Below are 72,089 nucleotides of genomic sequence, written 5' to 3' on the forward strand. Positions count from 1 at the left end.
TTAACACTGGTGCTACTCTCCATCAACTATGTTCCTTACATGTTCAACTTCTGAATTGGTGTTTGAAGCATTTGTGACTTTCAATGTGTATACTGCACCAACGAGAAAATTGCACTTCCGATCACAAACTTTCTATGGATACGGCTATTAAGAATTGGAAATTTAATATTTGAATTCAAGGCAACTAACAAATAGATTTAAGTGTCAAATCAACTGTCTATTTGAGCTCGAAGAATGGACAATGCTCACGAAGAGTTGAAATTTGATATGTCTAGTCATGAGAATTTTGTCACACAGATGAAATCGTATATAAATTCAGCAATCACTATGAATAATACTTGTGGGAAACTTCCCTCAACACGTCTTCATTCTGACATCTAATACAAATAGATTAAACTTAAGTACCAAAACTAGAACTAAAACATAATGATTAAACTTAAGTAGAGTCAATAAAAAAAAATCCTCATTAACCGATAGAAAATATATTATTCTCCACTAATTAAGCCAATTAGAAATAATTTCCCTATAATATCACATCTTTCCAAAAGTTTCATCCTTGCTTTATCGGATTTTAATTGAAAATATGTTATGCAGTCTGAATTTGATGCTCTAATTTAAAATAATACGTGGGATTTGATTCCATGACCTTGTGAGTTAATATCATTTGCTATATGTGGATTTTTAGACATAAAAAGAAATCTAATGGTTTTTTTGAGTGTTACAAAGCTCGTGTTGTAGGTGATGATAGGTCTCAAATTGTAGGTGTAGATTATGATGAGATGTTTAGTCCTATGGTGAAATCTGCAACCATTCACATGGTTCTCACCATTACTCTTTCCAAATCCTGGTTCATTCATTAGTTGGATGTTCAAAATGCCTTTCTCCATAGTGGTCTACATGAGATTGTGTACATGCATCAACCGTTCGATTTCTGTGATCCTCTTCACCCTGATCACGTTTGTCACTTCAAAAAATCTCTTTATGGTCTTAAGCAAGAGCCTAGTGTTTGGTATCAGCGTTTGCTGACTATGTTTCAACCGTTGGGTTCCAGCATAGTGTTTCTGATCACTCTCTCTTCATCTACCGACATGGTTCTGACATGGCATACATCCTCCTCTATGTTGATGACATCATTCTCATCACCTTCTCTCATGACCTTCGCAAATCTATCATGACACTCCATGTCTCTGAATTTGCTATGAAGGATCTTGGCCCTTTGAGTTATTTTCTCATGATTGCTGTGACAAGACATGCAAGTGGCTTGTTCCTTACTCAGAGCACCAATGTTAGTGACATCATTGCACGCGCAGGCAGGACTTCTTGCAATCCTTCTGCTACTTCGATTGATACCAAGCTGAAACTCAGTATATCCTTTGGCACACCATATTAGGATCCCACTATGTACCGAAGTCTTGCGGCGCCTTACAATAACTCTCATTTCATATGTTGTTCATCAAGTTTGTCTTCACATGCATGTCTCTTGCATCAAGCACATGCTAGCATTGAAACACATTTTGCGGTATGTTCAGGGTACTTTACAGTATGATTTGCACCTGTATCCGACAATTATTGAGAAACTTATTTCTTATACTGATGCTGATTGGGGTGGATGTACTGATACTAGATGCTCCACATCTGGTTACTGTGTATTTCTTGGTGACAACCTCATATCCTGGTCTTTAAAGCGCCAATAGAATCTTTCTCATTCTAGTATAGAGGCTGAATATAGAGGTGTTGCCAATGTTGTTTATGAATCTTGTTGGCTATGCAATCTTCTCTCAGAGCTTCATTTTCCTTTCCCTCATGCTACTTTGGTGTACTAGGATAATGTTAGTGCCATTTATCTATCTGGTAATCCTGTGCAACATCAGCATATAAAACTTATTGAGATGGATATTTACTTTGTTCGGGAAAAGGTAGCATGAGGTCAAGCACAAGTTCTTCATGTACCTTCTTGCCACCAAATAGTTGACATTTTTACCAAAGGCATACCTCAAGTTCTTTTTGATGATTTTTGGATCAGTCTCAACGTTTGTGAACCTCGCGCTTTGACTAAGATAGAAAATATCTTATTCTCCACTAATTAAGCTAATTAGAAATGATTCTCCTATAATTATGCTAATCAAATCTCTGTAATTAGGATTAACAAATATTCTGTAATTATGCATAGCATAATTACATACCTTTTATAGATCATCATGTTGTGTATAAGTACCCATCTCCAATGCATATACTAAGACACATTCAAATCATCTTTCATCTCTCTTTCTTACATTAACAACTAATTTTAGTGATCAAAAGTTGTTAGTCATTATAATGATCAATTTAGATACCAATTTACAAAATAAAAAATTATATATCACTAAAATAGTCACTATTATGAATAAAAAAATTATAATTTGGTTTTTAAAATTTATATACCAAGGTCTTAGTTACTAAAGAAGATTGGTCGCTAAACATTAGCTACCAAGATTTTTGTTACCAAAGGAATTGGTTTTTAAATTAGTCTTTAATTAATTCGTGATTATATTAACAGTCAATTGTAGTTTTTTATTGATAATAATAACTATTTTAGTAACCAATAATTTTTTATTTTGTAAACTAATATCTAAATTAGTCATTATAGTAACTAATAATTTTCTACAATTAAAATTAGTTATTAATAAAATATTTTATTGCAGGAGTGATTGAGTTTAAATTTCAAACCTCGGCTGCGTTTACAGTATTAGGTGGCAATTGACCACAAATTAGTCCTTCAACCAGTCTACTCAAATTTTGATAGTCCTACATTAGATAGTGCTGCTATATATATATATATATATATATATATATATATATATATATATATATGAAAGTTATCATGATTATGCACTGAATTATGCAAGTGATTTATCTTTTATTATCATTTTGCAATCAAGATTCAGGGATAAATAATAGGCACTAGATTGCATAGGCAGAACATTTCAAATTACACATGAAAGTCCAAACTAAACTTAGATAATAATATAATATAATATAATAGTAAATACATTTTATTAAATCATTTGAGACACAGGGATGCACAAAGGAAAAAATATCATTTAAGCCATGATAAACGAATTTTTTTCATGACTAAGCTAATATCTTATATACAGCATAACCATATAGGGCATCTGCTATATATCTTAGATTTTGAAGCTCAGTGAAATCGGAATGCTCAATGAAGGATTGAATAAAAACAAGAGACTCAATTCGTACCGAGATAAGTCCAATAATTTTTGTAGTCTCCTCGTAGTAGTAGACAAGGACTCTGCTATGCCCTTTCTTCAGTATTAGATTCATTAAAACAAACACCGGGTTAGATGACAAAATGTTATATAAGATACAAAGAGGTAGTTTACAATTTATTACTACAAAAACACATTTTCTACCGGTTTTGTTCTAAATATTTCTTCCTAAAAGATATTTATAAATTTTATTATAAAAAATTTTTGCATGAAACTATTACTAATTATTTTGCAAAATATTTTATATAAAATCCTTTTTATAAAAAAATTATAAAAAATATTTACAAATTTTATAATTTTTAAAAAAATAATTATCCACGAATATTATTTACCAATTAAAATTTCTAGAAAATAGTAAAAAAATGTCTTTTCTTAAAATTTTATTAAAATAATTTGAGAGAAAAATCTCATAATAAAATATTAAAATTTCTATTTTGAGTTATATTTACCTATCAATTAATATCGATGGAAAATATTTCAATTATGGGAGTCATGGCGGCTGTCTTCTCAGTGAGTTCAAGTGCTCCAGTAATGATTGTTGTTTCATCATGTGTCAGTTCCCCTCGTTTTCCATCCTAATATAATAAAATTCATCATGTAACAACAAAAAAAAAAATATAAAAGGCATAAGTGTCCAAGTGAAAGAGTTTAAATACATAGCCACAAAAGAATACAGGGTTACTTGGTGACATTATTTACGGTATTTGAAGCTGGTAGTAAATTCCAGCATACTAACGAAGAACACAGAAAATTACAAGCTTTCAAATTCAAAAGAAAATGAATGAATCAATGTATTAACAATGAGTAGATGCATGCTCAGTCCAAAACATCAAAAAGGCTCTGATATAGATGTCATTTCCATGCAGATTTACAAGTGTTTTTGATAGGAACAACCAGTATTACGGAACACACCAAGACAATTCTTGATAAATTTTATTAAGTACAACATTGTCCCTCAGAATATCTAGATAAAGAAAGGAGAAAAAATATATAATCAGCTCTTGAAATGGTGAATCATCTCTTCTCTGTATGAGTTGATTCAACATAAGAACAGTCAAAGTCAATAATTCTCTCTTACAAAATAATTAACATAGGATATGTATATGTAGTTTTGATACTTGCTCACATGTTCATGATAAACAGATCCATCTGAAGCAATGACAAAATCTAAGAGAATCCCGCTGGAGTGTAACATCATGAATACTAAGTTTACATTTTAAAATCTGCTTTTTTGCTCTTAGTAGCTCCTTTTCTGGCCTAATCTTCTCCCAACCTTGACAAGAATAACAATTAGTTACTAAATTATTTCTCAATAGAAAGTGTTAAGTTCTAAAAAATAATTGTTGCTTTTCAATAAGATCACACTGCATTGCTCCAAAAGCTTAAGTTAATTAGTTCAAGGCTCATGAGTGGGCTTTTGAAGTGTTTGTACAATGCACAAACCCCCCATTAGGCCGAAATTCAACATTTACTTAAAATAATGGGTGGCACGGTTCAAACTGATTGAGAAAGGAAAGAGAAAGATAAGATTTAAAATAAGGCAGACACATAAAATGCTTAAATGTGAGAAATTAAAAAATTGTAGCTTATAGCAAATAATGGGAAGAGTAGTTAGCTAATCATTTATAATGGAGAACAAAACAACTCATGTATAGTGTTCAACAAGAGTGTAAACTTTACTATTTACACCATATTGATTTCCTTCAGGATGAGGCAAACTCTACTCAGTAACTAGGTTCTTTAATCACTCAAGTCGGTGATTTCCATCACAGAGCATCCTATTAATCTTGGAAATTACCTCATCTACAGTGAGCCCTTCCAGGTTACTTTCGATGTGTTCTTTGGTTAGTGTACAAGTTTGATTACCATAGAGTTTTGAGAACTCCTGCAATTACTTAGGATGACAGTAAGGAGAACGAAATCATAGACAACTTTTCATTCGATATTGATTCTAAACTATATTAGGAAGGGTAGATTTGACAATCATGACAGAGGTCCTATTCTTTATTGTCTAAAATATATTAGGAATGATAGGCTTTGAACTCTAAAGAAATTACCTGAACAAGTTTATGAAATTCTCGAGCCAAGACACATAGGAGAAGTGATGAGTCTCCTTGGACGTGTTGGTTGGAATGAGGAGGCTCCATGGAGTGTTTGAGTGGAAGCAAAGGAAGATTAGAGGCTTAGATGGTGGCAGATTGATTGGTGGTGAAGAAACTCTAAAGAGGTGAGGTCAACTTTACAGGAGATTCTAAAAGAATGCTCTAGCCAGGTGACTCTTAAAGATTGTTTGTGGAGTAATCTCAATATCATAACATTGCACATTCAAGAGTGTCTTACAAGAGGGGGAGACCTTCATTTATAGTAGAAAGCAAGCTCTCAAATGCAAGCTAAATACTACTTGAGATGGAATGCAAATGTAGCTATGCAATGTGAAACATGTGCACCTAGATCTATATCTAGATCTAAGATTCATGAATTTCAGATCACATGCCACTTGGCTTGGTCACGCCTCCCTCATTTACCACATGTGTTCAATGTGCAAGACATGGCTAAGCTAACACACTCTTGACCTATGCTTTTGGAATTAGGCTTGAATGAACCCAATTTTAAAAGCCACACTAGTGTAAAATAGGCTTTTTATACCGATTAAAAAGACTTTTATGCCAATTCCAATATTGGTATAGAAGTAGGCGGTATAGAAGGTTTGATCTTTCTATATCAGTTTCATGACATGGTATAAAAAAATTTTAAAATCGGTATAGAAAGTCCTTTTGGAAAGGAAAAGTTATGTAAGAAAAACGACTTACTATACCGATTATAGTTCCAACCGGTGTAAAAAATTACACATTTTACACCAAGTATGACCTCAACCGGTATAAAAAATTATTTGTTATTTTTTTTATGAAAAATTCATTTATGCTTCCTACCACATACCAAACCTGTATATAATTACCCAAAACATCCAGAAAACAAATCTCATTCAATCTAATATTTACATGAAATAGAATCTAATGTTTATATGTATTATAATACTACCCCAAACCGGATTACTATATAAGTCATAAAACACCTAACATCATCTTATATAAACACTTAAAAGAAATGAAGACCACTACTCACAAACTTCCTTCAAGACTCCTTGATCCATTGGAGATGTGTCATTGAAAATCTACACTATGAATAGTTGAGTCAACAATCATTTAGTGCGGATATGATTGCGGATATCTACCATATCCCATGAGTCAACAATGTTTGCGGATATGATTCTATGCATGTGCCTCATGGTATAATATCGACACTCATAGCTTCCTAGTTGACGTGAGCACTATAAGTTAAATTCATATAATATCATAAATTTGATAATTGTATTTCAATAGTTTGAAGATTAACTACTTACAGTTGGTGCAATGAACTGCAACTTCTTTCTAAAAGTGATTTACTAGGGGGTTCCCAAGGGTTCCCTGCAACTTGGAATGAGCCTCAACCGCTTTGTAAAAGTTAATGTATATTGAAATTGTGCCTAGTATGGAACTGAGTAAAATTAAATTATATAACACAAAAAATAAGTTAATAAAAAACTTACGCTTGTAATGTACTTTTAATTTTCAAAGTGTTAGGGTTCTTGTGTAATGAACACAAAAGAACCACAACAAACTTCTGAGGAAGAATTACCAGCAACTGCCAATGACCCCTGCAGATTGAAATACTATTATATACAATTAAGTTTTACAAAAATATAATTTAATGTATAAAAGACATTCTTACTGTTGCAAATAAGGCGCTAAGTACACTTCTTTTTTCCCAACATCAAATGCCTCTAATAGGTACTTTTGAACCTCTTCACTTTTATTCCCAACACCTTGAATGGCAATAGGATCAATAAATCCATATATGTGATCATTCTTCTTCTCAGCGCATCTATGATGTAAATACCTTAAACATCGAAAATAAATAATATAATAATAACATATTGAATATATTCAAACTTCATAAAAGTAATAAAAGTTTACTTAAAACAACCAAAGTTGTATTACTGATATACATACCATATCAGTGCGAAAGAGAACTTCAAAAATATCCTTTTGACATATAAAAAAGGGGTGTTGAAGGTCCTATTTGTGGCTTGGGAAGGCATTTCTAATTGTATAAGTTGCAAGGCGATAGTCGCTGCCATCGCACCAAGTCGTTCTAGAATTGTCGGTTGTGGTAACGATTCATTCACATCTTCCTTTTCTTATACTCTAATCTGCTATACATATTTAAAGTATTAAATAACATTAGTATACACCAATGTAAATAAATGCATAATTAAAAAAAGTAAGGACAATTACCTCCTTTGCAATTACTTTTGCTAATCTAACTGGCCAAAGGATAAAATTTCCAGGGGCCCACCCCACTGTCTTAACCTCTTGAGTAGGCATTGGGACTCGAGCAGTGGCATCTCGAACATCTACAACCACTACTCTCATCATATCATCTGCAATGGTTGCATGGTGTATGGTTTACCCAATGCATACATTTTACCATTTAATGTAACATAACATCTCATTTGACTTTGGAACAATTCACATAAAGGAATTCTTAGCAATGGAAAACAATAAGAAATAGGAGAACACTCTCTCCTCCAGGGTTTCCCCTACCAAAATTTGTGTTATATTCAAGTTTCCACTTTATTTAGGTTTAATAGAAAGTTTACTCACATTCTTGTTTTCCTCTTGAGGTGATTGGAATGGGGAATAAAAGTATCTTTTCTTATCTATTCTTATTTAACTGATGCATACAAGACAACTTCTTTTGCATTTTGGTGGCTTTTCCAGAAATAGTACACAAAACTTTTGGCGAACATAACCCGATTTAATGAAAAATGAGTTAGAAACTTACATCCTAATAAAGTTTAACAACTAAGAATCAAGAGAAAGTGGAAGCAATCTTTCAACACTGAAAACTGACAGGGATGGAGTGTAGTACAGGTAGACTTTCTTCTTTTGAGAAGATTTTGATCATATTTGTCCATGCATAAATAAAATATTAGTTGTGCCATGGTGAAGCAAATGAAATCATGGGATCTTTTTTTTTTTTTTATCGCGATGTATGTGTATTATGTAATTTGTTCTGCTACTACTATGATTTTAGCACTTAAAAATTGATATTTAATTTCTTTTCCTCTGTGTAGTTTAAGATGCGTAAATTCTTTGGCGATCTAATGATATTCTTTATATTGCTGGATTTTCCTTCAACTAAGAAAGAGCACTGTAATTTGGTGCTTGAAAATGGTATAACTAAAGGCTATAATTTTTTCTATTGCTTATTTCAACAATGAAAATTCGTATTTTATGATATGAGATTTCAACAAGGGAAGAGTCGTGGAGGTGATTAGTATTAAAAAGTTGTAGCTTGTGGTGAAATTTATGTAACAAATTCTTAGAATTGGACATTATGACTCAGTTCAATCTCACAAACCAACTTTTAAAGTGAGAACTATCTAAGCTTATGTAGGACTAAACACATTCCCTCATCCCAGCACAATAGAGGTGTCAGAGGCTGCAATGAAGGAACCCCAACGAGATTGTAACCAAGTTTCCAATACTAAGAATCTTTCATTTGACTCCCAAAACCATTTCAAACCACTCAAACGTTGCAGAAACTTCTACAATCTTAAGAGTTTACTTTTTATGTACAAAACATCTTTATTCATGTTACTTTCAAAATAGTAAAAGTAGAAAACTAATTATACAAGATAAAGTTGTACTTAAATGATAGTGAAATTACAATGTATAAAAGTTTTAGTGATCAAGGAGTATAAAACATTGAATATCTTAGCATTTTAGGATTGGTTGAGTATTTGTGATAGTAGTCAGGTAAAGAAAATTCAATATGCATTAAGCAGAAAAAAAAATTCCCTTACAGCTACTTATGACAAAGAAGGTGTTGAATTACAAGGAGTATGAGTTTGTTGAATAAGAATGGTATGAAAGAGAAAAAGTTGCATGTACTGTAGCCCCAATGGGAAACACATCTTCATCAATGAAAAAGTAAGGTCTATGAGCATTATGACAAATCTCTTTCTATTTTTAGTTTTTGCTTTATAATACCTAGAATAAGGTGCATTTCAAGTTATATGATTTGTGTTAAGATTATGTAGTCTAAATGCAAGTTATTGGGGAAACCAAGTGTAACATTCTTCATCCTACATAATATCTACTAAAAGTTATTTCATCTCAAAAGCAATCATGTATCAAAAATCACGTTAACTATTATTTCCATAAGTCGCAAGAATTATGTACCTCTTCTATCCTTTTCCTCAATCCATAGAAGCTCTTTTTTCTGAATGCTCTAAAAGTACCTCCAGATGTAGCTGAATCAGGGATTATGTCCTGAGGATACCCTGCATTGATATGATAATGTAGTTTAGAGATTAAGCTTAGTTAGACTTAACTTGGGTACTATAATTCTTGGTTTAGGAGTGTTCAAATTTAATAGTTATCATATTGCCTTAGAATCATGAGTAGTATCCTCTTATTGATTTTTTTCACTACTTGCACTAACTTTTAATCAATATGCATTAGGTATGTTTCATTTCAAGTTTTTGAAAGGACCTTGTTGTACTAAATAAGATGTTGCTTGTGTTGAAATTCCTAAATGTTATTCTATGATTCCTTCTAATATAGACTTTCCTATATATTTTGCAGCTCGGGCATGTTTGAGAAATGAAAAGAATCCCATTCCTTTGGATATCTCCATTTACAAGTTCATCAAGAATAACAAAACCATGGCCACTCTCTGGAACATATATGGAATAACAACATGCATTTCTACAACCATGACTTTTAAATATTTTAAGGAGACAAAAACCAAGTTATTTATTAGAGGAGTTGGCTTAGGTTTGTATAAATTATTGATTTCAATATGAATTATTGTATAAACCTGAAATAAATATTGTAGAGCACCAAATACTTATTGGTAATGAGTAACCTACCCTAAAATCTTTGCAGAAACAACCTAACCTAGCAAAAATAGGAAAAACGGGAACATCAAACATAGCAAAAGCAGCAAAACCAATAAACAATAGGAGAATAGTGATATTGCCTGAACGTGACAGCAATAGAGGTGTGAAACACGAACGTGAACAAAGGAGATCAACTCCAATGGAGGAGCAAACGCAAATGATGAAGGAAAGGAGAATGAAGAAGATGATGACAGAACGATGATTGACGAATCCGAAAGACGAACGATGAACGACAAACGTCGAACGTCGAACCAAACAGCAAACGCGAACAGACCTCAACAACAACAAGCGAACATTGGATGGACACGATGAGACCCAATGTGGGGAGTAAATGGAAAAGAAAAAAAAAGGAAAGTCTGGAGAAACAAACACACTGTGAAATGTGAAACATGACTGAGAAGTGGGAAGGGTAAGAGAAAAATCGAATATTCTATACCTATTATACTTAGAACAATTATAGAAAGTCTTATTTAATATTATAAAAATGTCACTGAATCACTTTTTATACCTATTTTAAGCCCAACAGGAATAAAAGAACTCATATTATTCATAAAATTATTATGGTCTCTATTTTTATACCTAATGAATTTGAACAGGTATAATATATAGGTATAAAAAACTAATTTTGCACTAGTGCTAGGTGAGTTATGATCCAACTACTTCTAGGAATTTTTACAATTTATTTAGAAAGCATGACCGAAACACTTGGCCCAATTTAAATCTATACCAATGGACTAGGACAAACCTATCATATCTTGATATGTTCCAATTGGCCCATGAAAATAACATTTGAATCCCATTAGGCTCTTGAAGATCCATCTCTTCTTGTATCCTTCCCATCATGCTTCTGGTGACTAGACCTTTGATTGGGCTTATGGTTGAGCCCAAGTCATCATCTCCTCCCTCTGGAAGAGGATTTGTCCTCAAATCTAGAGGTCGTTATCTTCTTCATACTCACCTATAAAAGGAATTAAATCAGTCACATTGAAGGTGGTATGTACCCCATATTCCTCAGGAAGGTCTAATTAATATGCATTATTGTTGACCTTCCTTAAGATTTGGGAAGAACCATCTCCATAAGGGTTAAGTTTGGACTTCCTTTGCTTAGGAAACCTTTCTTTTCTTTAATGAAGCCAAACTAAATCCTCCTCACAAAAAATGACCTCTCTTCTTCCCTTATTATTGTACTTAATGTATCTCGTAGTTTGGTGTTGTATTTTTTGTCTAATCTTTTCACTCAAATCCTTGACAAACTTAGACTTAGAAACCTCTTCTTTATGAACATAATCAAAGGAAGTAGGTATAGGTACTAGATCTATTGGTGTTAACGGATTAAACCCATAAACAACCTCAAAAGGAGAGATTTTAGTAGTTCTATGAACTACTCTATTATATGCAAACTCGATATGGGAAAGGTACTCATCCCAATATTTATGATTACCCTTCAAGATTACTCTTAATAATGTAGACAATGATATATTAACTACCTCTGTTTACCCATTTGTTTGTGGGTGGCAAGTAGTAGAGAAATTCAACTTAGTCCCTAATCTAGACCATTAGGTCTTCCAAAAGTGACTAAGGAATTTAGAATCCCTATTAGACACAATAGTATGTGGTAATCCATAAAGAACAACTTTTCTATATTGCTTGCATGATCAACCTTGTGGTATGGTATAAAATATTTTACTAAAATGATCCACTACCACAAAGATGGAATTAAACACTCTAGCAGTTCTTGGAAGCCCTAGGACAAATTACATGCTTATGTCCTTCCAAGGGGTAGAATCAATAGGCAAAGGAGTATGTAGACCATGAGGTATTGCTTTAGACTTAGCTCGCAAAAATATAATACATTTATAGCAATGCTTTTGTACATCCCTCCTCATATAAGGCCAAAAGAATTTTTCCTTAAGCATACTTAGAGTTCTATCTACCCCAAAATGTCCAATAAGTTCCCCTTCGTACATCTCTTTAATTAGGAGTTTTCTATATGAACTTTGGAGAATGCAAACTTTTCCTTCCTTAAACAAGTAACCCTCATTCACATAAAATCCTCCTTGGGACTTTTTCAAACAATCTTGATAAATGGTGGAGAACTCAGCATCTTGTGAATATAATTCCACAATGTTATCAAATCTTTGGGCCCCAAGTTTTGCAAAGAGTGTGTACCTTTTTGATAAACCATCAACCACTATATTTGTTTTGCCCTTCTTGTATTTGATTACATAAGAAAATTGCTTAAGATACTTCATTCATTTAGCATGCCTTTTATTGAGCTTGTGTTGACTCTTCAAAACAATTAAGTGACTGATGGTCACTATGAATGACAAATTCATTGGCAATAAGATAATGCTCCCAAGTATAAAGAGCCTACACATTTCCTTGTCATAGGTAGGATAATTGAGAGAAGCGCCACAAATGTTTTCACTAAAATATGCAATTGGATGACTTTCTTGCAATAATACCGCACCTATGCCAATTCTCGAGGCATCACATTCTAGTTCAAAGGTTTTTGTAAAGTTTGGTGATGCTAGAATGAGTGCCTTGGTCAATTTTTTCCTTTATTTCTTTAAAAGATTTTTGTTGTTTTTGCCTCCATATAAATGCAACATCTTTCTTCACTAACTTATTGATTGGTGAAGCTACCTAGAGAAATTAGGAACAAACCTCCTATAAAAACTTGTCAAACCATGGAAGCTCCTAATTTCTTCTACACTTTTGGGGGTAGGCCATTCTTGAATGGCCTTTATTTGCTTAGGGTCCACACGAACCCAACTCTTATTGACCACAAAAGCTAGAAAGACAATAATATCAACACAAAAAGTACACTTATCTATATAACCAAACAAATGATTAACCCTAAGAATGGAGAGGACTGACCTAAGATGACCTACATGATCATGCAGACTCTTAATATACACTAAAATGTCATCAAAATAAGCTACAAAAAACTTTCCTATACAATCCCTTAAGACATAATTCATGAGTCGCATGAAAGTACTTGGTACATTAGTAAGGCTAAATGGCATCACTAACCATTCATATAATCCAAATTTAGTTTTGAAAGCATTTTTTCACTCATCACCTTCTTTAATTCAAATTTGGTGACAACCACTCTTAAGATCAATTTTGAAAAATATAATGGAACCATGCAATTCATCCAACATATCATCTAGCCTAAGGATTGGATGCCTATACTTTATTGTAATATTATTGATGGCTCTACAGTCACAATACATTCTCTACTTGCCATCTTTCTTAGGATATGCTAAAACAGGCACAACATAGAGGCTAAGACTCTTTTGAATCCAACCTTTATCGAATAAGTCTTGTACTTGAGTCTCTATCTCCTTTGTTTCTTGAGCATTTGTCCTATAGGCAAGTTTATTTGGTTAACTAGCCCCAGGTACAAAATTAATTTGATGCTCAATTCCACTAAAGGGTGGAAGGCCAAGAGTCCTTCTTTAGGGAAAATATCCTCAAGCTCTATCAAAATATTTTCAATGGAAGGAGATAAAGACTTGGATGAAGACTCACTAGAAGTGCATGTGAGTCTTCTTTGACACAATAAGAGGTAAGAATGTTGTTCATCATGAAGCACGTGTTCTAAGGATTTTTAAGTTAAAAGAACCTCTTGTTGAATAACCTTGGGAGAAGGAACACCAATTTCTCCCACCTCTGACTTTCTACTTTCTACTTTTGGACTTTTTTTCTTTTTCTATCTCGCTCTTGAGTTTCATTTGTACTTGATCGTCAACCATTTGACTTGGTGTGAGAGGATGAAGTACAAATTTCTTTTCCTTGTGATGGATGGTGATTTCGTTAGAAGACCATTGTGTATAGATTTTCTATCAAATTGCCATGGTCTTCCAAATAAAATGTGACAAGCTTCCATAGGAAATATATCACATAAAACCTCCTCTTTATATTTTCCAATGGAGAATCACACTTCATTTGATTCTTAATTGTGATATCCCCATCTTTATTTAATCAATGAAGTTTGTAAGGTTTAGGATGGGGTAACACAACTAAATTCAACTTTTCAACTAATCTAGTGCTATAATAGTTACAACATGAGCCACTATCAACAATGTGAGAACATAAATTCCTTGAAACATTGCATCTTGTATAAAAGATGTTCTCTTTTTGTGTGATATGGTCAATACTAGGCTGATTATTGAGTAGCCTCCTAATCATGAGAAGCTTTCCTTGACAAGGGTATGCATCATCTCCATTTGACTCTGGTGAACTTTCACTCTCGCTTTCACAAGTGCTTGAATCTTGACTACTATAATGATCAATGCCCCTTAAGATAATGGTCCTTTTGGTGGGACATTGAGCAGCTATATGACCTCTACCCAAGCAATTGAAACATTTAATATCACTGGTGTGAGTGTGTTTATATGTTTCACCCTTGCCTTTATCATGTTCCTTGTCTAGATTCTTATGGGGTTCCTCTTTTTCTTTCTTGAAATCCTTTTTAACATAAGAGTTAGAGGAAGCTCGATCTATTTTAGAAGATGATTTCCTCAATAGTTGTTGCTCTACCTTTATAGTTTTTGCTCTACCTTTATACACATTTGAACTAAGTCATTCAAATCTCTATAAGGTAGTAGCTCCACTTTATCTCTTATATCAAAGTTCAATCCATTTATGAACCTCGCTATAGTTAGAACCTCATTTTCCTCTATACCCATCATTATCATGAATAAATTCATATTTTACTTATATTCGTCTACAATCATAGACCTTTGTTGAAGTCTCCAGAGTTTATCCATGAGTTTCCTATTGTAATAGAAGGGAATGTTTCTCCTCTTAAAGGTAAACTTAAAATTATTCCAGTACTTGATGGCAGGATCATTATGGCACATTCTATCTTGGACCAAGGAGGTCCACCAATACATGGTTTACCCTTGAAAGCTCAAGGAAACCAGAGGCATCTTCCTTTCTTCACTGATTTAGTTAGAAGCAAATAATTGCTCCATCTTCATTTCCCAGTCCAAATAGGCCTCAATATTATCCTTGCCATAGAAGTAAGGCAAGTCCACCTTAAATTCTTTAGAGGTATGCTCCTTTCTTTGCCTCCTAATGTGAGAAGCCTGTTGGTAACATTCTCCTACCCCTAGCTCTTGATTTGAGAAAGTCTCTCCACTCCTACTCTCTCTTGTTCTATGATTACTTGGCGTCCTTTGGACTCTCTTACTTAAGACTAGAAAGGATTCTTCTATGCGTCTCATTTCAACATCCCTTTCTAGATCTTTTTCCTTTTTGTTTCACTCTTATTTGAAATTCTTTAAATTCCTCAACATACAAGGGTGGGATATTTCTTTTACTTTCAGAACCACTATCACTATGTTTAAAGGCACATCTTGTCATCATCTTGTAATTTTAAAAGCTCGCTTAAAGTGAAAGTTTCTAGTATTTCACAAGTTCACTCCCAAGTAAGAGAGGTGAGTCTCAAATGACTGATTAAGTATCAAATCTTACCTAGGTAGAGTTTACCTCACTACTTACTTTGCTACTTTCACAAAAAGATGTGCTCTTAAACTTAGAAGATGTTTTTCAAAGAAAACACAAACAAAACAAATAATTAACACACTAAAATGGACTCCTAAATTGGCAAAAGGTTTTAGAATTTGATATCTTAAACCAAGCCACTAAAAATGTGAATTGAAATTGCAACTAATCGAAATCTTAAAGGTGAGGCTTATAGCTTTGGCTAGCAAGACACACTCATCGTCAACACCAAATACTAATAAGTTTGTAAGCCAAAAGATGGAAGAACCCTAAAGGCTCTTCCAAGACAATTGGTTCGAAGGCCTTTTATAAGAAAGAAATTGAAAGAACACTTTTTACAAGCCAAATGTGGCTATTTTCCCGAGAATCTTTCTCCTTCCTCTTTAATGTTTTAAGCTCACTTTTCTCTTCCACTTTGAGCATGTGGTATGTTCCTTGAAAGTTCCTTGGCTTGGAGCTTGAATTGAACCTCCACCCTCCAATATGCTACCACTTAATATTGGGTCACCTTGAAAGAGTTCTTCCTTCACCACAATTTAGAGCACACCAAAAATAACCAAGAAAAGCAAGCAATAAAAGGCTTAAACACAATAAAAGCTAAACTCAAAGATAATGGAGTTGAGACAAAACGGAAAGAGTATCCAGCAATTGACAATCAAGAAATTAAAGGCAATTAACAAAGCTAGCACAACAAAATGAACCTATGAATGACACTAGAATAGATGGACAAAATAAAAAACAACAAGCAAACTTGAATGAACTGCAAAGAACCTTGTCTTAATCTCAAGATTGAACCCAAAAGAAGTGAATTAATCCACCTTAGTTATGGTCAATTGAAACTAGATTAAAAGAACCTCAAAATTACACTATCTTATGATTTATTACAATGTTGTCAGGCAAAAAATGTGAATTGATGCCTACACTTCACTAATTTATCATTTTTTTCATTTCTCAACATTTTTCCTTTGATTTTTATTTGTATTTTCGTGAAGGTCTTAACCAAATTATGCAAAAAATAGATTTGACTCTGCACTTTCCAATTAGTTGTGATAAATAAAAACAATGTGCAATCTAAAACAGATTACTAGAACAGAAATGAAAACTAAAACGAAATAACAAATTATAATTGGAAAAGCTAGTGCTATGAACTTGATAATGATCTAGTATCAAGAATGAATCTTTAGAGAACATCTAAGACACTTTAAAGCTCAACAAATTAGTGAAAATGCTTGCAATTGCATCAAGAACAGATTGCATTTTCAACAAATAATGATTCTTCTAGCATTTTGCATTGGTGCCAACATTCAATCCATAAAAGCAAAATCAAACGATAAAATTCATGAGAATTGACATTAAAGGAAGCACATGACTTAAGACAACAAGTATATGATGCTCAAATGAAAATTAAACTCAAATAATAAGAGCTCATAGAATGAAAATGAAGAATTCACTAAAAAAATAAAACAGAAAATGTTGCCCTGAAAATAATTTTGGAATTTCGAATGAAATGCACTAAATGATACAAGAAGAATGTGAGTTTGAATTATCATATAGTCACATAAGAATAATTTAAACGGTGGAATTAATCAAGACAGGCAAAAACATGGCTGAAACAACATGAAAGTGATGAAAGGATCGAGCAACTTAGCTTAAATAGAGAAGAATGATTCAAGTTGGCTCTAAATACCACTTGATAAGTCTCCTGGACATGTTGGCAGGAAATGAGGAGGCTCCATGGAGTGTTTGAACGAAAGCAAATGAAGATTAGAGACTTAGATGATGACTGATTGATTACTTATGAAGAAACTCTAAAGAGGTGAGGCAAACTTTAGAGGAGGAAGGCTAGAGGAGATTCTAAAAGAATGCTCTAGCTAGGTGACTCTCAAAGAATGTTTGTGGAGTAATCTCAACAATATAACATTGCACATTCAAGAGTGTCTTACAAGAGGGGGAAACCTAATTTATAGTAGAAAGCAAGCTCTCAAATGCAAGCTAAATGTTACTTGAAATGGAATGCAAATGTAGCTATGCAATGTTAAACATGTGCACCTAGATCTAGATATAGAGATCTTGATCTAAGATCCATGAATTTCGGATCACAAGCCACTTGACTACGTCGTGCCTCCCTCGTTTACAATATATGTTCAATGTGCAAGGCCTGGCAAAGCTAACACACTCTCGACCTTGACTTTTGGAATTGGGCTTGAATGAACCTAGTTTTAAAAGCTAGGTGAGTTATGATCCAACTACTTCCTAAGACTTTTTACAATTTATTTAGAAAGCATGACCTAAACACTTGCTATAATTTAAATCTATACTAATGGACTAGGACAAGCCCATCATACCGTGATATCTTCTTTAGCTCCATGAAAATAATATTTGAAACCTGTGAAGCCCAATGGACTCTTGAAGATTCATCTCTCCTTGTATCCTTCCCATCATGCTTCTAGTGACTAGCCTTTGATTAGGCCAATAGTTGGACCCAAGTCATCAAGAAGAGCAAAGGCTAAGATGAGGTTCAACTAGTCTCGCGGGATGAGGTGTCGGCGGCAAGTGATGGAAATAAAGGCTCATAAGGATGGTTCTACAACAAGAGGTGAAAAAGAAGAAATCACAATTAAATTTACCTTCAAATTTGAATTTGCACTCCGATTACGAGTTGAGAAAGGAATTGTCGAACGAGGTTATGGTCCGCTTGAACGCATGGATTCTTAGTTTTCGTTACCACAAGTGACAAGCTACAGTACCTTCTAATTGAAAAAAAAAATATTAAAATAATGTAAACATTTGTCACGGTTAAAATATTCTAACACAAATTATATTTTTTCTAACGGTCGAATGCAACCAAAAAAAAATGAACAACTAATAAAATCTACTTCTTTAGCAGTAGAAGATAACAAAATACTTGTTTCCTCCTAATGAAGGAGTTTCAGAAGGACCACATACGTCAGAATATATCACATTTAAAAGTTCATTGGCTCTAAAAGGTGTATGGGAGCTGAATCTGAATGGAGATCTAGGTTGCTTGCTAATTTGGCAATGATCGCATAGTGTTTCAGGATTCGAAATAAAGGTATCCCTCTAATTGAATCTTTAGATTTCAACATGTTTATATCTTTAAATTCAAATGCCCTAATCTTATTTGCCACAACCAACAATCTTCAGATAAGGACGTAGCTGATAAACTGAGTTTCAATAGTCTTCAGGCTTACCTGGAAAGTTCTGTTCTGTGCTAAAGGAACCCTCAGTATCTTCTTGTTTATGTCATAAAATATCTCCAAGAATCCTTGGGCCAAATTGACATGCACTGCTAAAATGTCCATTTTAGTTTCTTTCTGTCCACCCGCTTCTTGTTGCCTCGCCATTTCTGATACCCCTTTTCTTGTGGAACTTTCTATTTGATCTGAAAACTGAGAAGCTTTGGAATTTCCCCTTTTGTGGTCTTGTCCTCTTCCCCATAGCCTCCTCTTCTTGATGTCTGAGCTTGCAGTGCTTGTTCAACAGGTTTCTTAGTGGACCTCTCAACTAGTGTTTGTTCATGAGTTTCGAGGGAACCTTGAAGAGCCACAACTTTCAGTTCTTCTATGTTCTTGGATTCTTCAATCGCTATGATCAAATTTGTAAGTGTTCTCAAGATCTTCTCTACCATTGTCTATTCGGAAATCTTCTCACCACAGGCCTTCATTGCATTTGTATGGTTGATGATACGATTAAAGAATTGTTGTGCAACTATTTCACTGGATTCCATCTGCACCAACTCGAATTGGCATCGAATGGTCTGCAATCGAACTTTCTTCAACTTCTCATTTCCTTCGATGCACTTCTCAAGAATTCCGCATGCTTCAGTTGCTGATTTTTCCTCCAAGGTTTTGTCAAAATTTGCTTCATCAACACATTGATGTATGAAAATCATTGCTTTACAATCCTTCTTCTTGTTCTCCTTCTGCAGCACCTTTTCTACGTCTTTTGTTGAGTCTGCCAGTTATGGGATCCCATCTTCCACTATCTCGCTTAATTCTTGAAAGCCCCCATCTGAATGCTCCATCGATTCCGGTTCTTGCCATCAAGAATAGGAAAGTTGGCAGGGAAGCTTATACCAGTTTGCCCCATTGTCCGACTTGACTCTGGATACCAATTTGTTAGAGCAAAAATTGTATAAAGAAGATTTTGACGTATGGTAAAGAAAACTTACACACTAATAGGCATTTATACAATTGAAAAACGCTACCAGTCACTAACTTCTAATAGTAACTGTTAATAACTGATTCTGATTTATCCTACCAATAATGAATGAGGAGGTGGCAAGTTGATTTCATTTCAATTTTAAGTGAAGCATTTCCATGATTACTTGCTTTATGAAAACTATAGTCATATTTGCCTTCAACTTTCATATGTGTTTTATGATCATTGCATGGCCATTAAATGCATGTGTTTTTTAAGTAAAACAATATAAGAAAGAGAGAAGCTTAATTGAATCATGCAATACATTTACCTGTCAACCTCAAGCTTTTATACAGGAGTTTAGCTTTCATACAAGCCTTTTCTTAATGTATTTGGAATGTATTATATATATATATGGCCATATGGCTCCCTATTTCAATGTTAAAGTTTTTTTCTTGCATAATAATTGAGTAATGTAGGTGGGTCTCGCTTTTCTTCATGATTGTCCCGCTTCTTTTTTACATAATATAATTCTAAATGCATGTGGGGTTCATGTTTTAGCATGATTTGAGTTCAATTTCAAGATCCTCTTACGTGCACAATATAAATGGGGTTTCTTACAAATTGAAACAAGCAAGCCCCATGGTGCAGTTACGTGGTATAGCTACCCATGATAATTTTGATACCTTATATATCCATATAATGGCACGAGTTTCAAGTTTCAAATAGCTAAGAGCATCAAATGCAGATTTTGGTACCTTATATCCATATATGACCGGTGTAGTTTGATGTCCATGAGTACTCGTGTGATGTCTATGTCACTATTACTTCATATTTATTTCTAATAACTCAAAATTATAAATTTTATTTTTTTCTTGTGGATGTTTAACGACCATTTGCGTCATTTAATGTTCCAAAAATAAAGGTAGGAGTGTTTGTGTGATTGTATGCAACATCCCGAACATTTCTTTCTCAAAAAAATACAAAATAAAATATTTTAAAAACTAAAAAATATCAACATTCAAACACAATAATTCTATTTGATTTCTGATTCTCTGTTATGAATGGAAATATGTAAGAACGAAACCAGTCTTGGTCGGGTTTACTTTAAAAAAATAAGAAAGTTTTTTAAATAATTTTCAAATAGTTTTTAATTAGAACTACTTGATTTTTCATATTTTTAATGAAAATACGTATTAGCGAGGATTAATCCTTATCATTTTTTTAAATGATTCCTTTTGTAGTGTGTTTTTATTTTTTTTAATTTTTGGAGAAAATTAAAATTTTTGAAAAAAAACACATTTATTTTTAATATTTTAATAAAGGTACCATCTTTTGACAGACCTCGTTATGGGATAAGATCTTCCTTATGTGTAACTAACTCTTGGATTCAAAATCTAGTTTTCGCAAGTCATGTCTTATTTTACAGTTTTTCATAGTTCACTTGTGGAAAAAGTTGAATCAATGACGATTATGACTGGTAAAAAGGACTTGTTTGAAAAGGAAAAACTTATTATGACAAGTGTAATGAACCTATCACAATAAGTGAAAAGGAAAAACTTATTATGACAAGTATAATGGACCTATCATAGTAAGTGAAAAAGAAAAACTTATTATGACAGGTGTAATAGACTTGTCATAGTAAGTGGGGCGTGGCGGTAAAAATGAAATTATGTTGAAAACGTATTATGACAGTTTTAAGAAGACGTATCATAGTAGGACTTTACCATGAATGTTACTTCAGCACTTGTCATGGTATGTCTAAAACCCTAATTTTGCTAGTCTCATTTTAGAAGCAGTCCACGCACAACCCTCTTTTTGTTTCTTGTCTTCCATTCCTCATGTAGTCGTCGTCCTCATTTCTTTTTCTCTTCTTGCACACATTGTCGTCGTCGACTCGACATGTCGTCGTCAACACTTCGAGCCTCTGCCTTCTCGGTTCCTGACGCTGTTCTCCTAAACACAACCTCGCGTTGGGACCATTGGAGCTCACTTGGGTTGGTCGCATCTTCTTGAACTTAACACACTCCCTTGGGCTGGTTGCATACAACTCCATTGACTCAAAGTCAAGCACGATTCTTAACTTGAAGGCCTCATAAAGATTTCAGATTAGGTTTCAATCATGTTCCTCATAAAGATGCAATCTTTTTTCATTTTTGGTAACTTTTTGTTTGAGACACAATTTGGTTGTTTTGTTTCAGTGGTGTGTTTTTCTTTTTTTAGTTTCTCTCACTTTGTGTGTGGTGTGGAAGTTTGAATTGAGGATTGAATTTTTGGGTTCAGGTGAGTTTCTTTTTATCTTATCTTTGAGTGTTTTTGTTATTGTTGTTTACACACTGTTTAGATAAACTTAGGACTTTGTTTAATAGTGAATGTTGTTGCTTAATATTTTTTAATTACTGTTTTAAATATTTTCTGTAGAATCTCCTTCGTGGTGAGCCCCTCATAGTAAGTCTGAGTTACTATGACAAGTTTTTACGATGTCATAGAAAAAGCGCATTTTATATAACTCCAGAAACTATGACGCCAAAATACTTGTCATAGTGAGCCCGTTTTACCTATCATAAAATGTCTCATGTACAATAATGGTTTTCCAGAATAAACTATGGTGGTGACTCAAAACTCTCTATTTTTTTAAAATATATTTTTTGGATTACAGTCTCGTTGCAAATTCGGTTACGACACCAAGTGTGTTTTGATTTTATATATGGGAAACAATGTTTGAAGTTGTTATTTACATCCTTTTTTATCCTTTATATGATTAGTACTTGGACTATCTAGTGATTGTTTATCCTATAAAACGTATTAAAAAATATATTTGTCTAATTAGAAAGTATATTAGATCAATATAAATTAATAAGGAATATTAAGATATAAAATAATTAATTCAATGCTTAATAAGGAATATATATATATATATATATATATATATATATATATATTGTCTTGGAGTGTATTAAACAATACAAGTCTTAACAATATGTTACATATGGCATGAGTAATAAAAGGGACAATGCTATTGCAACAACCACTACAAAAAAATTACTATTTAGTGGGAGTTAATTTATGGAGGTTATAAAAATCCTCCACAAAATAATAATATTTAAAATGGTTGTGTTAAGTTGTCAAAGTGTTAAGATTAGTGGAGATTTTAATTGTTTTTTGAAGAGTTTTATGACCTCCGTAAATTTCTACACCTTTAACTCCCCTAATTTTGTAACCTTTCCCTCTAGAGTTTTACATTCTCGCTCTCAAGGGTTTTCCACACATTTCCAAACCCACATTTTCGTTTTTCTTCAGAATGCTCCATCAAGCTCGATTTGGATTCATCAAACCAGCGTTCATCTTCTCATCTCTGTCCAAGGTTTTACACTCACTCTCCTCATGCATTTTTTCCCAAATTTTCAAACATTAGCATTTTCGTTTTTGTTCAGAAAGCTCCGTCTTCAAATTGACGTTCTGAAAGCTCGTTCTGGAAGTTCAATTTTGATCCATCAAACCGGCGTTCATCTTCGTCCTCGCTCGTCCACCAGTGCTTGTCCTCTCCGTCATCGATCAGTGCTCGTTGGTCGTTGCTCGTCTCTCAGTGATCGTCTCTTAGTGAGTGTGGGTTTGACCCTAATTTTTTAACCCTCTTTGATATGCAGAGAGATGTTTAGAGCATTTTTTAACCCTAATTTTTTATAAATTTTTTGCTATCGGAGAAGTTATTGTTGTCTTTTGGGTGTGCTTTGTTTTGGAAGAAAAAAATCACTTCTACTTGAACATTCATCAGTTTAACAATCATCTTCTTACATTGGAATGACACAAGCTGATATATTCAATCGACAATATACTGGTTGGAATACAAGTGCTCTGCAGGTTTTGGAAAAATTGTTTCCCAAGGTATTCATCTTCACAACGCTTTTTGTTCAATACAAAAATCTCCCCTTTGTTCGTTGTATTTAGAAAATTGCTTTGATATGATTGGAAGATGATTATGATATTTAATAATGCTAAATTTAGAACAGTGAAGTTTTGAATTATAACAATTGGTAGCAAGTACTATGTGACTACTCTTATCCTTACTAAGACTCTGTTAACTTGCATTCCTCTTCAAAAGGCTAGGGTAAATACTATTAATTGTCCCTTTTTAAGAATTTATAATCGTTAGTTTGATTAACTTATTAGCTCACTTGATCAAAAGAAGTTTTAGCTAATGTGCTTCTAATGTTTATAGATTGAATTCACTGCATTGTCTTTAAAGGTTTAGTTTAACCCAATTTGTAATCTGTCTATGAAAATGTGTTAAATGTGTTAACTCAATTCACTGCATTGAATTCACTGCGTGTATGTGGAAGGGTATATAGTGATTTGTTAAAGTGTTTATGGTCTCTGGAATTGGTGTAATAGAATTTTACTTGAATAAGTGCATGAGCAGTTTGACTAAAAAAGGTTTGGTTTTACTCCATGGCATACCTAAAGGGTGTAATGTTTCTTGTGATAGTATATCTAATAAGAGTGTTTTTCAGAATAACTGGTAGGAAAAACTTGCATTCAAAGCATTTATTTAAGTGTCTTTATCGATATTTATTATTGGTTGAATCATTAAAGTTTATTGTAATGTATTTATCAGTACAATTTTGAAGTAGCAAAACATCCAAACTCATAATTTTGGACATTGATGTATGCAATCATTGATGGAAAAAGTTCATGCTTTGATAATCATGGACATACACATAGCTATTTCAAATGTATATTTAAAAGTTAATTGAATCACTTTGAAGTTGTAAGTTTGGTTTGTGAATAATAGTAAGAATTGTTCCTGTAATTTCTTAAGTGTGAATAAGGTGTTGTCTCATGTGCTGATATCTTGCCCATTGCTTCTCGTAATTCTGTTGTCTTGGTGAGTTTATAATAATAGTCTAAAGAACAACACTATTTTACACTATTATTCAACTATGTTATAGATATCATGCTAACTCAATATCTATTTGTTATGTGATTTGTATGGTGCAACTTGGAGGGCCATTTTGGAAAGTGAAGGTTGGGAAAAGGATTCTAGAACAACAAATTTCACTACTACCAACACTGGTGTTATTCCACCTTCTACTTTCTACTAAAGACACGGTTGCCTTATCTAGTATTTTTTTCTTGCTCTAGTATGTTAGTTTCTCCACCCTTCCTCTTCTGGAGAGACACATTCTCCTAATTCAATTCATTTCAGGATGTGATATTTATAAACAACTACATGCATTGAAGGTAAAAGTCTTTTTTCCTATAACTTAAAAGTCATGTCATGTAAATAATGATGCAATTAAGCATTAAGAAAGAGACATGTAACCTACGGAGAATCATTCATGATCTTTCAATGACCCAATACTTTATACTATTCATATTTAAACTATATTTTTGCATGTATTTTAATAGAGAAAAAACCACTACAGCTGCTACCATATTATATTAGATAGTAGGATGGTATATACTTTTAAACTCGTATGTAAAGGTTTTACTGTTGAAAAGTTTAAAGTTTAATAAGCTTTACTTAAGGAGATGTTATAATATATTAAAATTCCAAACAATATTCTGTTTATATCTTATAGTAATCTGGAATATGTTGGATTATCTTTTAGGATTACTTTCAATATTTTCTAATATTTCAAGATTTACTACTTTCTTTAATTATGATTATATCTTTAATTATGATTATATCTTATATAGCCAAGGGTTTACTGTTGGAAAGTTTAAAGTTTAATAAGCTTTAATTATTTCAAAATTTCTTTTTTAGGATTGTAGAAGGCTTCCCGGTTTCTCCCCATCTAAGGTATTGGATTCTGGTGTTGGGATTGGTTCAACTTTCTAGTATTATATTCTTGAACTTTGTTATGGTGAATGTTGTATAAAAAAATTTAGTTATTTATATCAAGAAGTGTCGTTATTTTTTTTTTTGGTTATATGTATGTATTTGAATTCCATTTTTGCAGATCGTCAAGTGGGATCCATTGCTTCACTGGGTGGAGACAAAATTTGGCTTTAAGCCTATTGTCCATTATCTACGAATTATGTGCATAGATAATAACTATAATGACTTTGGAGGAAAGAAACAATATTTGAGTGGGCACAGAGTGACTAATTTATTTGAATCATGTAGATGCCTTGATGAGTTGAGGTTGTACTAAAGAATTAATATACTTAAGTTGAAATTTCATAGGCTTTAGATTGTTACCATCCCACAAGAGTTCTTTCTCCAAGTCTTTTATCTATAGGTCTCATTCCTGTTATTAGCTGTAGTAGAACCACCCCAAAGGAATACACATATGTTTTAACTGACACTTTGCCAAATTCTGCATATTTTGGTGTCATCTCCACCCACTATAGTTTTAAGATACTGGAACCAACCACCTGGGGTTAAAAAGAGATTGAGCATTTAATATATCTCCTTTATTTTACTTTTCTTCATTTGGCAAAGGGATGATTATGCTCTTTCTATTTTTGTTAATATTTGGTATTAAGTAAGCTTCCGTTGCCATTGAATCAATTTGACAGATTCCTTTTACATCTACTCATAGTTAGGATAATTTCTTTTAATGGTTTGAAGGGAATCAGTTTTTCACATCTAGTAAATTTTGTATTAGCATATTTTAGTATGAAATGTTGTTCCATGCAGGTTAACAATGCAGGAATTGGTGGAGTTGTAATTAAGACAGTATTTAATCAGTACAGTAATCCTGAATCGTGGGGTAAGACTCTACTCGTGTTGTGAAATCTAATTAATAGATATGGAAAGTTGTCTAAAAGGGGCCTAAAGTTTGAAACTTTTCATGACCATTTGAAATTCTAGATCCCATCCCATGTCAAATATTGAAATAGTAAAAGCAGAGCTTATAAAGGCTTGTGAAATTCTCATATCATGAACTTGCATTTGTTGTTAAGCCCAACACAGTTAAGGAATTATGAAAGCATTTTCACAATAGTTAAGTTTTTTGGAATTGGCTCTTCTTTTGGAATGTTATTGAGTGGTCCTTTTTTCTTGTTATTATCAAAACGTTCAATAGATCTTTTGGATGTATGAAGAACTTGAGTAGTTATGTGTTATTAGAAGATTTGTAAACAGAAACTGAATTACCATGTTTTTAGGTGGTACCAGATGAGCAAGAAACAAAGACAGTGACTCAAACATACGAGTTAGCTAAAGAATGCTTGCAAATAAATTACTATGGCACTAAAATAACTGTAGAATCACTCATGCCCCTCCTCCAATTATCTGATTCACCAACAATTGTGAATCTATCGTCCTTTATTGGGCAGTTAGAGGTAGGCACCAATTTCTTGTGCCAATAAATTCTTTTCCTATTTTTTTGGATAAACTCCATCTAATTGTGCCAATAACTTCCTCTCTTTTGAATACTTAATTAATAGCCAATCCATATGTTATGCAATCTAACCTTGAGTTTATTCAAAACTTTCCTATAACAGATATTAGTTTATTATTGCATCTCGTTTCCTTTAATTTTCTTAAGGTCTTGTTGTTTAATCATGTCAAATTCAGAGTTTCCCTAAGGAATCATGGGCAAGAGGAGTGTTGAGTGATGTTGATAACCTAACAGAAGAGAAAGTGGATGAAATAGTGAAGAAGTTTCTAAGTGATTTCAAAGAAGGTTCATTAGAGAGTAAAGGGTGGCCTAGGTATCTAGGTGCCTATATAGTGTCAAAAACAGCTCTTTGCTAAACAACCTGGTGGGACACATCTGGCATTCCTCAGTTCTTGTTCCATATCATGGATGGTTGGTCCCTAACATCTCTTTTCTTGTTCATTTGCCCTTCTATTGAAAGTTCTTTAAGATTTTATAGCATGCCCATTTCCACTACAAGAAAATTGTTGATTATAACTTCTTCTAATAGTTGCCTAACAACCAAAGTTGGTTTTAGAGTTGTTAACCGAAATTAAAAAAGTGAAGATGTTTCTGACACATGTTTTGGGCTTGGTGAAACAATTTTAGTGCTGACAACTTTAGATTATCAAACTGAAATTAGTGACAGTATTAAAACATCTAAAATTAACAAAGTTAGTTGAACACTGATAGCAGAAAGTATTAAAAAAGTTAAGTTTAAGGATCTAAGTTCAAGGTTGTTTAAAAATTACAGGGTTGGGGGACGTAAGTTATTGTGGAGGTTGCAACATCAGGTTAGGAAATATGTACTCGGCTAATATATATATAACTAAGAACACGTAAAACTAAGAACACGTAAGACTAACTAGTTTTATGAACACGTAAGACTAACTAGTTTTATAAATTAGACATTCCTAGGGTCAATTTTCTATACCTTATAATAAACTTGAAATTAATAATTTAGATGTTTGAGCTTTTGGATGTTTTAAAGCACTAAAAAATTGTATTTTATGATGTTGAGAAAAGTTGGAAAGGAGAAAGAATTGGTGAAAGAAAAGATTCAAAAGTGTGATGTAAAAATTAGATTAGTTGTAACAGGACACTTGTGGCCTTGTTTTTAGAGGTGATTTGTTATTGGTAAGTACTAGAGAGAAACACAAGGGAAAGAGTGAATGATCCAAAACATGTTTGGTGGAACTAACATTAAAATAATGATGGAAGCAAACTACACCAAAATGGGGCTCTGCTAAAATATAGTGAAAAGAGAGGGATTTCATAATTAAGATGCCACACTAGCTTTAGTTAATTACTGTTAACTGGTGGTGATATTTGTTAGTATGATTATTTTTTTCTGATCATAGGTTGTACTATATAAAGCTGAATTCTATACTAATGATGGTGGAAACCTTTTGGAGCAAATTAAAATTGCTTCTTAAATAGGTTGCCTAACATAGTTTCTGTATTGGTGGTGGACTCTGCAGACTCCGCAGACTGTGAATTGACTCATCACCTAATCTCAACTAACATCCTAAATTTCCCTTTATAGCATATTCTGTAATCTGTATTCAATTCTTTGTCATTATGCATTGGGCATTGGCCTTTCAGTTACTTCTTCAAATAATTTCAAATATTGCTAATTCTTGGGACAGTTATGTTGGTTTGGATTGGTTTGGTTAGATGAAAAGTTTGGACATTTGATGTTTTACTAGCTAGTTGGTGGTAATCTTTTTTTATTAACTGGTAGTAGCATAAATTTCAGTTATGGGTTCTTGATAGAAAATTGCACTAATCTCCCATACTTTGTATCTAGAACCATTTGTAATGCTTTGTAAATAAAAGTAAGGTAGATGTATGAAATTCATTTGTCTAAATAATCAGGACTTCCATGGAGCTTGTCTTAGTTACTTCCTTCAGAATAATTAGTAATATGAAGTTCATGTGATTTTCCTTAGCTTTCTGACGTTTTGAAAATTTATAACACGAAATTTTACATGTTTTCAAAAGACTCTTTTAATATGAAATCTGCAAATTATGTACCTAGGATAAGCCTCATAATTGATTTAAACTAAATTCTGATGCCATGGACTTTTTGGTTGCATGCAGGAGCTTGAAGAGGATGTTTTTGATATTCTTGCCTTATGGGCTACTCTATTTTCTGAGACTCTAGAAAATGAAATTAAGAAAACTGCTGAATTGTTGTCAAGGATTTAGTAAGTACATTTTAACAGTATCCTGTATCTTTGTTGTGATCAAACTTTTATATAATTATCTTTACCTTTTTTTATTAATTGAATTTTTTATCCCTCTTATTTTTATTAGATTCTCTAAAATATAGAGATCAGTAAACTTGTTATCTTATGAGGTAAACCACGATTTTCACAATCATGAATATTGACTAACTTGGACTTGTTAAGTAAATTGTTTTGGTAAAGATGATAATTTTTTTATGTGAATGACCCCTTGACTTGGTTGTCCTTTTTTATTGTTTTAAATGTTTTGCACCTTGTGTTTGTTTTAGGTTGTAAACATTTTGAGCAAATTTCTTTGTCTAATTATCTTTCTTTTTACCATATATTATGTTATTATGATAAAGGAGAAAAATGTGGAAGTATTTACTGCAATTTTTCATTGAACAAAGTAAAGGAAAGGGAGTAGGTATCCGGGATCCAAGTTCTTATATCATTTAAATTTCAAAAAGTTCATGTTGTTTTCTAATTACAAACAAAATATTGTTTTTTTATGAGATTTGAATAATGCAAGAAAAATACAGTAATAAATTCACAAATTAAATAATACAAACGGAACATGTTAAAAAAAATTTACAGTATAATCCTCAAATTGAGGAGGGTAAAAAATGAAAAATAGAAATTTTGGAATCAAATAGGTTTATGGAAATAGAGGAGGTTTTAAACCTCCACAAAATAATAGTCATGAATAGGAGAGGTTATAACCCTCCATTAAAAAACTTCCACAATATAAACCTGGTACCAGGGGTTATAGAAAACCTCCACAAAAAACTTGTGGGGAACCTAACTGTGGAGGTTTGAAAAACCCCTGCAAATTATTTTGTGGAGGGTAAAAACCCCCGCTAAACAAAATTAAAACCTCCGCAATTTAGCTTTTTTTTTGTAGTGAACAAGCTACATCATTGATATTCAATTTTGCTCTTGAAATAAAAGAATTAAATTTTCTCTAAAAAATTTCTAATATAGAACACAACCAAAAATTGATTATTAAAAGGATATATATTAGTTATGTTCGATCTTTAATATTCTTCTTGTACAAATTAAATTTGAGGTTTAGAATTGAAAAATGTAAAATAGAAAGTGAATCAAATTAAAAATGAAAGTAAAGATGAAAAATGAAAATTAAGAAGATGAAAGGTCAATTCAAATATTCAAGAACCAAACAATTACTCTTATCACATTTGTCTAAAAATTCAAATCCAAGTTTTAACAATTAATCGTTATATTTAATGTAATTCATATATTTATTAAATCAATATTCAATTACTTTTATTATTTGACTAACCCTTTTTGTATAGTTTTTATAAGAACTAATTTGTTAGAAATCATTTCTGTGTTTGTTGGGAGACGACTTTGGATTACTTCACCATTTCTATTTTGTTGACTACTTTCTTAACAAGAATAAAGTTGTTATAGATAAGTAGTATCAATTTGATCGTGTCAATGACAACGTTATCAATCCCCTTAATAGGTAGCTCGGTTGAGTGGAGAGTTCTTAAAATGGTTAGTTTAGAAGACGACTAAATCTCTTTGGGCAGATAGCTCTATGAATTTGTTTGAGTGTGTTTGATGTGTGAATGCTTAGGTTCTTAGTGTGGTTAGTTCAGAGGATGATTGAATCCTACTAGACAGGTAACTCTATGAACTATTGTTTGATGTGTCGATGCTTAAGCTATAAAGTGTTTAGATTAAGGGATGGCTAAATCCCTCTAGGCAAGTAGTTTTATAAGCCAAGGCCTTGTTATGTTTACAAAGTTTCTTATATTGCTTTGCTTGGAGGACGACTGAGTCCCTTTAGGCAGGTAGCTTTATCAACTGGTGTTTGGTTTAGTATAAGTGAGTGTTATACTGTGTGCTTGAATTAGTTGATTTTCATTGTAGAAGGAATGATGCATGAGTATTTGATGTGTTTTAAAATTGTTGTTGGTTGGTTTTTATGTTATCTTACCCTTATGTTTGTATGTGTGTTTGATAGCAAATGCATTTTTTTCTTACAAGATATTCAAAGATTATGGTTTTATCACCATTGTTGTAACATGTTGTTCTTTTCTTGCTTTTCTTCTCCTTTTACGAGTGTGTGTACATAGTTGCAACACTCATATTTTTTAACCAAAACTTGTCAAGATTGCATTCCTTTCAATTTGAATCCTGATTTTTGAATTTTGGTTTAAAGTTGATTGAAAGTTTAATGGCGATTTTGTAAGGGATAACAAAAGGATAAATCCTCCTGATAATCTGATAATCGTAAAACAGAATTTAGTTAATTACGAAGAGACATAAATTTACATAATTTACATAATTCAATTAATTAGGTTGTTGATGAAGTAGAAGAAAGCCAATGGTAAATGGCGGATGTGCGTAGACTACACATATATAAACAAGGCCTGTCCTCGAGATGCCTACCCCTTACCCAATATCGACCGACTAGTTGACGGCGCGATAGGGAATAAAGTACTTAGATTTTTGGATGCATATTCCGGATACAACCAAATCCATATGGCCGCATCTGATATGAACAAGACCGCCATTATCACGGATGACGCCAACTACTTTTACAAAGTTATGCCCTTTGGTTTTAAGAACGTTGGAGCAACCTACCAGCGGCTGATGGACAAAGTTTTCAGCCATCTAATGAGACAATGTGTCGAAGTATACGTTGACGACATGGTTGTCAAGTCTCCAAGTCACCACCAGCATGCCCAAGACCTCTCAGCGGTCTTCTCCGCGTTACGCCAATACAACCTTCGCCTCAACCCTGACAAGTGTGTGTTCGGCGTCAACCGCGGTAAATTTCTCGGATTTATGTTAACTCAGCGTGGTATAGAAGCCAATCCCGAAAAGTGCAAGGCAATTATCGAAATGCGCAGTCCCACTACCATCAAAGAAGTCTAACGCCTCATAGGCCACCTTACAGCCATTTCCCACTTCCTACCCAAACTGGCTTAACAAACCCAACCCATAGTCCAACTCCTCAAGAAATTCGCCCGGTTCACGTGGACAGACGACTATGAACAAATATTTCAGAAACTAAAAACCACTCTCACCTCACCACCTATCATCCACAAGCCGGACACTCGCCAACCCCTGCCAGTGTACATCATTGCCATCGACCATACCGCCAGTGCCGCGCTTGTCCAAGATATAGAGGGCACGCAACATCCTGTCTACTTCGTTAGCAGGACGCTGCAAGATCCTGAAACCAGATATCAAATGGTGGAGAAGCTAGCCCTGTCCTTGGTCCACATAGCTCGCCGCCTACGCCCATACTTCCAAAATCACAGCATCACCGTCAAAATTGACTACCCAATCCAAAAACTATTGCAAAAACCAGACCTAACAGGACGAATGTCATCCTAGGCCGTCGAGCTGTTGAAATTCAACATTCGTTACGAACCCCATGGCCCCATCAAAGCCCAGTGCCTCCTAGATTTTGTTAATGACCTCCAGCAAACACCCACAAAGGACCAGTGGACACTTCATGTAGATGGTTCCACAAATCCGAAAGGTGCCGGTGTTGGCATCGTGTTAGAAGGGCCTAACGATATCCTCATTGAAAAATCCCTCCATTTTGCCTTCAAAACATCCAACAACCAAGCCGAATACGAAGCCATCCTCGCCGGCCTTTCCCTTGCCCACGAAGTTGGTGTCAAAACGTTAACGTGCAAACCCACTCCAAGCTTACTGTAGGACACCTAAATGACGAATTCCATATTAAAGACCCTATCCTTCTACAATATTACCATTTGGTTCGCGCAGTCATTCAATCCGCCTTTGAACGAGTCCACATCGAACACATCCCTAGGACCGACAACATCAGAGCCGACATCCTCTCCAAATTAACCAGCACCAAATTAAAAAGCCGCCACCGATCCCTATTACAGCAAACATTATCTACACCCTCCATCACAAATACCTGCCACAACCTAACCCACTCCCCAGTCGACAATACCACCCCTCCCCACACCCACAATTGGACCACCCCCTATATCCAATACCTTCAAACTGGCAACCCACCCCAAGATGCTGACAAAACTTGGTTGGCTAAAGCTGCCAGGTATACCATGATAGGCGATGACCTCTACAAACGCGGATACGGCCAATCACTTCTTAAATGAGTCACTGCATAACAAGTGCAGTATATCATTAAGGAGTTACATGAAGGCATTTGCGGCTACCATTCCAGCGTACGCACTATGGCCACTAGAGTCCTTCGAGCCGGTTACTTCTGGCCGACTATAGAAGCAGACTTCCAGAACTACGTCAAAAAGTGCAAACCATGCCATAAACATGGCAACCTCATCCACCAGAAACAAGAACAACTTCATTCCATACTAGCCCCATGGCGCTTTACTAAATGGGGAATGGATATCCTCGGCCCCTTCTCCCCCGGCAAGGGGCAGGTGAAATTCCTAATTGTAACTGTTGACTATTTCACCAAATGGATAGAAGTCAAGCTGCTGACCACTATCACGGCCCAGCAAGTTCAGCAGTTCGTTTGGGAAGATATTATATGTAAATATGGTGTTCCACATACTATCATCACCGAAATGACTGACAATTTATAGATAAGGAGCTAGCCAAGTTCTACACTGGTCTAGGCATCAAACACATCACAAGTTTTGTAGAGCACCCACAAACAAATGGACAAGTAGAAGCGGCCAACAAAGTGATCCTAGTAGAACTCCGCAAGAGATTAAATAATGCCAACAACCGATGGCCCAAAGAACTAGTAGAAGTGTTATGGGCTTACCAGTGCACCCCTCAGTCATCAACAAACGAATCCCCATTCAGCCTAGTTTACGGTGCAGACGCCATGATACCAGTCGAAATTGGCGAACCATCCCTACGCCGAGAACTATACGACCAAACCCGTAACCATCAAAACATGGCCACTCATCTAGACCTCCTACCCGAACTCAGAGAAAAAGTTCAGATACGCAACTTAGCCACCAAACAAAGAGCTGCCAGAAAGTATAACGCAAACCTATGTCCACGATTATTCGTAAGCAGAGACTTAGTATGGAGGATGACCAGCAGTGCAAGAAAGAAGGATGGCAAGTTCTCCACCAATTGGGACGGCGCATACCGCATACGTGAGGACGCAGGAGGAGGAGGAGCATATCGCCTGGAGCATTTATCTGGGGAGGAAATACCCAATACGTGGAATGTGTCCCACCTTAAGTTTTACTTCAGTTAAGCATGTATTGTATTACATAAAAACACTTGTGACCCTTGATGTACTCTTTTTCCTCACCTGGTCTTTTTTCCCTATAGAGGGTTTTGGTCAGGGAGGTTTTAACGAGGCACCCCAGATTCAATGAATAATACAAAGGGTTCCCAACTTTACGACTACTCTTTATTTAACTTCTTATTACTTTGTTTAAGTTCTCCACCCTTACCACAAGTAAGCGGCCTGGGTCGAACACCCTTAACTCATAGTTAATTTGTTTAAGTTCCCCACCCTTACCACAAGTAAGCGGCCTGGATCGAACACTCTTAACTCGTGTTTAATTTGTTTAAGTTCCCCACCCTTACCACAAGTAAGCGGCCTGGGTCGAACACCCTTAACTCATGGTTAATTTGTTTAAGTTCCCCACCCTTACCACAAGTAAGCGGCCTGGGTCGAACACCCTTAACTCGTGGTTAATTTGTTTAAGTTCCTTACCCTTACCACAAGTAAGCGGCCTGGGTCGAACACCCTTAACTCGTGGTTAATTTGTTTAAGTTCCCCACCCTTACCACAAGTAAACGGTCTGGGTCGAACACCCTTAACTCGTGCTTAATTTGTTTAAGTTCCCCACCCTTACCACAAGTAAGCGGCCTGGGTCTAACACCCTTAACTCGTGGTTAATTTGTTTAAATTCCCCACCCTTACCACAAGTAAGCGACATGGGTCGAACACCCTTAACTCGTGGTTAATTTGTTTAAGTTCCCCACCCTTATCACAAGTAAGCGGCCTGGGTCGAACACCCTTAACTCGTGGTTAATTTGTTTAAATTCTCCACCCTTGCCACAAGTAAGCGGCCTGGGTCGAACACCCTTAACATACAATCGATTGCGCCAAACATAACATACACTACAAATCATCAAACACCCGACATACACAATAACAAACAAAACATTAATCACATTAACCATAAACGCAAAGAAATGTGCCAGTGCAATGAACATAATGTACCAGTTATTACAGACGTAGGTTCAATAATACTGTTAAATCATTAAAAAATCGAGATCCTATTCTGCTGAATCATGGGCCACCTCCACGACATCATCCGCCTCCTTCTCTTCTTCGGCCGCCTCCTTCTCCGCCTCCTCGTCCGAAGTGGTCACATCCTCCTTGATAAGCTTCCCGTCAACAACATCCTTGTTCACATCAAATTTTGGGTCAGCGACATCAACATCTTGGTGAAAAAAGGTTGTTTGCTGCAATCCCTTCTCAAAGTCGTTGATATACTCTTGTATGATGCAATTCTTCAAGTCATCAAGCTCACCTACAACACCATCATACTTGTCTTTCAACTCATCATAATCTGCCTCCAAATCTTCTATCTTCCTATTCAATTTTCCTTCTGATTCCAAACAACGGACCTTCCAGGTTCCCAACCTTTTTCTCTCTTATTTCCAACCCTCCCTTTCCTTCTTCCATGCGGCTCTCTCCTCCTCGAACTTGTCGACCTTTCCCTGTAACTCCTATACTTTTTCCCTACCTCCCTCCTTTACTTCCCGTCGATATAGAGACCCAACACGACAGCTCAATATCAACGCCTTACTTCCAAACTCGACCATCGTCCTCACAATATGATCCGCCTCCATACCGTCGATGGAGTTGATGATGGTATCTGGGAGGTTGATCGAAATATCTTTTCTGACAAATATCTCTGGCAACTCAATCAAGTCGGACTCAGGTCCCTTCACCCCGCTGACCGATCCCGCCCCACTAACCGGCCCCGCCCCGAGTAATGCCGCCCTCTCCATCTTCACATCCTTCCCCTTGCCGGGTCGAGGCGGCAACTCAACCTTCCTCTTGGTCCCGCCATGCACATGTACCTCGACCAACGATTCCTGCAGGTTGGGAACATCAGTCTTCCCGGCTGCCTTGGCCTTAGCAGCCATTTCTTTCCTCAACGTCTGAAAGAGCGCCAAATTCTTCTTCCCCGATTGTGCCATGTGCCCTACAATAACATATCAAACCTCGGTTAAAACAACTTAGAATCATTAACACAGTTTAAGTAATAAACAGATACCTTCAATATCAATAATCGGGTGCACCGAATTATAAATTCTAACTAGGCCCTTAGTGGCCAACTTATCAGTAAACTTCATCAAAGTCTCCACCACCTCCTTATCCCCCGCCGACAACTCGTCGGTGCCCATATCCTTATACCGAGAGGGGGTTCTCGTCCAACTAAACGGGAACTTCGTACTCCCATCTGCGTTCAAGAAATGGGACTTACCCTCTTCCTTCACCACAACCTTAAAGTATCTGTCCTTAAAATGCTTGAAGGACTGAGAAAATGCGTCCAATTTGCTGATGCTGGGACGACTTATCAGAGACAGCCAAGTAGTCGGTTGGCGGGGCCTAGTTTCATAAAAGTATAGAAATGCATAAGGAGAAGGCTGCAGATACAGGGATTGGCACAAAACACGGAAGGCTTGCATATAAGCCCAACTGTTTGGATGTAGTTGTGTAGGTGCAACGTTCAACGCACGCAACACACCCATGATGAAGTCGTCCAGCGGCAACCGCACATGTAGCTGAGAGAAGTGGCACATGTACATGTAGAAGAACTTTTCGGTTGCCCCCTCTTGCCTGTGGCATACGCGGTCGATGGCGCTAACCCGTTCCAAGGAAACAATACCCCCGCTTACACCTTTCGTGATAACAGGTGTACAATTTAGCCAGGAGTTCAACAGACGAGACCACCGAAATAAGGATGATTGATTACGGACGTTGACAGCCACCCACCCGTAGTCGCCCTTGGCCGACCAATTACTCTCCGCTAACTCCTCCGGAGGGTCTTCTCGAACCTCCCTCACTATCTCCATAGGGATTTCGCCTACCATACCCCCGGAGCTGGTGCTCTCCTCTTCAACATGTCTACCTCTACTCCTCCCCGACTCTATACTTTCACTATTAGACGTAGACAACGACACGCTATCACTACTACACATACCTTTTCATTTTTCTGGAAAGATGACGGTTGAAATTAGGAACAAGTCGGACAGGAAAACGCACACAAGATCTCTGACTGAAAATTCTCGCGAATGAACCAACAAACCCTTACTCGTTGTAAAATCCACATTTATAGGCCAGAATCCCAAACGGTAGAACCCCTTCCCGCCAAAACTGCAACCCATACCAATCGACACAATCATTCCAAAAGGCATGAGTGTTAAAAACGACGGCGCAAAACTCCTTTTGATTTGACCTCTGACATCCCTTCACCTGCCATCAACCCTTCCTCGCCTTTAGCCTTAACACTGTTCATCACACTTAAAGGCTGGGGGACTAGTGTATCACATCTAGCTGGTCCCGCTAGCATATCAACACATATCACCCTTGACCGACACCTATGTCGATCAAGGCTGGGGGACTGGTGTACCACACCAAGCCAACTTAACAAAATAATGACAAAACGATCACCATACCTACATACAAAAGCATTCAAGTAATCGGCCTAGGCTGGGCTGATCTAAGCCTAACCGGCCAAAATCGGTAACCTAGACATCTAGAGGAACAATCTGCCTAAACAGCACATGAGCAACACAAACCGCCAAGGAAAGTAGTCGGTTTAGGTCGACTACCTCAATATACTTAGCAAAATCAAAGCCCCTGTAGTATTCAATGAGTCCACCTAAAGGCCTGGACTAGGGCCCAGGCCCACTTACAGCCCAAACTAGGGCCCGACCCATGGCTTAACCAGACATAATTAATACTCTATAAATACACGTGGACCCCAGTAATTAAAGGTACGCATTCATTACTCCATTAATCACCTGATTTGACTTTTTGAGAGCTTTGACTCACTTGAGCTTCAGAGTCCCTTCTGCAAGTAACCCCTCCTGGGTCCAAGCAGACATGTACCAACCGGGAAGAGGCCAACTGAGAAGATAGCGGACTACATGGATAAGGTGACGCTTGTGCCTAACTTATCTTGTTTGTTCTCTACAGGAACAGAAAAGAATCTCAGTCAAGCATATCATTGGCATTAAATTCGTCATATCATCGATAACAACTAATAAGGATAAAAGTATCTTTTGAATTTGTTTATGTTTGTGTGAATGAATCTTTTTGAGAAAAGGAACATAAATCTTTATAGTCTCGCCATTTAATTTGTTAAGACTTTATACTAATTTAATTTGTATGAATTATGATGTAATTTATCATTCAATTACTTGGACAAATTAAACCTACTTCATTCATATGATTATTTATTTTTAACATTTTTTCATGCAAGTTTCATTTCACCAATGCAGTTCCTCTAACCACGTTATGAATCCTCAAAGCAAGCATCATTTACTCCAATCTAATTTGTCTTACTACCAAGTTCTTCAAAGGGAAAATGAACTTTGAGTTTTCTTTATCTTGTAGAATTTGTTAGATAAAAGAGCATCAGATAAAAAAAAAAAAAAACTGAGTATATTTGTCCTTCAACGTTTGTCACACAAAATGTTTCAAACTACTTTGTTTCGATAATATATCAAACATAACATTTCAAACAAAATCTTTCACGTCTTATATTTTTCATGTCTTATATTATTGACTCATATTCAAAATATGTAAATAAAGTATAATATGATTTAAACTATTGTGTTGAAAAATTATTATTTCATAAATATGGAATATTACAATGTAAACTATAAAAATACGAGACATTAATTTTTACTTAAATTTCACCTTGATACATCTAAAATAATTTACTTGACATAATTATATATTTGTCAATTTTATTTGTTCTAACAAATGCATGATTCTTGCTAGACAGAAAAAAAATAAAAAAAAATCATATTTAATAAATTTAATTATATTAAATTAGTTTTTAAATGATGTTAAAATAAAAAAATGAAACTAGTTTAAATTAAGCACACCATATATTTAAAACTATTAATTAAAATTATATTACAACTTCTCATTTTTTTTATATTCAATAAATAAAAATACACAAAAAAACTGGTTTTAGTGATAAAAATATTTGTTAATAATTTAAGTAATAGATTTAAACTACTCTTTATATAATTTAGAACATGAAAATCAATCATTTACTTTGTTAACCGATTGCAACAAAGAACAAAAGAATCACGTTTTTAACCCGTCTCATAAAGTAATCATAAAGTAATCAATTGACATATTTAATCATCAATTAGCAATGTTTTAAGTTATTTACTGAAATAAATGAAAAACGCAAGTAATTGATTAACACGTGGAATAACAAAAAATAAATTTAATACCGGTTTAATTATGTTGATTATATTAAATCATCATAAAAAATATAATTTGTGTTAGATTATTTTGTAATACTTCATTTAATTAATAACCCTAATTAAAGGAAGCGTTAGACAGAAATATATAGTAGCATGGTCCTAGAGTATAGACGTTACTCCTTACAATTGTTCAGAAGAAAATAAGAAAAAAACTAAGGCACACCACGATGCCAGTAACAAAAAGTAGTAAAGGATCAACAGTGATTCAAAATAAGCCCCAAAGGCAAGACAATACATAGGTCATAACCCTAAAAGAAAACCCAAGTAAAAGGATTCCCGCTCAAGCAGGCTATGCAGCGAAGTCGCCATTCCCATGTTGACCATGAGGATTTCTCGCATATGCTCACATCAATAAATTGATGATCATCGCAAAAAGAGAAGTCCACACACATAACAATCAAACAAGCAAAGGGTAAGCTAGAGTAGAAAACCATTTATCTCACAATTACATACAATTTCATAGTTCAAGATGCATATGTCAACCAATCATGTTACGACTTGCACACAATACACTAAGACTCAGACACGACTCATCCGGATACATATAATTAGTTGGATTCAACAAATGCTTGCACTTGTGGTGGCTTTTACTGCTCTACTAAGCTAATTGTTCTAGTGTCTTATCCTCATACACAAGGTTAGCCCTTAATCGGTTCCAGGTCTCTTGCTACTCTCACCACTAGAGTCAGTACACTTTATGTGAGACTATCTAACTCTTTAGAGTGTCAGGATGCAATCCTTACCTTAAATCCTTACTAAATTATTATATAGATGGGGTACCACCATGAACTCCCACTAACAGGGGTTATGAAATTACGTCCCGACCAACTGAGGCACCACCATGAGGTCTTACCTAGAGACTCATGGAATTACGCCCTAACCAATGAGGCACCACTATGAAACTATCATGGAATTACGTCCTAACCACATACAAATCATGTTTCATCGACCAAGTAGGTACTTATCATGCATACCAATCTCATGCCAAACTTTATAACCAACCTTCATTCATATTCCATACCAAAAACCATACCAAACTCATCATATTAAATCCATGAACCAATTCCATACATGCACATCACTCATTCCATGCTTTTAACATATTAATTCACCCAAACATGTGGCAAACATACAAGGACAGAGGAGAAAACAGAACCAATACGCACTCTCGCCCAACTCCTCGCTCGGGCAGAAAGGTCTCGCTTAGGCGAGAGGGAGCTCAGGCGAGCTCCTTTCGCCTAAGTGAGAGCTCGAAAAGGGGAACAATGGCTTCTTGCGATCTCTCGCTTAGGCGAGCCCTCCTCGCTTGAGCGAGACTGTAGCTCGCTCAAAACAGAGACTCGTCGCTTAAGCGACAACTCGAGCAGGAAAATATGGGCGAGCCTCTGTTAGTCTCGCCTAGGCGAGACATACTCACTTAGGCGAGAATATCAGTTCTCGTCACTGTTCATACCTGCATCAACCATATTTGCATACCCAAAATACCAAACAGATCATATCATACAATCACAACAGCACACACTTCATATAAGCTCGAGACAAGTCAAAAATAGGCAATTATTTAAAAAATATGAGGAACCCTGACTTCCCTTACCTGGAAAGGGTGAGCAAAGGACTTTGACACCAACTGCTAGCGCAACAGCTCGAGGAACAGACTTAGAAGCTGGAAATATGAAAATACAAATGGAAAGGAGAGGTATGAGCTGTAGAATACTTACACGAAGCAAGAAAACGAGACTAAGCTCACCGGATCATCAAGATTGGGGTTAAACCCTAGCAGAGCACGACTGCAGCTTTTGGAGAGAATGGGGAACTGATTTTTGGAAGTGACAGAAATGAGAGTGTTAGCTAGCTTAGGGTCTTTGGCTCTTTATGGGCCAGCTCTAGGCCCAACTAATTTAGGACAACCCCTTTAAATAAGGGCATATGATATAAGTGGGCCTTACATATTTTAACCAATTTCTTTATATTATTTTAGTCTTTAATATTTCAAACACATTTTTTCTTCTTCTCTTTCTTCATATTTCGTCCACACTGCAACTTATATGCTCATATTAGATGAAGGAACAGGTTCAGAAAAACTTGATTTCTTTGTATGGAAGAGTATATGAAGCATTGGTGAAAGGATTTTGAGTTGAGTTAAAATCTTTTAAGAAAGTTTTTCCTATTTGAGTAGTTATTGTTGAGTTTTATGTGTACCTTGTTTTGGAAGAAGAAAATCATTTTTATGTGAACCTTCCTCATTTTAACGATCACCATTTTACAATTGGATGACACAGGCTGATATATTCAATCTAGGATCTGCAGGCTCTGGGAAAACTTTTTCCCAAGCTATTCATCTTCTCAATACTTTTGTTCAATACAAAATCTTCCACTCTATTGCATTGTTTTCAACAGGTTTGCATTTCCTCACCCCCTTGTCTTCTTCTCTTCATTGCCTTTTTTTCCCTTTCCACTTTCCTCTTTATATAGTATCTTTTATACATAAGTTGCAGGAATAAGAGTCATAGCGAATTTGAATTTTATATTAAATGACCCATGAAAAAACTCATCTTAAATCATGACATGTTTTAATTGGTTGATATTTTTTAAGTGGTTTCATTTTAGAATTTTGGATTGTTGATGATACTAACTCATATGGGTTCAATCAAAAAAAGAACTTAAAGAGTTTCAAATTGGATTGGAATAAAAGGGGAAGTTCATGTGATTTTTAAGTGAATATCTGAAAAGTCAAATGATAAATTTAGTGGATTTTGTCAAGAGTATAGAACAAGCTGGATACTTAAGCAACCTACATATATAACTTGTCCAAGTTCCAGGCTTAGATTTTGTCATAATTTTCTTTGAACATTGGTCTATAATTCTTATAAAAGAATTTTTCTTATTCTAATGTGTTTATTTTTATCCTTGCAAAATGTTTTTCTGGTGTAGATTTGTTTGTTTTGGTTACAAATTAATGTATAACTTTTTTATGCTTGATATTGATGATAACGAATACTTTTTTATTTTCATTCAAGCATAATATTAGTTTCTTAAATAGTGTGAAACTTAAATTTGACAGAGAAGTTGTAACTGAGAGATATTGAGCTAAAAATCAAGTTCATAGTTTATGCTTTTCTACTTTTATAATTAAAACCGTAAAAACACAAAAATAATAATCTATACATGTACATGTTGTAGCGATTTTTAACATGGGATAATGATAGCATTTTTTTAGCACAATTACCAGCATTATGATGAAAATCGCCAAAAATAGTTATTGGCACCTGTAGTAATGTAGGTTAATTCACTACAAAAATAATTGTTTTTAGCGGGGGTTATATATGGTGTTTCTGGGGGTTTTAACCCCCACTAATGGTTTTACCAGGGGTTTGAGATTCCCCTGGAAGTGCAAGCGTGGCTAACGGATTACCGGAGGTTTTTAGCAACCCCTAGAAGTAGCGCAATTTACTGGGGGTTTCGAAAACCCCCGTTAATACTTGGGGTTTCGAAAACCCCCGTTAATGCTTGGGGTTCTGAAAACCCCCAGTAATGCCTGGGGTTCTGAAAACCCCCAGTAATGCATGAGGTTCCAAAAACCCCCAATAATGCATGGGGTTTACAAAAACTCCAGTAATGCTTGGGGTTCCAAAAACCCCCATTAATTCCTTGAAAACACCTGTTAATACCAAAAAGTTAGTGCTCATATTATTATGACATTGCTATAATGCTAAAGTTGTACTTTCCTGATAATTGATTTGTTTAATTAATTATTTGAGTACGAAAAGAACCTTATTTTATAAAATTTCCTATTTATTACTTAATATTTTGGTATCAATCAATACAAATAAGCAAAACCTTCAATGCCACTTCAAAATAAGCAATCAATACAAATATTCATTCAAATGGTACCAATACAAATATTCATTCAAATGGTACCAATAGAACTAGCAGTCATAATGCTCTTAACATAATAAGTGTTGGAGAGGTAGCATTTGAATGACAATGACATAATAAGCAATGCACTATCTACCTATAATAAAACCAAAATTAACCAAAAGTTTCCTAGAAGCATATTTGTTGACAAATTTCAAAAGTAAACGAAAAATATCATCTAATGCAGTGTTGGATGTTGATCATTTGTTTCTTCGTTAGGAACACTTCCTTGATCAGATACCTAACATATGAAAAATAATGATAATTAATAACTTTCCAAATAATAATATCAAACATATATTAATTTAATCAAGTTTTAAATATTACCGTTGGTGCATGATGCACAGTAAAATCACGAGGCAACTCTCCTTGATAATTTTGTACCAAAAAATTAACCATTGCCTTCATTTCATTGAGTTGGGATGTTAATGTAGAAACCTATTTTAAAACACAAAATTAATCAAAATAATCAAAATAGAGAAAATAATATTTTCTACTTTTGAAGAAACAAAATGGAGCTCTTTTGACAATCTTGGTTTACATAACATATTACTTTAAACATATTCAAACGTCAAATTTGATAAAAGTAACTATTAACTACAGCATATAAAATAGTATCATTCATAAGTCAACTTAAGAATAACCTATTTCATCAATGTACCTAAAAAAGAAGATATAACGAGATTTCGTGACAAAAAAACCTCTCACAAACCAAAATAAAAAGAAACAAATAATATTTACAAGTCACATCAAAGCTAATATTTAGACGTTCAATAGTCATAAACCATAAGCAATGTCAGTTTCTAAATGATAAGTCATAGAAGAATAATCTGCAACCAAACAAATTTAAGATGTAGAAATATCCCAACAGTTTGTAAATGTTAAAACCAATGCAAACTATTCAATGGGAGAATTAATGGTACCAATGCCTGAAGACAGCTATTGTAGAGATGGAAAGATGGAAACAGTATCTCAAAACAAATTGTGGGCTAGCAATGAAACAAAACCAAAACAGTATCTGAATGGTGTGGTCAACTAGAGTGATCATTTATAGGCTAACCAATTGTTTAAATTGTCACTGGTTGTGTCTGTAGTTTGTTTCCTTCATGTATCACTAAAGGTCATGTGATTGATCATTCTTTTAAGAGGATTGAATTGCCTTGTGCTTGTTTGGATCACCTTTCTTTGCTTTAAATTTCGGCCAAAACTATTTTCTTAGCATTTTGTGGGGAGTGTATGAGATTTCGAGGAGCAAAACAATCCAACTTGATAACGCCACTGATATAGCTGTGTAAAAAGCTAATTCTAGCTCTCAGTGGTTTGTATAATTTAATGTTTTAGTCACTTTGATTTATAACCTACTTTTGCACCAACCTCTGACCTGTATATTCCATCCATAAAAAAGTAGCCTAGATTCTCAGTTAGGAGTTAATAAAATCTAAATGACATAGAAAGCAGGTTTTAGTTTGGTGTGTGAGAATCAATTCAATTTAGTACAGGAGATCTAATTGATGTAACTCAAATAAATGTTTTTAATTGGGAAAATAAAATAAAAGCTTAAGTATTTTCCTTCCATGTTTATATTTAGTTTATACTATGAATGTGAATTTTTATTTAAGTAGTCAAGTTTATAGAATGTTACCTAGCATCATTCTTATATTTAGGGGGGCATATTAGGGAAAAAAATCTCAATTTAATATTTCTGGAGGAATAATTGTTAACTTTTTAGAATGGAAATGCTACTCCCCCACCCTCACATACACTTTAAAGAGTAGAGTTTCCGCGGTCCTTTATTATGGTACTGTACCTCTATCAGAATTCATGGGCTAGCAATGTTATTGTACCAGTTACAGTGAATTTATCGAAGTGCTTTTAATTTTAGGCAAGTAAACTCATAAACTCATAAGCAGTCTCAAACTAAGCAATGATAGTATCTAAAATGGAGTCATGGGATCTTAGTGATAGAATTTCATATTAAAGTACTTTTTTAAATTTTTTTAGAAACAACTTAATGTTTAGAAGGAATGAAAATAAGTTTTCATTTTCAATTGAGCTGATTATAACTTTCATAAAAACGAATTAAATTTTTTAAATGGTACCATACTTTATTCCTTCAGTCATTTTCCTTCATATTTAGAACACAATCACCTAAAAAAACAAATTGTGTGCCAACTTCTTTGCAAAAATTATTCTCCATAATGTGCACCATAGATGAACAACTGAGATAATAATAGAAGAAGGAGGTTTTCAAGGGCAATATATAAGAAGTAGGAAAAGAACTGTACTACACAGCATCTGCAGTAGGAAACAGAAAGGAAAATTATTTTTTCACAAACAGAACATGCAGACATGATTCTAAGTTGAAACCTTAAAGAAGAGAAATTGGAGTGCTTTCTTACATGTTAGTTGCTACATGCTTATTAATATCTGCTTTGGATATTCATTTCTTTCATTTGGTAATGATTCGTAACTTAAATATAAATATAGATGTTCAGAAGTATTTTTATTTTATGTCAATATAAATATTTAAAGATAGTAGACCCTTGAAGGCCTCAGTAGCAAGCTGTAGGTGTATTAAGGAAGTGACATAATTACCTGAATGAGATTGATGATGAGCTGCAGGTGTAACTACATGTTCCCATGTAGAAGATTTATTGGTTGACATTTTCTTCTTGGTTGATATTTTCTTCATCTTCCGGTGGTCTACAAATAAGATAAACACATCAAATTAAACAATGAAGGATAATAGTTTAAGATGAATTAGTAAAATAGTATTGAATATTTTATAAAGAAACTTTATCAAACAGAGGTCTGCTATAATTTTCTTTTGCATAATTTTTATACTCTGTAATATTATGCTTCCTGCATATAATTCACAGAATTTTGAATTTGTAAATTTAATTAATATTTAAAAGAAGACATAGAATATTCCATTATAAGCAAAAATAAATTTTTTTCGGCATGTGAAATATCAGCAAGCTCTTCAATGCATTTCAGATTCTCACTATTACTGTAAGCTGGAGCTGAAATCCTGAAACATAGCATAAACCTCTGTTACACTTTCACATCATAAACCTTGCAAGTATGTGAGTTAAATATTAAAAGTGATGTGAAATAATAAAAGTGATGTCAATATTTTTTTTCTATAAATAACATATGAAATATTTTCCATGAAAATTATATAATAAACTATAATATAGCCTTCACCTTCTATAAGACGTTTCTTAACTTTCATAGTGCATAGAATAAATAAATATATAATTTAGTTGAAGGACTGATCATAACTTATAAAAATAATTTAAAGAGGAGAAATATATTTAACTTTAATTTTAAATATTCTAAATCTATTTAGAGTACAACATTTATTAAATCCTTACTTTTATCATTTAATCTTTTACTATATGAATCATTTTAACTTATTTATTGAAAATTAATAAATAACTTCTTTTGTCCCCACATGCCTTATTTGTCATATTGAAGTTAATTAATCATCAGAAAATTAACCATATTAACATATCATATTATATTAATATGTAATAGGCACACAAAAAATAGCATGTGAATAAATGACATGATGTTATATATAAAAAAAATCCTACTTTATGTCTTTATATATATTTTCTGTCTTTTTTTAATTTTCTGTTTTTGTCACCATACCTAAAATGAACACCCAATTAATTCTAAAAATGTTTATAAAGAAATCTGTTGTAACTTACAATAACCCGCAATGTAACATTGTTATTAATTATGTAATAATACAACCTAATCTTTTATGACTTTGAAATTATAGTGCAATTACAAAACATTCACTTTAACATAAATGGAAACTTGTTTGTCTTAACATTGTTTGATTCATATAATACAAGACTGCAAAACTTTTGTGCAATGTTGTCTTCAAATGACAGTATGCAATATCTATGTAATTGAACTTAGTTTTTCAAAGAATTTCTACTCGAGTGATATTCCAAGATGCTTAAAGAATTTGACAGTAATGTCTAAAAAGATCATCAACAGGGGTCCAATTCTAAATCAGATATATTGCTCTATCAATCTTACTTACCATGAACCTTATCATTCTTTTCCATCCAAGTATGATATACACTTAACATAACATGTATGTGGAAAGGTGTGGAACTGTGGTTTTCGGATCCAGAGTTACAACTTAAAGAGCATTGATCTTTCGAGTAATAATTTAACAGGTGAAATACCAAAAGAGATTGGATATTTGGCTGGCCTGGTTTCTCTAAATTTATCCCAAAATTATCTAAGCGGAGAAATTCATTTAGAGATAGGAAATTTAAGTTCACTGGAGTCCTTGGACTTATCAAGAAATCGTATCAGTGGGGGAATTCCTTTTTCTCTTTCTCAAATTGATGATCTAGGCAAATTAGATTTATCACACAACTCTCTTTCAGGGAGAATCCCATGAGAAAGGCATTTTGAAACCTTTGAAGGCTATAGTTTTGAAGGAAACAGAGATCTTTGTGGTGAACAATTGAACAAAAGTTGTCCTGGAGATAGAGATCAAATGACAGTAAAGTTCCCAGAAGTTGAAACAATCAATGGTGATGAAGACAATGTCTTTTATGAGGCATTATACATGAGCATGGGGATAGGATTCTTTACGGGATTTTGGGGCTTATTAGGGCCTATACTACTTTGGCATTCTTGGAGAAAGGATTACATGAGATTTGTGAACAGACTGATAAATTATATATGTGAATGGTCCACACTTTAGGAACATATGTACTTTAGGAGCGATCCTTTTTAGTTCATATGTTCGTTTCAGGATCTCTGAGAACCTTTTTCTATGGTCCACACTTCTCTTATACCATAGTTACTAAATTCTACTCAAATGCAATGATTACTATAATTTTTCTAAACAGTTTTCGGTTCACTCTCGAATTCACAAAAATTTGAGAAACTTGATTAGTACCATTGGAAAACATGGTTAACAAAAAACCTTAGTCTTTAAGCATATAATCAGATAAGAACAAAATCTAAGAGTACAAAATCAGAGATGAAGCTGCAAAGAGCAAAGAGGAGCACCTGAACAGAACTAGGGATCACACTGTTACAATGGCTACAGTGGTTGTGGAATCACACTCCGATTGCGGTGGCTATAGCACTGCCAGAGCTACTACTTGATGGTGGGAAAATAATCAGTGACTTAGGGCATGAGTAAGAGAGATGAAATTGAAAGAGGAAAACGAAATCGAAATCAACGACACAAGAAAATGAAATCAAAAGCAATGATGTAGGGAATGAAATCGAAATTGAAATGAGACGAAATAGAAAATAGGAGATGAAATCGAAAGAGAAAGAGAAAGAGCAATAAAAAAGTAAGGAGATGAAATTGAAAGCAAGATAACGATCTTCATTACCTTAAACTTCAACCAAAAATGGTGAAGCCACGGTGGAGGCACGGTGGAGGCTCAGTGGAGACATAGTGGAGGCACGTACGAGAAGGGCTTATTTTATGACTACTAGGGTAAAACAAAGAGAAAGAAAGAGAGGAGGAAAGGGTAACGGGTCAAGTAATTAAAAATTACGAAAAAAGGAGAAAAATAAAGAGACATTCCCTGGGTTTCTTAAAAAAACCCTGGTAGTTAAAAGGGGTTTTTAAAACCTCCGCAATGTGTATATTTTATTGGAGGTTATGATAACCCCAAGTAATAAACCCCAATTAAAATGTTATATTTTTGTAGTGATTTAATCCCAGAAAACATTTTTAACCGTTATTTAAATCAATTTTTTTTGGCTTTTTGGTAGTCAATGTAATTAGGGATATAAAAAATTTCGTACTCGTACGTATTTGCGGATAAAACTTGCAACGGTTAGGAAAATGAATTTTGAAAATGGATATCCGCGAATAATGAATACGAATATTTTTTATACCCGCTAGTTAACGGGGTGAATATAATATTCGTACCCGTAGATACTCATACCCGCTATACTCTAACTCAAATTAAAAAAATATTAAAATGAACATATTGATTTTGAATGAATTATTTTTTATCAATTGGTCTTAAAAAATCTCTATTTATTTGTAACTTGTCATTTAACACTATTTAAATGAATCATTTTTACTTTGTTTGAAAGAAATTTATAAATGTTATGTATTATATTTTTATTTGAATTTATGGTTAAAATTTGTTATTAAATATTAATTTTTCTTTTTGTAAATACCCGCGAATACCCAGTGAATATTCGTGAATATTAAAAAAATATGCAGAGACCCGTATAACGGATACCCATACATATATGGGTACGAATACGAAATAAATATTTATCTAGCAATAGGATACAGGAGAACTACTATCCGTTCCATTGACATCCCTAAAATGTATTAATCGATTTTTGAATTTTATTCAGAATAATCAATTACAACTTTAAGAAAATTTATTGACTAAATGTATTTGGAATAGGTTTTAATAATTGTTTTCATAATTCTATAAATAAAATTTTTGATTCACTCTTTACACATGATAATACTCTAAAAAGCGAAATCACAAACATTTGTAAAAACTATTTTGAACTATTTTCATTCGCTAAAAGAATGCTTTCAAGATTGTTTAAGAATTCTTCCCAAAGGTTGTGTAGTGTAGTACTGAATTACTCTTGTTGCTTTTGTTATGTTTTCTAGTAGCATGTTTCTTTTTGGAAAATGATATTCTAACTTCCAAATTTTGACTCTTTCTCTTATTCCCTGACCTGACAGTTGATGTAAATTTAATTTTTTAATTTATGTTTCATTTTGCAAATACACTACAACAATTTTAGGGAAGTGAAGAGGGGAAAGGGTTTGTCTCTCGTGTGCAGACCACAACACTTGAACAAAGAGTATCTCTCTTGCGCATACCACAAACAAAGAAGGGAGAAAACAAAATTTGATTCTGCCCATTTCCAACTATCACTTAGTTGAAGCGTTTACATATTCGATATTAAGGTATGCTAGGTATGAGTTGCGTTCATTAGCGATTTTGAAGTACGAGATTGCTTTCAGAATTCAACAAGTTTCTGAATGGCGACGAGCGCAACAACGGTCATGTTGGCGACGGCAACAACCAAAACTACAAACTATATTGTCACTTGAAAACCCTAACCGACCACAAAAACGTCGTGTCGTGCGTGAAGTGTTTGAACGACGAGGCACTATTAGCCTCGACAAAACCCTAATCATTTGGTCATCTACCACACTCTCCCTTCTCCACCGCCTCGTCGACCTTCGAGGGCATCTCTGATCTGGTCTGGTTTGGGATGTGAAGACCGACAAATGTGTCCAAGTCATTAACGACCACTCCATGCCCGTTATCTATGTTAATTACATATCTTAGTTTTAAAACAATTGTATTTATTTCAAATTTTATGAAATTGTCACTGATTTATGGACAGTTGTAGTTACTATTATTCAAATTTTTTTTTCTTAGGATATAGTTTTTGGTTTGTAAAAGTAGATTGGGGTGGACATAGCAAATTGTTTTTTATAATTGTTTGTTATGGATTGGATTCATTGCAGAATATTTTTGTGGTCAGCAATCTAGTAAAACTGGTTTAGGGGATCAACACTTTACCACAAACCGCAGATCATATTGTTGTGCAAAAAGTAATAAGTATGTCATCATTTAATATGTCAATGGTGAGCACTTAATGAATCCAGTTCATATGATGTTTGTGAAGTGCAAATTGTGGACTAATTAAGCCAGAGCAATTTTTATTATGTTCAATATACCTTTCATACATGTCTTTAAGGTCTTCTAATACACTAAAAATGGTTTACATGTGGACTTCCTTAAAAATGAAAAAAGGTTATACTGTTACTCAAAAATTATTGGGCAAGTCACCAGTTATTATGTCAATGGTCACCAGTAATTCAATCTAGAGTTTACATATATGTGAACTTATTTTTGTGGACAAATTCTCTCCCACCAATTTTTATTATGTTCAATACACCTTCCACATATGTTAGGAATAACATGTAATTCACTTTAACTGGTTTACATGTTCAGTCCTAACGGTAGGCCACAACTCATATTATTGTGCAAAAAGTAACAGGCAGGTCACCATGTAAATGCGTTAGGAGTCACCAATTATCATGTCTGTGAGGTGGGGGTTGTGGACCAGTTATCCTAGAGCAATTTTTATTAGGACTAAATATACATTACATAGATGTCGTTAAGGTATTCTAATACACAAAATATTTTACATGTGAACTTCCTTAAAATAGAGTAGTGGTTATATTGTTATTCAAAAAGTATTGGGCAAATCACCAGTTAATATGTCAATGGTCACCAATAATTCAATCCAGAGTTTACATATATGTGAACTGAATATTTTGGACCAATTCTCTCCCACCAATTTTTATTATGTTCAATATACCTTCCATGCATGTTAGGAAGGTCATGTAATTCATTGTAATTGGTCTACATGTTCAGTCCCTAATGATAGGCCACATATCATATTGTTGTGCAAAAAGTAATGGGTATGTCATCATGTAATACGTCAGGGGTCACCAGTTAATGAATCCACAATTATCATGTCTGTGAGGTGGGGGTTATGGATCAATTATCCTAGAGCAATTTTTATTAGGACTAAATACACATTTCATGCATGTTGTTAAGGTCTTCTAATACACTAAAAATGGTTTACATGTATACTTCCTTAGACCAGGGCAGTGGTTGTACTATTATTCAAAAAGTATTAGGTAGGTCACCAGTTAATATGTCAGTGGTCACCAGTAATTCAATCCAGAGTTTACATATATGTCAGTGGTCACTAGTAATTCAACCTGCCACCACCCACAACCACCAAGCTGAATCGAACTCACGAAAAGCAGCAACAATCCTAACATCATTCCAAGGACAACAAAAATCTTAGAACGAGATGTGATTCCGTTTAAGGTTCAAGAATAACACCAAAACTTGGAACTCCCATCTTTCGTTTAGGGCCCAGAGCCCATGTCAGCAGCTCCTTGCCACAAAAATCACTGGCCGATTCAACACGAGTTAAATAAACCAGTGCGACCTCAGTTGGTTGTGTAAGAATTGAAGTGGACTCTGATTACGAGGAGAGTTTCATTCACCGAATCACCCTTGCGAACTAGGTATGTGTTCTTCATGTACAGTGCCAACTTGTACCTCTAGAATCACATTTCATCTTCTCCACCCTTTGTTCATGTTCTGTGCAAGAGAAAAATCCTAATTGTTTGGGTATGTGCGTTCGACAACCCCTTTCTCCGTTCACTTTTTCACCCATTGCCACACAGTGTCTTTGCAAAATAAAACAAATTAAAAAATTAAATACCAACTGCCAAGTCAGGAAGTAAAAGAAGGAGTAAAAAATTTGGAGTTAGAATATCATTTTCCTTTCTTTTTTTTTGTGTGAGTGTCAGTTGAGTTGATTTTATATTGTTTCTTGTCTTATATGTGTTCTGTATAGGTTGAGTGATTTTAAGCATATAAAAATAGTAGAATCAAGTTATTATAAGGTTAAATAGTTGACATTAGATGTAGAATTTGTTGAGATTAGATGCATGATTATTATATAGAAAGATTCTTCCTTTTGGTATAAATAAATTTTTTTAATTTTACCTTTTAAATAGTAATTTTTCAAACTAAAATAATTATTATACCATTTTTTCTTTAAAGTGACTATTAATTTTAATTTATCTATTTTTTTATTTTATTTTTTAAACTAAAATAATTATATATATATATATATATACACGCTATATTATGTGCTTTGACTATTAAATATAAAAATATTGAATGTAAACTTGTAAAAAAATCTCAATTATCTTTACCCCTGTCCGTTATTAAAATTATTGAAGCGTGTGATAAGGGAGGATAAGGAGAGGAAAGGAAAGATGATATGTTAGTAGTAGTAGCAGCTGAGGTGAGACATATTTTGATTGGTCGTTTTCCTTAGGTGCCAATGCGTTTTGGTGTGTGATTGCGTTTTGATCCGATCATAGCAGAGGAAGGAAAGAAGGAAGGTAACAATGGCGAGTAGGTACTGGGCAGTGTCTCTTCCCGTCCACAACTCCGCATCTCAACTGTGGAACCAAATTCAGGAACGAATCTCCAAACATTCCTTCGACACTCCTCTCTACCGAGTAATATACATACTCTCCTCTCTCTCTCTCTTGTTCTCTCGTGATTTTTTAGCATCTTACATTCTCCCTCGCAGTTCAATATCCCTAATCTCCGCGTCGGAACCCTAGATTCTCTGCTCTCTCTCAGTGATGACCTCGCCAAGGTAACTCAACAATCTGCCGAAGCTCTATTTTTGCTCTGATCTCGCTTCTCGATTTGCTCAACTGCTTCATCTGTTGTGTTTAAGTCGAACAATTTCGTGGAAGGAGTGACGCACAAGATCAGGCGCCAGATTGAGGAGCTCGAGAGAGTTTCTGGCGTGGACAGCGGCGGCCTCACCGTTGACGGTGTCCCCGTGGATTCCTACTTGACTAGGTTTGCTTCTCTTTTTGTGCACCATTTGCAATCAATCTCTGATTTGTGATTGTTCTTTTATGTTCGAGTCGCATTTGTTTATTTTTGTGTTTTTTTTTTATTGGTCCAGGTTTGTTTGGGATGAAGCTAAGTACCCCACCATGTCGCCTTTGAAGGAGATCGTGGATGGTATTCACAGTCAAGTGGCAAAGATTGAGGATGATCTCAAGGTTTGTTAGATTTGAGCCCTTTTTGGAAGCACTTATGTAGACCTTATTTTGACTTATAGTGTGAGCACTTGTATAATATTTGGTAGAGCACATGAAAATAGCTTAAGATGTTACGCGATAGCTTATGAAAACATCTTATAGCCTACATATAAAGCAGTTTAACCTCTTTTCTTCAATTATAATACGACCCTAGGAGATGGGTAGTTGTAGCACGTGGTGGCTTTTTTATTTTTGTTATTGGTGGCCTTTGTAGCGCTGAATCATTCCATGTTTATAGTGGAATAGAGACTAGTGAGTTATAATAACTGTTTTCCTTAACTTATGGATAACTTAGGGTTTTGGAGATTGGTTGGTATGCTTGTGGTTGCTCTCCATGTATACGGTAGTTAATAGCGTGCCTTCGGAAAGCTTGTTATTAGGCGAGGTGAAGTTTGTTATTCACTTAGTGTAGGCTTGTTTTTCCTATTTAAGTTTGTGCTTAGGGAGAGGAGAGGAGGGATTTCTATGTGCTTAAATTAAGAATTGGTGTTGAGGCGGGACAAACTTGACTACTCTGAATTAAAAGGTTTTTGCAACACTCGTGGGAGCAGTGATTCTCTCGATGTTGTCCCTCCCAATGGTGCCTCTCATGAGCTTGACATTCCTCATGATGACGCCTCTTGCAGCCTTGATGTTTGGAGGATGGAGACATTACCACTATGTTTGTTAGCTCTGGTGAACAATTCATTGACATATTCACCAAATTACTTAGGACCAAGGATCAATCATATTTGTAGCAAGTTGAGCACATACGAGTTATATCTTCCAACTTGAAGAGGAGTGTTATAATTATAGAAACAAGGTGTAAATCCTCTATAATTAGGAATATCTAGATTATATTTGTATTATCAGGAACAATTTTATTCATTGGTGTATCATAATTTTATCATTAAAGAATATCAAATCTTCTCTTTTTATTGTAATGATTCCATTTTCTGAATATAGATGAAACACCTGTGTTGTCTAAGAAATGTGTGGTTTCACCTTGATGTCTCTTATAGTTTAACAGTATTCAATTAAGAAGGAAAAGTGACGGACTCAACCATTCATATATCAATATTTAGATTCCTCACTTTTCTTCCCAACGTGAACCCCATATTTTATATGGTTGAATCCACGAGGAACATGCAATTTAATCAATTGTATGTTTTTTGTTTACATTAGTAGCAGTGTGCTTTTGGCTTACCTTGACTTATTAAAAGTTCAAACTTGACATCTTATTGGGCAACCTTTTCTTTGGTACTGCTATCAAACTGTCAACTGTGGTGAGTATCTCAATCGTGTAATTCGATAGGTTGGTTTTGTAGTCATGCAAGGAAAAGGAAAAGACTTAACCTGTCGATCACACACTTGTGATGATGGTTCATCATAATATAAATGATTGAGTATTCACCTGTCTCTCTCTGTTTTAGCTTGCTTAGTTACAGATGGATAATCATTGCTCTCATGTCTATCACGTTCCTTGTTGACCTCTATCAGAGTTATGGACCCTTATAATTTATGTGACTTGTAGTTTGAGGACCTTAGTTTGTCCAGTATCATACGGTAGACTCATTGCTAAATTATTGCATAAGATAAGGAGGATATGCTTTTGTTGTGTCCAATTCTCAAATACCGTCGGGCCACCTTATGTTGTGTATTATACTTTTATACTCTCCCGGTCATCATTTGTGATATTAATTACAGCTTGGTCTCTCACATTTAAATAACTTCATTTTAGATCCTTAAGTTGCCTGACAATTTATTTTGATCCATAACCACCTTGGCCATTAATTACAAGAGACACCACTAAAGTTGTTTCTGTCGCTCCAGCTGTTTTAGTTTGGTTCTTATCTGAATAATAGTACATTAAAGAACAATATCCCTGCTTATTTTGCATGTTACAGATTTTATTTTATTTGGCCCTTGAAACTTTGTCTTTCATTCCAGGTTCGTGTTTCTGAGTATAACAATATTCGTAGTCAGCTTAATGCTATCAACCGAAAGCAAACTGGAAGGTGTGTGGATGTTATTACGACTGATGTTACTTTCAAATGTAGTACTTGTCTTTGGTGTTTAATATAAGAAACTTTAGACTAAATCACAAATATAAATTTAGTTGACTTTGTACATTTCTTAAAAATTGTTTCAAAATATTGACCCTTGTTTTTAGTGATTTTAAAATCCTCTTCTCCCTGTTTATTAATAAAATCACACCCTAATGATAAAACATCTTTTATTAAGGACTGGAGGGAGTGTGTTCTATTTCTTTGCTGACCTACTTGACTATTTCAGCTTAGCAGTCCGTGATCTTTCCAACTTGGTAAACCCAGAGGACATTATAACTTCAGAAAATTTAACTACCCTCCTAGCAATTGTTTCCAAGTATTCACAGAAAGACTGGCTTTCAAGCTACGAAACATTGACAAATTATGTGGTAAGCAGTACATATTCTCTCACAAATTTGAATTTCTTTTGCTATTCCCCTTGAATTATCGTTAATGGATCTTAGGTGCAAAATCCCTGTATTTAATCTAAGTACTCCAATTATGTTTTTGACACTGTTAATAATTTTGAGCTTCTTGTTTTTCCTTGCATTATTCCTTATTCTGATTCTGTTCAGGATAAATATTTTAGGTCCCCAGGTCATCTAAGAAGTTGTACGAGGACAACGAATATGCTCTGTATACTGTAACACTCTTCAGTCGAGTTGCAGATAATTTTAGAACTAGTGCACGGGAAAAAGGGTTCCAAGTAAGTATTTTTATTAATATAGATATACTGTCTTAAATTTGTTAAAATTGACAATGTCTGTGTTCTCTCTTGGATTTGAATCCTGCCACTTTTTAATGGAAATTTGTGGTATGAAAGAATAGTGCCAAGTGTTAGGATCAATTCATGAGTTGATAAACGGTGCTTAATTTAACTTCATGCCATTGTATTTAGATTCGTGACTTTGAATACAGTCAAGAAACACACGAGAACCGAAAGCAAGAGTTAGATAAATTGGTGCAAGATCAGGAAAGACTGAGGGCTTCTCTATTGCAATGGTGCTTTACCAGTTATGGAGAGGTATTAATTTCTTTTACCTCATTTAATTTGTGGAAACACCTTAGAATATTATACGACAGGATTTACTCGTAGTGGTACAATACAGAGGATGCTATAGAAACATGCTTAGTTAAAGTACTATTTTCAAGGTGGATTTCTTGTACTTTGGTGTACCTTTTTCTGTACTAGCCTATCTGGGACTGGCATTTGCAGTATGGTCCTAAGTTTCTCTCCTAATTTTGTAGAGCATTTGTTTGTTGACCTTAATTTTTATCTTGTTTTAGCTTTTTTCCACTAAACAATTATTCTTTCCTTTTTATTCTAAGATGTCGTGATTCTTTCTCACTACCTTTTACGGTATATTTTCCCAAAGGTTTTCAGTTCCTGGATGCACTTTTGTGCTGTGCGTTTATTTGCCGAGAGCATTCTGAGATATGGTCTGCCACCATCTTTCTTGGTAATATATATTCTACTGAAATCAAAGTTCCATGTAATATTCCCTCCTTCCCTATTTTCAAATACTGATCACGGAGCATTGGGTATTCCAGGCATGTGTCTTGGCACCGTCTGTAAAATCTGAGAAGAAAGTGCGCTCTATCCTTGAAGCGTTGAGTGATAGTACAAACAGGCAAGTCACTTATCAATGGCTATGGTGTATTACCCTTTTAGAATTTACAGCCCTTGGTAAATTTACACACTGCCTGAGCTAATTTACAGAGGCACACAGCAGATGGATTCAAGATCTATGTTCTTTTTTGGTTTTCCTATGGGTCATCTCAATCCTTGAAGTAAACAAAACAAATTGTTTGTGTTTTGTTTTGCTAAATATATATTATACTTGTTCAAATAGACAAAAATTATGGTACTGGTCTGTGTGCAGTTTCCAATGCACAACAGCTGTTTAAAACATAGGAAGTTGTTGATAGTAGCTTGTTATTTGAAATATTGAAGCTTTTATATTCTCTCTTGAGATTCTCTAAATAAAAACAAGAAAAAATGTAGATTGAGATGGTAGAAAACGTTTCGAATGCGAATTAAATATTTGATCTTTCTTTTTCATTGTGAGTGGTGACAAAGTCAATCGTACGTGTGAAATAAAAGGAGTGGATTTCTATCGTTGTTAGTACGAATGGTTAAGATTCAAATGTCAATTTAAATTAAGCAGATGGTATCATTTAACATAGTATGTGGGATGTCTATAATAAGTCTCCCAACTTGAAATCTTTTACACTATTCTTTCGGATCTTACCTTGAAGATTCATTCCTTGTATATGTGCATATTCTGATATGTCTCATTTTGCCTTCCTCTCATTTTATACATACAATATTTATTTGTTTAATTTAATGCACACTATTGCCTCTTAATTTGTTTAACTACTTTACATGCTGATATTGTATCTTTGAAATTGTGTGTGCAGTGGATACTGGAAGGTTGAGGATGACGTAGGTGCTGGGATGGTTGGTCTTGCAGGTGATTCCGATGCCCACCCTTATGTTTCTTTCACTATCAATCTTGCTTGAACACTAAGAAACCTGCCCTGGCTCCTAATTTAAAGTTCGCTAAGGTCTCCTTTGGTCAGCCAATAATGCCAATGCAGAAAGGATTTGAAGATATTGTACATTACGATCATTTTGCATTCTTTGATATTTATCTATACTATAACTGAAGCAATTAAAGTTTGAAGAGGGTCTGATGAATTATAAGGCTAGCGTCTGGTGCCAGGATTGACCATTAGCAATTTGTATTGTTTGGTGTAAGTTTTATTGTATGCGATTATGTGAACTTGGATAGCTGACACTCTTGCTCATCCCTTTAGAGAATAATACAGCCCTTCGGAGTGTAAGAATACTCTTATTCCTACGCAATAATGTTGTTTGTTGTTGTACTTCTCAAATTTAAAGGTGTTTCACCACGAATCTACCTGCAGTTACATTATTTGAGTTTTAAAATTGACATTTTTGTGATTATTATTATAAAACACACACACAGACACACATATAGATATATACGTATATCTTAAAATTCAGGAGGTCAATTCTTTGTTCGGTTTTGATATTTACAAAAGATTTTTTCCTATTTATGGCAGCTGAATGCGGTTAGTTAGAGCAGTTTTCTTAATTAAGTATAGACGTATATTTTACAATCAATTATTCTAGCGTGCTAGTTATTACTAGGGAGATTATGAAATTACCTTGCTGTAATAGTTAATTTTTAATTGTCTTGAATAAGATTTTATTGGTTATAAATTGAGTGCGCTTTGGTTTTAGTTTTTTAAAAAAGAAATATTTCATCCCTCGGTTAAAAGCTATTAGTTTCATAAGATACGTAAATTCTTGTTTTTTTTTCTCTGTAAAAAACTATTAGTTTAATCGATTGAAGTTAATTGTGCATTCCTGATAATAAATCATAACACATGAGTTTTTGAGAGGGTTTTCTCCCTGTATCCCCCCCCACCCCCAAACTTTTCTCCTGTATCCGGTCCTCTTCTTTTTATTTTTGCGAGTGTTTACATCTCCAACTTTCCTCCCATTCCGTTTTCGTCCCTCTTTGTTTCCTCCCAATATTTGTGGTGCTCTTTGGTCCATGTGTTTATATGCTTCAAGCTCCCACCAGTGGTCCTTGCTTCAAGCTGCTTCTTCCATCCGTGCTTCAAGCTCTCTGAGAGGTGGTCCTATTTTATCAAAGCTCTTTTCTTCCAAGTTAGTATTTATATTCCTATTGTAATCATATTGCAATTGTATCTTGTTTCTTATCACTGGGATGTTGTGTTTCTTATCATTGATATACATTAACATTTACTTTCATTACCATTGCGGATGTCGACATCCGCTTCAGAAAATTGTGTTACGGATGTTGACATCCGCTTCAGAAAAATTGTGTTATGGATGTCGACATCCGTTTCGTAATTTTTTTTGTTTTTTTGAATATTACGGATGTCGACATCCACTTCAGAAAATTGTGTTGCGCATGTCGACATCCGTTTCGTAATTTTTTTGGGTATTACGGATGTCAACATCCGCTTCAGAAAATTGTGTTGCAGATGTCGACATCAGTTTTATAATTTTTTTTGTTTTTTTTATATTACGGATGTCGACATTCGCTTTAGAAAATTGTGTTGTGGATGTCGACATCCATTTCGTAATGTTTTTTGTTTTTTTGGGTATTACAGATGTCGACATTCGCTTCAGAAAATTGTGTTGCAAATGTCGAGATCCGTCCTGTAATTTTTTTTGTTTTTTTCTATTACGGATGTCGGCATCCGCATCAAAAAATTATGTTGCAGATGTTGACATCCCTTTCGTAATTTTTTTTTGTTTTTTTGTATTACAAATGTCGATATCCGCTTCAGAAAATTGTATTGTGGATTTCGACATTCGTTTCGTAATTTTTTTTTGTTTTTTTGGGTATTATGGATGTCGACATCCGCTTCAAAAATTTGTATTGCGAATGTCGACCCGATTTGTATTTTTTTTTGTTTTTTTTTGTATTACGGATGTCGACATCTGCTTCAAAAAATTGTGTTGTGGATGTCGACATCCGTTTCGTAATTTTTTTTTCTGGTTATTATGGATGTCGACATTTGCTTCAGAAAATTGTGTTGCAGATGTCGACATCCGTGTTGTAATTTTTTTTTGTTTTTTTGTATTATGGATGTCGACATCCGCTTCAGAAAATTGTATTGCGGATGTTGACATCCATTTCGTAATATTTTTTTGTTTTTTTGGGTATTATAGATGTCGACATTCGTTTCAAAAAATTGTGTTGCGGATTTCAATATCCGTTTTGTAATTTTTTTGTTTTTTTGTATTACGGATGTAGACATCGGCTTCAGAAAATTGTGTTGTGGATGTAGACATCCGTTGCGTAATTTTTTTTTTGTTTTTTTGGGTATTACGGATGTCGACATCCGCTTCAGAAAATTGTGTTGCGGATGTCGACATCTATTTCATTGTTTTTGTGTTTTTATTTAACGCATTGTCTTGATGTAGTGAAACCATTCCTTCCCTTCTCTTTAATCTCTTCCTTTATGTAACTTACTGGATTTGGTGGAGTGGAGGCAGATGTGTGCGCTACTACTGCGAGGTTGCGAGACACTGTGATTGTGAGACAAGGGTGGTGCGAATGGAAGAGGAATACAATGGAGAATGGAATGGAGGAAGTGCGTCACGAAAGAAAGGGAAAAGGGTTAAGTCAAAAGGTGTAGGGTTTGGGTATTAATTTGGGGTGCAGGAGGTGGGTGGGTATTCTTTGGGGGTGCACGAGTTTGGGGGTGTAGGAGGTGGATGGACTATTTTACTATTTCTTATTTTAATTTTATTGGGGGCAAAGGCAAAATTTAAAAAAGTTTTGGGGGGTACTGGAGAATGTTTTGGGGGTACAAGGAGAAGCCTCCTTTTTGAGATGGTGCTGGGCACCCTTTTTGCACCGGGGCGCCACCCCTTTTAATGTCTTGCTTTGTGTTTTTGTTGTGTTTCATGGAGTCTGATCAATTGTTCTTAGATATTGATAAATGGATTGATGAATTCTAGGTTTGGTAGATGTGGTAACCTAACATATCAATTTGGTAATCTAATTTCTTGGAATTGTTGATACAATCTTGAGTTATAAGTAATTAGAAATGGATCACAATTAAGTACATTTGATTGACAATTGGTAATATAAGATATTAGTTGTAATTTTGTGATTGAAGTGGTTATATTGTGTTATTTTCAGCTACAAGTGAGGAATTTCACTATCAGACATTCAATTGATCAAATTAGGGCTTCTCGAGGTATGGAAAAGTTATTTTGTTGTCTTATAATGTATATTAAGTGGCCAATAGCTAAGGAAAATTTAAATTGATCAATTAAAGCTCATGGAAATTTTTAACTTCTGGTGCATTATCGGACATCCCTATAGTATCGCTAGTCACCAATCAGATAATGAGTTCACTGACTTGTTGACGTTGGGCAATACCAAGGTAGTGCTAGGCGTACCTAGCATATTAAAGTTCAAGGAAGATCAGAAGATCTAACATTGGGTGCTAAGTATAGGGCGTTGGGTGCCACCTTGTGTGGGACTTGGGCAGTCTTGGAAAATTTTTTATTTTTGCTTTGTTAATCGTTGGATCGAGTTGAAATTTTGAAACTTGGTCCTAGACATATGAATCTTTATTTTGACCGTTGAGATCTTTGATTAGAGGTATTTGGTTAGAGAAATAATTTTCACCATCTTGATGTAATTTTGGAAATATTGTATTTATAATGTGGTGTTAATTCAATAGAAAATAAAAAATGAATGATTAACACGTAATTTGAAATAAATAATAGGGAATTTATGTTATGAGATGAGTTTGGATTGAGGTAAATTACACATGGATGACATGGTGTGATAATTTAAGATTTGATGATAATGTGATGAATGAACTTAGTGTGATATATATATTTCGGTTGCTAGTTTTCTTGTTATCTGTATTGGTAAAGTTTATTGACAATTAATATGCATATGATTTGGATTATAAGATAGTTATTCCTAAGGAAGGGATAATACCATGTTTTGTTTCATTGTGGGTGTATTGATGATAAGTGCAGAGGTGGGATTATGTTGATTCTATTAGTGATTTTAGTCAAATAGATGACAATTACTAGTTGCGAGAGTCGAGGGATGTTCGTATCTAGAATGATGGTGTTAGTCGCACTCATAAGAGATATTGAATTTATGCTATTATGCTCAATGGAACTAGGAAAGTTGCCCATCCATAGTATAATTATAGCTCTCAAGAGGCAGGAGTGATAGAGCACTAACAGGTGGAAGATATCATACGACTAATCAATACGTCGATCCTTCAGAGGTTGGGTCTGTAGTTATTAATTTTGGTTTGTGCTCGATGAACCTTGGTGTTAGGTTTGATGGTGTGATTGTATGGTATGTCACTATATTCAATTTTTTTTACAATATTCTCTTTTTATTTCAAACTTATAAGTTTTAAATTATCTCTAGTTTGCTCTATTTGTTCTTATGTGTTTGTGTTATCTAATTGCAATGATTGTGAATTTCACGTGAACAAGAAGATAATGTAGGATATGAGGCGGAGCAACGTTGAGTTGTTAGGGGGTGCTGATGTTGGGCACAAGTTTAGAGTTTCATACCTATAGGTTATGATATTATGTATATATCACTCATGGTAGGTTTCTTTTGAATATTCTTTGAATGTTTAAGTTTTTGGTTATCAAAGGATGACTTTTTTTTTAATATTATGAACTACATTTTTGTGAATTTTTCTTTGATATAATCATGTAATTTCCACTGGATAATAAGCTTTGGACTACTATTTAGGGATGTTACATTTTGGTATCAAGTTTAGATTGTAGATATGGTTACTAAACATAAAGTATTAAGAAAGAAATGATCTTCATGGAGTGACGAGTGTGCACACTCACGACTACATCAAAGATGCTTTTCCCTTTTAGTTCTAAAAGTTTGGGAGAAGAGAGCGGTAAACAAAAGGGTAATTGATAGAATGCCTATGTAAGAGAGCAAGTTGTTAAAGGGAAAGATAGATGTATTTTGGGTTTTGTTTCTATTTGTAGTAAAAAGTTCAGACCTTAGATGCAGTGATGAAAGCTACTGGTTCGGCTTCAATCCACTTAGTGAAGTACTCCACGAAAACTATGAGAAATGTAAGTTGTCGAGTAGTTTGTGGAAAGGTCCCGCGATGTCAATTCCCCAAGTAAGTTATGGAATGGCCAGGGAGCATTAATTGAGTGAAAAGTCTTTGCGGTTGTTTATGCCAATTGGTATGCCTTTGGTGTAAGACCCGTGAAATTTAATTAATTAAATAAATAAATAATTAATAAATGCGGGTAGTGAGAGCCTCTATGGCATTAAAGATTGACTGTTGTGACGTGGAAAATTACTAGCTTAAATGGTTGAGAGTACTTGATTGTGTGAGAGGAATTGAGTTCAAGTCATATGTATATCATTTATGCGTTATTTAATTATTATTATTTTAATAATATGCTTGATCATGTTGAGTGATAATATAATCTTAAAATTATATGAATTATTACAAAATATGAATTGGTTGAATGGTTGCGCATTGATTTGACAGTGGTATGGTTATGGGTTTGAACCTTGGTAGAACTACATTAAGCTTCCTTTTTGCCAAAATTTCTTTTGGCATGAAAGTGAAGGGACAAGAAAACCCTAGCAGCCTTAGGAGCAGCCAAGGGTGCTAGAAAATCATATAGAATAGCCAATTGAATGATAACTAAAACCAAGTTTAAGGAATTTTCGTTTTGGCTAATAAACCACCATTAGGGTACAATTAAAGAGGCGAATTGAAGGAGAAAGAGAGAGTTTTTGACTCTGCCATTTTGAGTATAGTGAGGAGTGATATTACAGAGGAAAAACATGAGGATTAATGCAGCAAAGGAACTGAGTTGGGAGAGATTCAAAGGGAGGCCATTGGTGATCAAGGGAACTCTCCAAATTTCCAAATTTAAGCAAAGAAATCCAGGTTAGGGGGCTTTACTCGTTAATGTTTATGTTCGTGAATAATTGCATGATAAATAGTGTGAAATGCATGAATATTTCCAATTTCTGCTTGAATTTTCGTGTTTCTGGAAAATTCCCAGTAACCGCCTAGTGAGTTACTCGTAGCCGCCAAGCGACTCATACAAAATCAGTGTATTTCTGCCTAGCGGTGAGCTATGCGTCACCAGGCGACGCAAGCTACGCAACCTAGTTTCTGGATTTTCTAAGAACGGCCTAACAATGATAATTGACCCGCCAAGCGACGCAAGTAATATGGCTTGATTTTGATGTTTTTGGAGTTTCTGGGTTGATCTCGATCGCGAAATGAGGGAAGCACATCATTTTTTTGGTAGTTAGATGCTAAGATTATGGAATTAGATTGAGATTGAAAGTGAATTCGATGAAACTCCTATGAATATAGTTAGGGTTTCAAATATTGGGGGTTTCATGTTCTGGACCAAATTAATGAGAGAATAATGTTGTAATTTAAAGGATTAGAAGCGGTATGAAACAATTATGAACGTAAGTACACTAGTGTAATCTATTAATTCAAAATTAGAGAGAAATTGGAGGTGAGAACTCGTGCAGGTATAGAAGCAGTTCTACAAGTCCAGAAACTGATGCATCGCCTGGCGGGATAGCGTGTCGCCAGGCGCCAGTGTAGAGCAAAGTGGTTTTGCATGATCTTGGATGAAATGGTGAGTTTGATCTTGGTTGGGGGTCGAATTAGTTAAAGAACTAATGATGGGCATTGGACCGAGGTGTAGAGAGGCAGTTGTGAGCTAATATTATGAGTTAAATTGGTGATAAATTGTGAGTTGAAAGATGGAGAAACTAAGTGTAAGAAACTGTCATAATTGATGTAGTCATTGGAGGCATAAAAAGTATGCAGTGAGGGTCTAGGTAGATTCTGATTGGTTAATATTAGAAATGTAGGAGGCTAAATCCAAATGTGAAAGGATACCAATGATATGAGTATCTATGGGTGTGAAAGACAAGAACGGTAAGACTATTGGGTGCTATACGTGAACATAAGAAATTACATTGTAATGAACTGGTCTTGCCACAAGTTAAGAAGGTTGTACAAACTTGAGGTGATAAGTCTATATTTAAGTATCTAGTAAATTAGGGTGTAGGGGATGAATTACGGTTACTTGGTACGTGGTTGGAAGTAGTTTGGAATGCTAGAAACGGTCTAGATAAGACTTGGCATGGAATGGTGGTCTTAGAAATTAGTCAAGATTGTCTAAAACCAGTAAAGTACGTTGTACTGGTGTAGCCCCTGGTGACAGAAAAGGTTCTGCCAAGCGATAACTACAATTACAATAGCCTTGGGAATACGTGGCACTTGGGGCATAATTCGTTCCGCCAGGTCATAGTTGCAGAGGCAGTAAGTGTAGGGGCGCTTGGCGGTTGATGGTACGTGTCCCCCACCAAGCGGCCTGGAAGCTTGTTGCGCCTTACGACTCGTGAGCAGCGCCAACTAATATTGGTGAGGCAAAAGTGGTTTGCTTGCTTTGGATGTGCGTGAGATATCACCACAAGGCTTTGGTGATATCTCGAAGATCGATTTGTTGGTGTTTCTTGAGTTGTGGCTCGGAACATATCCTTGAGTTATGGCTCGAGATAGGGGTTAAGCACGTGGCATTCCTTGAGTTGTGGCTCAGAATGACATCTCTTGAGTTGTGGCTCGGGATGGCGGATGAACATGAAGAATTCTTGAGTTGTGGCTCGGGTTGGCGAGTGTTGTCGGTGTGAGTGTGCACGTTGTGACATGTAAGAATGGTCCAGTTAGATTGCCCTCCTCAGTAATTAGCTGACGAGTTTGGTAGTCTTGAGACGTTACGAATGTTATTCGTATTGGGAACTCCACCTGGCGTTGCGGAGTATGGTCCATAGCATGGTTTTCCGCATGGGCTCTACCAGTTGTGGCTGGTAGGTGTGGCAGCAAGACATCTTGAGATACTCATCAGAAGAAGTAGAACACGGTTCACATGGTGGTGGCCATGTGGTATGGAACCAAAGGATGAAATTCCTTTAGTGTGATTGTAATATATATATAGATATATATATATATATATATATATAGATATATATATATATATATATATATATATATATATATATATATATATATATATATATATGTGTGTGTGTGTGTGTGTGTGTGTGTGTGTGTGTGTGTGTGTGCATATATGATTATTTTTATTGTTAGCTCACTCTATCTGCTTGTGTTTGGCGATGATCGCGTATGCGGTACACGTGAGTAGATGATGTTGCAGGTGGATCTGGTGAGGCATAGAGCCGGAGCGGGGCTATTTGGGAGAAAAAGATTTATCAGAGTTTTCAGATTTATGGTTTTAAATAAATTGTAAACTTTTATATTATCAGTTTTGGATATTGTAATTGAGTTTTATATAATTTTGGATTTGAGATATTTCATGATGACGTAATAAAGTTTTAAATTTCCCACGTTTTGGGAAATGATGTTTTCATAAATGACGTTGACGTATTATTTATCTATCTTATTATTTAAATTCGTAATATCTGGTAGGGAAGTTTCACTTGGCATTGGTCGCATTTCTTGACGTAAAAAGTTCTTAACATCAAAGTTCTTCTTCCTATGTAACTCCCACAAATTCTTTAATGTAGCTTGACTATTATCTACAAGCCTCGTCCTCCTAGATGCACGTCAGTATAGGTTTGAAGAAAACAAATCGAAAGAGGCGACCATCAAGCAATGTGTATCTACTCGAGTTTTTCCTTTTCCGTTGAGTTTCTACAGGATTTTGAGGCAACATCCCATCAGCCATATAAGTTATCAAAGGGGTCATCTAGGATTCCTTCTTTTCATTTTGCGAAGCAAACACTTGCTCTTCTTTACCAGCCCCTACATGCACTTTAGGCGTAAATAGGGTTTTCGTATAACAGACTTGTGTTGTCCAACTTTGTACAACTTGTCATTCTTGACAAAAGATCAGGTCTACAGTTTTGTTCTTGGAAACATATACCAATTCAAATGTGTTAAACGCCTTGGCAAAGGTTTTCACTAGGGATGTCAATGAGGCAGGTACGGTATGAGTAATAGCTCCCTCGTACCTTACCCGTTGTACAAAAATTTGCCTCGTACCCATTGTAAGACCCGGGTAAAATTAAATAATTATTTAATAAATGCGGGTAAAGAGAAACTTTAAGGTAATAAATGCAAAATGTTATGATGTGGAGAAGTACTAGCTTAAGTGGTTGAGAGTACTTTGGTTGTGTGAGAGGACTTGAGTTTGAGTCCTATGTGTGCCATTTTGAGTGTTATTAATTTGGTATTATTTTTAAGATATATATTGCTTATGTTGTAGAATGTGATAATGCGTAAATCATGGAAGTTAGCATGAAATATGATATGGTATGGTGGTTTGGTATTGATTTGGTATGTGCATGGGTGTGGGTTCAAACCTTGGAGGACCTAAATGAAACTCTATTTTTGCCATTTTTAGTTTGATTTGAAGTTGAAGAGTTAAGGGAAACCCTAACAGACATAGCAGTCAAGGGTAGCTGGAAAATAATCTAATTAAGTGTGCTTGAATGGCCATTACACCACTTCTTAATGCAATTCTCGTTTTAGGGCCTTAAACCACCATTAAAACATCACTAAAAACGTAATTGTGAGAGGGGAGAAAGGTTTTTGCAGAGGTTATTGTGGGATAGGCAGAGGAGTGCGAATTTCAATGAGAAATTGAGAGTGTGAGTGGATCCTTAGGGGCTGAATTGAGAGAAGCCAAGGAAGGCCATTTTGGAGTCAAAGGAAAGAAGTACAAGATTACTCAGGGAAAGCTTTAATCCAGGTTAGGGGAGTTAATTTGATGTGTATGGTATTTCGTATGTATTTTCGTGCTATTCTGGATTAAATGAACTGTGAAAATTGGACTCTCATTGAGATTGTCGCGTTTCTGGAAATTTCCAGAAACCGCCTGACGGCGTTGAAGGCCCGCCAGGCGGCTCTTGCCTTTAGAACCCATTTTCTGGGTTTCTGCTATGCACTACCTGGCGGCTAAGTGTCGTCCGCCAGGCGACACGAACTGGCCTGCCCAGTTCTTTCTGATTTTTAGTTTTTTTTTTTGTGGTGTGAGAGGCTTGGGAGAGATTCTTGTGATACGAGTGTAATTGGTATGATGGATTATTATCTGTAAATTTGTAATTGGTGGACTATTGCATGAATTTTAATTGAATTGGGGATTTAGGGTTCATGAGGGATTAGAATTGGAAAACGTGGATGATCGCTGTGATTAGCCATGTTGATGTGGAAATAGAAGTTAAAGTGATTAGGATATGAAATCTTGATACTGTGTGCAAGTGAAATCATGTTAGACTTAATGCAAACTGAAATGGGAGTGCTTGTGAATACTGTTGAATGCTGGAAAATGTGGCAGACCACAAAACTGGTATGAACCGCCTGGCGGCAATTAGGTGACCGCCAGGCGATGCATCAGAATGGAGGGTGCTTGGCGATGTTGCTGTGAGATGCGTTCTTGGGGAGTTGCGGGTGATTTCTGTGAGAATTGGGTTAATAGTCAGGAATTTACTTTTCAGAATTGAGTGAACATTCCAACATGTGGGTACTAAGGATCATTTTGCGGTATGACTTAGGTGTAAATGAAATTGGAGAAGAGTAATGTAAACTTTAATTTGTATTATGGTAAGTGGTGAGTATAATATTTATATCTTAGGACTTTTCCTTGTAGTGAATCTTATGAGGCGTATTAAGATGTGATAATAGTTGACTTGGGCATGAGCTAGTTGTACATATTACATTATGGTTTGGTTTTATGTCTTGAAATGCTATAAATGGATGAGTGATAGAAATATTGTGTGTGTTTGGGGCCTATTGAGACCTGTAAAAAGTACCAAAAACTAGTAGCATTGTGCTACTGGTATGGCGCCTAGCGGCGCGGGGCGAGCTGCCGGGCGGCAGGGTGTAAAATAGTGGCAGTGGTCACTGTCAGCGTTAGGCGCCTGGTAGCAGGGTTGTGTCCGCCAGGCGGTGATGGAGCTCTGTGGTTCTGTTTTCTTCAGCGGCGCCTGGCGGTGGGGGTGTGACCGCCAGGCGGTTTTCTGCCAGTACCTGCCAAGCGGTGTCTATGCGGTGCCAGGCGGTTTTTGGTGGTTGTGTAATTGGTAATTGTTTTGATTAGTGGACTTAAAGGACTAGGTTCACTTACCTTTGTGCTTGGGCTTGATGGACTAAGTCCAATAGGGGTCTGGGATGTGCTTGAGTGGTTGAACGTATGATGGGCATGGAACTGGTTGAGTTCCCGTCGACTACTATTGGGCGAGGAGTCCTTAGTATGGTGATTACATGCGTTGGACGCACGATGGGCAAGGAACTGTGATGTTCCCGTCGATTACTATTGGGCGAGGAGTCCATAGTATAGTGATTGCGTGCGTGCCAGGGTCCAAGTTGAGAAGGCTTGGATGATTTACTACAGACGAGGAGTCTGTAGGGAAGGACTATGAGCGGGATAGGCTCATAGGGTTGGACCACGAATGAGTTAGTTTCGTGGGAGCACAATGGATTCCCAAGACCTAGTTACATGCATAAGACTCATGAAGGAATATGAGATCAGGGGTGGATAATTTGTAGTTAGCACATATCAGTAAATTTACTGCTTGGGATGGGTATCATATTTAATTTATATTTATATATGCATAGCTAACCCTATCCGTATGTGTGTGGCGATGATCAGATAATTTATTATCCGGGAGCAGATGATTTGACAGGTGAGCCAGGAGACGCTTGAGATTGGAGTGTGGGATTATATGTGCTTTTGAAGACCTGAGTTTTTGATATTTTTATGTTTTGAACTTTAACCATTTTGGGCTTCTATAGTTGTAATAATTTTGATTTGCGAACATTTACAATGTATTAAACTTTGCGATTTTAATTTTCCTGCGTTTTGGGAACATGTGTTTATAAATGAGGAATTACCAATATTATCGCGTTTTATTTCATTTTATTTAATTGTTTATGTTATTATCAAAGTAATATTCCTTAGGGATGTTACACCCATACCCATCCGTTTGGGTATCCGTTATACGAGTACCCGCATATCTTTTTAATATCCACAAATACCCACGAGTATAAAAAATATTCGTACCCGTTACCCGTGGGTATCATTTTCAATATCCATTTCCTACCCATTACGGGTTTTATCTGTAGATACTCGCGGGTACGGATTTTTTTACATCCTTAGTTTTCACAAACTGCAAATATTTGGCCAGGTGAGGATCTTTTCCTTGGAACTTACCAGATACTTGACCAATGACATGAGATGAATCACTCTTGGCCATTAGCTCGGTTACACCCATTTCCTTTTCTAGTATCATTCATGCTATCGAAGTTTCATATACAACTTGGTTATTGCTTGCTTGAAAGAAAATCATAAGGATTACTCGATCAAAATACCTTCCAAAACCATTCCTGCTCCATTTCCTTGAAGATTTGAAGCAATATCCATAGACAAGATCCACTTAGGTAATTTTACTTTTAAAGTCATAGAACACCTGACCTTTGATGGGTCCTTAAACTTCGTATTTTATATCAACTCTATAGACCATTTGACCATCCTTCCTGATACATTTGGCCTTTGCAATATTTGCCTAATGGGGAGGTCAGTCTTAACGACTACCTCATGACTCTGAAAATAGTGCTTAAGCCTGTTAGCAGTTATTACCACAATCAAAGTTGCCTTCTCGATTACTGGATATCTACCATCAGCCCCTTGAAGGATCTGACTTGTTCTTCCTCCATATTTTGTACTAAAGTTGAGCTCTGCGTGCTCGGTTACAGTAATATATAACTAAAGTAG

At 35.0% G+C, this 72,089-nt stretch overlaps 2 protein-coding genes and 2 long non-coding RNA genes across 22 annotated transcripts; 2 read left to right on the forward strand and 2 right to left on the reverse strand.

The window, feature by feature from the left end:
* Window positions 1-6,391: 6,391 nt before the first annotated feature.
* LOC114175900 lies at window positions 6,392-6,748 on the reverse strand. The gene is made up of 3 exons (XR_003602941.1): window positions 6,667-6,748; window positions 6,499-6,578; window positions 6,392-6,438 (listed from the first exon to the last, which is right to left on the reverse strand). It is a non-coding gene; the product is annotated as an uncharacterized LOC114175900 (long non-coding RNA).
* A 16,368-nt stretch (window positions 6,749-23,116) lies between these two features.
* On the forward strand, window positions 23,117-29,616 carry LOC114176831 (short-chain dehydrogenase/reductase 2b-like). Of its 19 annotated transcripts, none has more exons than XR_003603056.1 (7): window positions 23,117-23,317; window positions 23,388-23,838; window positions 25,721-25,756; window positions 26,600-26,672; window positions 27,080-27,246; window positions 27,482-27,716; window positions 29,427-29,616. XR_003603056.1 is itself a non-coding variant. In XM_028062016.1 (6 exons), the coding sequence occupies exons 2-6, from the start codon at window positions 23,755-23,757 to the stop codon at window positions 29,532-29,534; spliced, it is 468 nt and encodes a 155-aa protein (XP_027917817.1). In that variant the 5' UTR covers window positions 23,117-23,317; window positions 23,388-23,754; the 3' UTR covers window positions 29,535-29,616. The 19 variants fall into 19 exon arrangements, 1 of the variants encoding a protein (XP_027917817.1); XR_003603077.1 differs by lacking the exon at window positions 27,482-27,716 and having other exon boundaries at window positions 23,388-23,559; window positions 23,729-23,838; window positions 24,959-25,756; window positions 27,070-27,246; XR_003603073.1 differs by lacking the exon at window positions 27,482-27,716 and having other exon boundaries at window positions 23,388-23,553; window positions 23,697-23,838; window positions 24,959-25,756; window positions 27,070-27,246.
* A 14,260-nt stretch (window positions 29,617-43,876) lies between these two features.
* On the reverse strand, window positions 43,877-44,429 carry LOC114165334. The gene is made up of 2 exons (XR_003599696.1): window positions 44,294-44,429; window positions 43,877-44,207 (listed from the first exon to the last, which is right to left on the reverse strand). It is a non-coding gene; the product is annotated as an uncharacterized LOC114165334 (long non-coding RNA).
* A 9,374-nt stretch (window positions 44,430-53,803) lies between these two features.
* Window positions 53,804-59,614, forward strand: LOC114194655 (V-type proton ATPase subunit C-like). The gene is made up of 11 exons (XM_028085011.1): window positions 53,804-54,080; window positions 54,155-54,223; window positions 54,308-54,435; window positions 54,545-54,644; window positions 56,613-56,680; window positions 56,958-57,099; window positions 57,300-57,416; window positions 57,609-57,734; window positions 58,087-58,170; window positions 58,262-58,341; window positions 59,132-59,614. Exons 1-11 carry the CDS (start codon window positions 53,967-53,969, stop codon window positions 59,232-59,234), a joined length of 1,131 nt encoding a protein of 376 aa, XP_027940812.1. The 5' UTR covers window positions 53,804-53,966; the 3' UTR covers window positions 59,235-59,614.
* Window positions 59,615-72,089: the final 12,475 nt, after the last annotated feature.

Source organism: Vigna unguiculata, chromosome 1 (assembly GCF_004118075.2).
Source record: "Vigna unguiculata cultivar IT97K-499-35 chromosome 1, ASM411807v1, whole genome shotgun sequence".
NCBI lineage: Eukaryota > Viridiplantae > Streptophyta > Magnoliopsida > Fabales > Fabaceae > Vigna > Vigna unguiculata.

Coding starts and splice junctions, on each gene's coding strand:
- LOC114176831 (XM_028062016.1), top strand. CDS start 23,755: ATGACACAAGCTGATATATTCAATCGACAATATACTGGTTGGAATACA. Junction 23,839..25,720: donor TGGAAAAATTGTTTCCCAAG/GTATTCATCTTC, acceptor TTTCTTTTTTAG/GATTGTAGAAGGCTTCCCGG. Junction 26,673..27,079: donor CAGTAATCCTGAATCGTGGG/GTAAGACTCTAC, acceptor AGGTGGTACCAG/ATGAGCAAGAAACAAAGACA.
- LOC114194655 (XM_028085011.1), top strand. CDS start 53,967: ATGGCGAGTAGGTACTGGGCAGTGTCTCTTCCCGTCCACAACTCCGCA. Junction 56,681..56,957: donor AACCGAAAGCAAACTGGAAG/GTGTGTGGATGT, acceptor TGACTATTTCAG/CTTAGCAGTCCGTGATCTTT. Junction 57,100..57,299: donor AAACATTGACAAATTATGTG/GTAAGCAGTACA, acceptor TAAATATTTTAG/GTCCCCAGGTCATCTAAGAA.